The sequence below is a fragment of the Pinus tabuliformis genome, chromosome 2_1 (genome assembly GCF_031772625.1).
Source record: "Pinus tabuliformis cultivar Carrire ecotype Pingquan chromosome 2_1, CPIR1, whole genome shotgun sequence".
In the NCBI taxonomy this organism is placed as follows: domain Eukaryota; kingdom Viridiplantae; phylum Streptophyta; class Pinopsida; order Pinales; family Pinaceae; genus Pinus; species Pinus tabuliformis.
In genome coordinates this window covers 835,909,154-835,981,242 of record NC_142299.1, presented here as the reverse complement: position 1 = coordinate 835,981,242, position 72,089 = coordinate 835,909,154, and the positions used below count along the sequence as shown (strand labels likewise).

At 37.4% G+C, this 72,089-nt stretch overlaps 1 protein-coding gene across 1 annotated transcript; it reads right to left on the bottom strand.

Moving 5' to 3' along the window:
• Positions 1 to 21,428: 21,428 nt before the first annotated feature.
• Positions 21,429 to 35,869, bottom strand: LOC149203248 (stearoyl-[acyl-carrier-protein] 9-desaturase, chloroplastic-like). The gene is made up of 3 exons (XM_089403366.1): positions 35,588 to 35,869; positions 22,458 to 22,956; positions 21,429 to 22,268 (listed from the first exon to the last, which is right to left on the bottom strand). The coding sequence occupies exons 1-3, from the start codon at positions 35,740 to 35,742 to the stop codon at positions 21,708 to 21,710; spliced, it is 1,215 nt and encodes a 404-aa protein (XP_089259492.1). The 5' UTR covers positions 35,743 to 35,869; the 3' UTR covers positions 21,429 to 21,707.
• Between the last annotated feature and the right edge of the window lie 36,220 nt (positions 35,870 to 72,089).

The following is a 72,089-nucleotide window of genomic DNA, read 5'->3' as shown; positions in this document are numbered from 1 at the left end:
ACTCCATTCTTTTGAAATTCATCATCACACTCTTCATAACTATTTCTCTCATAGTCCAAAGAATTAGGACTAAGTGGACACTGTGACACTCCAATCTTTTGAAATTCATCATCCCACTCTTCATCGTTACTGCTGTCATAGTCCTTAGAATTAGGAATAACTGGACACCGTGACACTCCATACTTTTGAAATTCAACATCATGCTTTTCATCACTACTGCTCTCATAGTCCTTAGAATTAGGAATAAGTGGACACTTTGACACTCCATTCTTTTGAAAATCGTTATCACGCTCTTCATCACTACTACTCTCATAGTCCTTAGAATTAGGACTAAGTGGACACTGTGACACTCCATTCTTTTGAAATTTGCCATCATGCTCTTCAAAACTGCTGCTCTCATAATCCTCAGAATTAGGACTAAGTGGACACCGTGACACTCCGTTCTTTTGAACTTCACCATCATGCTCTTCAAAACTGCTGCTCTCATAGTCCTCAGAATTAGGACTAAGTGGACACCGTGAAACTCCATTCTTTTGAACTTCACCATCATGCTCTTCAAGATTGTTGCTCTCATAGTCCTCAGAATTAGGACTAAGTGGACATCGTGGCACTCCGTTCTTTTGAACTTCACCATCATGCTCTTCAAAACTGCTGCTCTCATAGTCCTCAGAATTAGGACTAAGTGGACATCGTGACACTCCGTTCTTTTGAACTTCACCATCATGCTCTTCATCATTGCAGCTTTCATAGTCCTTAGAAGTAGGACTAAGTGGAATCTGTGACTCTTTATTTATTTGAAATTATTCATCCCCTCTTTCATCAGTGTTGCTCTCATAGTCCTTAGAATCAGGACTAAGTGGAAGAATTGACTTTCTGTTCATAGTGGAAGAATTACTGCTATATTCATCAATATGACTAGAGTTGTTACGCGATGAAGATGTTGATGGTGTATAAATCGAAACTTCACTATCAGAACAATCCATCCCTTTCAAATAGAAGATGTTGAATGATACAAATGGAGAGTCCCCTAAAGATATTATATAGCTTTAAGAATGAAATTTTCCCTCCAAAAATTTTCGCGAAAATATTTCCCTCCAAAAAGTCTGTTAGATTTATTTACCTTCATTATTTTGTTCTACAATTTATTGAAAAATGTAAACTAAATTTTTTTATGAAATAAATCATTAAAATTAAAATTGTAAACTAGAACTTCTACATTAATTATTTTAATAGTTAAAGTATATAATATTTACCAAACAATTGAATTTTTATTTTTTAGTTTTTTATAATATATTCTAAAACAAATTATCCCACATTCAACCCGTTGAAAACAATCTTACAATATTCGCTTTATAATATTTTAAAACAAATTATCCCACATTAACCATACGGTAAAACATCTCCGTAATTTCACTTATATATTAAAATTTCATTATCACTATTACTCACATCACATCCAAGCTTTCTGAAAAACGTTGAAAGACTCGTGAATTTGTGGAGCAGCTACATCGCTATCAACAACATTTTCAATGAAGAATTCTTGCAATTGAAAGGTAAGTTAAAGTTTTTTCCTCAAATATATTTTTTTTTAAATTAATAATTTTTCTGAGCCAAAATAACAATTACATCCGTCGTAAGCATGGTGGGCCTGATCAAACTCAATCGCCCAATACCTGTAGGTGGAACGCCGTGGTGTAATGGGGTGGGTGGGGAGGTCGGGCGAGTGGGCGGGGTGTGAGGGCGTGGGGGGTGATAGGGGGTGTGGGGGCGGCCTAGCAGCTTGCCCACCTGTCGTGGGGTTGGACGATTCTCAGAATCACCCAATCCTTGCGGCGGGTGGGTGAGCTGCTAGGGTGGGTGCCACAGCCCGACTCGTCCCCTACCTCCAACCCCCCTCCTGACACCCTCACTACCTTCACCCACACCCCGTACCCTTGCCCCCTTAATCCCTACCAACCCAACCCACTTCCCGCCGGAGCGCCCTCACCCTTCCCCCTACCCGGCCCGGGCACCCTCACAACCCCCCACACCTCAACCCTCCCAACCCTCCCTGCCGACCCCGTACCCTCGCCCGCCCACCTGCCCGGCGCCCTCACCCACCCGCCCGCCCCGCCCGGTCGCCCTCACCCGCCCGCCCACCGGCCCGGCGCCCTCGCCCACCTCACCCGCCCAGTGCCCTCACCCGCCCGCTAGCCCGACACCCTCGCCCGCCTCACCTGCCCAGGTGCCCTCAATCGACCGCCCGCCCCCGGGCGCCCTCAATCGCCCGCCCGCCTGTCGGGCACCCTCGCCTGCCTCACTCGCCTGTTCGCCCGATGCCCTCGCCCGCCTCACCCGCCCACCAACCCGCCCGGCACCCTCGCCCGCCTCACCCGTCGGGGCGCCCTCACTCACCCCCCTGCCCGGCGCCCTCACCCGCCTGCCCACAGATGCCCTCTGTCATGCCCCCAAGCCGACAGTAGTCTTTCAACTGCTCTTAGTGAGGTGTGGCACCACCGAACACTTTATTTTCACCAATACTTATGTTCGTGGACTACGCCTAACCACTTACTCCTACTTAGTTTGTGTTTCGCAACCAAGTATTATTATGTTATCCTTTATACCAATGAACACCCATACACATTCATTATCATCAGCAATTATAAATGAGAACACAATTGCATAGTATAAAGGGAGGGGCAACTCCCTGAACAATGAGTCTGCCAGAATCAATATATTATACAACAGTTTACAAAGCTTTACAAGTATACTTGGAAACTCCAAGTTTCATACTTAGCCAAATTTACAATCCAAGGAAAAACTCGGTTGCCTAGCTCGTCGGCACCTCTGCATGGTCGCCGCACGACTCACCAACGTTTCGTTCACCTTGTCGCACGATCGTGTTGTTTGCCCAACTTGGGCGCGCCTCCAAGTCACCACACACAGGCACCTCTGCCCAAGACACACCTCCGTTCACAATCTCAACACTTCACCAAGTCACCGTGCACACTTGCACGCCGGGCGGGCGCTCACCCGAGTCGCCAAGACACCCACTCCAAGTCGTCGCACAAACCGGGTGCCACACACCCGTGCATGCCTTAACCGTCCGTCGGGTGCCACACACCTGTGCACGCCCTCACCCAACCACCAGGTGCTCCTGCCCGCACCTTCACCCTCAATTGCGCTTTACCGTGCACACCTGCCCAAGAATGGGCGCATACTAAATCTGCGCCTTCCTTAGCTTCCGCACACTTAGACTGCGCCTTCCTTGTTGAGCGATGATGTTTGAGTGAATGAATGATCGAATGATGGTTTGAATGCCATCCAACGTACTTCTATTTATACCAAGTGTAGGGCGTAGTCTAGCTGCCCAGCCGACTCGCCCAAAGCCCATTGATCCATCACAAACTCTTCTCTTTACCATGTCGGCTCCTCCTAAACGTAGGTCAGCCTCCATACAAGTCTAAGTCATGCTCCCATGCATATAACATGCTCGCCCATCATCCATACATGCGCATATTGTCATATCGCACACTTGAACGAGCTCACACTTCACATAACCGCAGCTCGCACTTTGCCAAACGCTCACCATTTAGCTCTACCTGCGCGCACGCACATCCGCCCGCGCACCTAGGAACTGCAGGTCGTTACATCCTCCTCCACCTGAAATCATTGTCGTCGTCGACAACATACCTCCTAGTAGCCATCCATCAAGATCATCATCAATGTCCGTCTCATCCTTGGTCAATGATGTCAACTCCTCCCACATACTACAAACATCCCTGCAACATATGTAGAACTCCATTTCCACCATGTGTCATCCTCATCCTGTGAACTGTCATCCTTGTCTGCCTGATGCCAACATATCTTCGTGCACTTCCAGATCCCATGTTTGAACTAGTTGGGTAGCTAATCCAACTGTCACGCTGAAGCCATGAGAGTGAACTTCCTTATGCCTTCACCAATCTAGCTCGAATTCTGCCACATCTCGGACTCACCAAGAATCTCACCACCATGTTCAGGTCCATGGAAACACCATCCCATCTACAACATGTCATGATGCTTGATGCCAAACCATCCCTGCACCATCTGCCATACCTGCTCACCCTATTTTAAAGGACTCACTACCATGAGCAGCTAACAATGAGCCCCATCTTCTTGTCCATCTAAGAAGATGTGGAGGGAGTAGAGCCTGAAGGCTCACCCTCACTAATCATCTCAATCCATCTGTTAGGATCTTCTATCTCCATCCTCTGTAGATAAGTGACCCGATCCTCCTTCTGGACATTCGGCCTCACATATGCCTCATCATCATCACCATCATCTTCAACCACTTCTAGCCTTCTTGACAAATCCAAGATACTATCGGAAAGTGTCCTGATGATCAATGATTGTTCGGTAAGCTTTGTCTCAACCATAGACAACAGCTTACTCATGTCTTCCATCCGCTTCTCATCCTCCATTTGCATCACTGCCAATTTACAATCGGGCCTTGTTACTCCAATGGTTGGTACACCAATGGGTACATCTTCCCTTCCATCGTAAATGTACAACTTCCTCAAATGTGGAACAATCATAGCATCAAACTGTTTCATGAATTCCATCCCTAGCACAACCTCATAGTCATCAATCCACACTATAGTGAAGTTGACCTTCCCCGTCCACTCAGCAAGTGTTGTGTCCACCTTTTCAGCTACACCAAGAACATTGTCAGGAGGAGAATTGACTGTCTTCATCTGTGCTTTCATCACGAGAAACCCTAGTCGAACACCAGCTTCCTGCAAGACTCCTCCAAGTCTTCAAACTAGCTCTGATACCACCTATCATGCCCCCAAGCCGGCGGTAGTCTTTCAACCGCTCTTAGCGAGGTGCGGCACCACCGAACACTTTCTTTTCACCAATACTTATGTTCGTGGAGTACACCTAACCACTAACTCCTACTTAGTTTGTGTTTCGCAACCAAGTATTATTATGATATCCTTTATACCAATGAACACCCATACACATTCATTATCATCAGCAATTATAAATGAGAACACAATTGCACAGTATAAAGAGAGGGGCAACTCCCTGAACAATGAGTCTGCCCAAATCAATATATTATAAAATAGTTTACAAAGCTTTACAAGTATACTTGGAAACCCCAAGTTTCATACTTAGCCAAATTTACAATCCAAGGCAAAACTCAGTTGCCTAGCTCGTCGGCACCTCTGCACGGTCGCCGCACGACTCACCAACGCTTCGTTCACCTTGTCACACGATCGTGTTGTTTTCCCAACTCGGGTGCGCCTCCAAGTTGCCACACACGGGAGCCTCTGCCCGAGACACACCTTTGTTCACAATCTCAACACTTCACCAAGTCACCGTGCACACTTGCACGCCGGGCGGGCGCTCACCCGAGTCGCCAAGACACCCGCGCCAAGTCGTCGCACAAACCGGGCGCCACACACCCGTGCACGCCTCAACCGTCCGTCGGGCGCCACACACCCATGCACGCCCTCACCCAACCACCGGGCGCTCCTACCCGCACCTTCACCCACAATCGCACTTTACCGTGCACACCTGCCCAAGAATGGGCGCATACTAAATCTGCGCCTTCCTTATCTTCTGCGCACTTAGACTGTGCCTTCCTTGTTGAGCGATGATGTTTGAGCAAATGAGTGATCGAATGCTGGTTTGAATGCCATCCAACGTACTTCTATTTATACCAAGTGTAGGGCGTAGTCTAACTGCCCAGTCGACTCGCCCAAAGCCCCTTGCTCCATCGCAAACACTTCTCTTTACCATGTCAGCTCCTCATAAAAGTAGGTCGGCCTCCATAAAAGTCTAAGTCATGCTCCCACGCATATAAAATGCTTGTCCATCCTCCATACATGTGCATATTGTCATATTGCACACTTGAACGAGCTCGCACTTCACATAACCACAGCTCGCACTTCTCCAAACGCTCGCCCGTTTATCTCTACCCGCGCGCACGCACATCCGCCCACGCGCCTAGGAACCGTAGGTCGTTACACCCTCACCCGCCTGCTCGCCCGGTGCCCTCGCCCGGCTCACCCACCCGCCTGCCCAACACCCTCGCTCGCCTCACCCGCCGGGGTGCCCTCACCCACCCGCCCGTCGGGCGCCCTCGCCCGCCTCACCCGCCCGACGCCCTCACCCGCCCGCCCGCTCGCCCCCTCGCCCGCTCACCCACCCTCCCGGTGCCCTCGCCTGGCTCACCTGCCCAAGTGCCCTCACCTGCCTCACCCGCCGAACGCCCTCACCCGCCCGCCCACCCCGCCCAGGCGCCCTCACCCGCCCACCCACCCGCCCGGCGCCGTGACCCGCCTGGCCCCTCGCCCGAGCGCCCTCACTCGCCAGCCCTCCCCGGGTGCCCTCACCCACCCTCCCTCAGCTGCGCCACCTGGGCGGCCTGTGCCCCTGCCCGGCAGGTGGCAGGGCGATTCCGGGAATTGCCCTATCGCCTGTCGGGTGGGGGCGCGGGCCACCGGGTGGCGCGACCGAGGGAGGGTGGGTGAGGGTGCCCGGTGAAGGCAGGCAGGTGAGGACGCCCGGGTGCGGGGGCAGGCGGGTCAGGGTGCTGGGTGGGTGGACGAGGGCGCCCGGACGGGGCGACGGGCAGGTGAGGGCACCCGGGTGGGGCGGGCGGGTAGGTGAGGGCGCTGGGCGGGTGAGGCTGGTGACGGTGCCGGGTGGGCAGGCGGGTGAGGGCGCTTGGCGGGAGGGCAGGTGAGGCGGGCGAGGGTGCTGGGCGGGCGAGGGTGCCGGGCAGTCGGGTAGGCGGGCAAGAGCTCCAGGCGGGTGGGCGGGTGAGTGCACCGCGGCGGGTGAGGCGGGCGAGGGCGCCGGGCGGGCGGGCGGGCGGGCGAGAGGGTGAGAGCGCCGGGCGGGTGAGGCCGTCGAGGGCGCCGGGCGGGAGGGCGGGCGGGTGAGAGCGCCGGGCGGGTGAGGCCGTCGAGGGCGCCGGGCGAGCGGGTGAGCGTACCCAGGTTGGTCAGGCAGGCGAGGGTGCCGGGCGGGTGGGCGGGTGAGGCGGGTGAGGACGCCGGGTGGGCAAGCGGGCAAGGGCGACGGGCGGGCGGGTGAGTGAGGGCGCCAGGCGGGCGGGCACGTGAGGGCACCCGAGCGGGTGAGGCGGGCGAGGGTGCCAGACGGGCGGGCGGGTTGGTGAGGCGGGCGAGGGCGCAAGGCGAGCGGGTGGGTGAGGCGGGCGAGGGCATTGGGCGGGTGGGCGAGGGCGCTGGGCGGGCGGGCGAGCGGGTGAGGGCGGCGGGCGGGTGAGGTGGGCGAGGGCGCCGGGCGAGCGGGTGGGTGAGTGCACTCGAGCGGGTGAGGCGAGCAAGGGCGCCCGACGGGTGGGCGGGTGAGGGCAGATGAGGGCGCCGGGCGGGCGAGGGCGTCGGGTGGGCAGGCGCGCAGGTGAGGTTGCCTGGCGGGCGAGTGGGTGAGGGCTCCCGGGTAGGGCAGGCGAGTGGATGAGGGCGCCAGGCGGGCGGGCGGGTGAGGGCGCTGGGCGAGTGAGGCAGGTGAGGGCGCCAGTTGGGCGGGCGGGTGAGGGCGCCGGGGGGTTGGGTGGGTGAGGGCGCCCGAGTCGAGGGTTGGGGCGTTGGGTTGGGGGGGGTGGGTGAGGGCAGCCGTGCCGGGGGGGGGGGTTGGAAGGGTTGTAGGGGGGGGTTGGGAGGGTTGGGCGGGGGGCGCCCAGGCCGCCGGCGGGGGGCGCCTGGGCTGCCGGCGGGGGTTGGGAGGGTTGCGAGGGCGTCCGGGTGGGGTGGCGGGTGAGGGCGCCCAGGTCAGGTAGTGGGGGATTGCGAGGGTTGGGGCGCCCGAGGGTGTGGTAGGAGGGTTGGGCCGTAGGGACACCGGAGGGGGCTGTGTGGGCGCCCGCAGGGGGGCCTGGGTGGGCGCGCCTGGGGCGGTGAGAGGTTGGGGTGAGGCACCATTACATTTTTTTTTGTACTTATTAAAAAAAATAGACATTTCATATAATATATATATATATATATATATATATATATATATATATATATATATATATATATATATATATATAGTTAATTTTGGAATGTTTTATTCATGATTTACTATTTTTACACTAGAATGTTAATGCATGCCCTTTTGGAATGTGAGGGGCGGTGGGTGGGGTGATTGTTGATCATACAAATAAAAAATTTATGATATATTTTCGTTGTTAATTTAAGTTAAGATATTTTTATTATTTACTGATTTATGTGTTTCTATTTTTTAGGAAAATGACATCAAAGAGAATTTCAATGAATCTTTCTAGACCAAAGACTCTTAAAGGTGCGTCTTCAAGAAACATTGGTGAACGAACTCCACCTGAGCTCATGACTACAAATCTTTCAAGTGATAAGAAGATGATTTCAGACTGGAAGAATTTGAAAGAAGTGAAATTTCCATCAAGAATATGGTATGTGAAAGAAAAAGAAAGGACAAATGTGAATATATATTTATATATTGATATAGCGAATGATAATGGAATTTTTGAGGTGATGGGAAGAGTTATAGATATGTGTTCGATACCGGACATTGAAGTTGTTTACATACTTACAAAGGCTCCCAAGTCATATGAAAGCATTAAATACCAACTATCATATTCATTGTATGACACGAGAGAGGTATCTACAAAGTTGTGTAAACAAATCGTAAATGAGATGACACAAAACATCGTAAGTATTGTTATTTATATTTGTATTTTGCGTTCTTGAAAGTGTCTCGCTATATTTTTTAGCTTTGTTTTTTATTGACATATGATATTTTGTTTGGCAGAATTTTGTTGAAAGTTGTTCAATTAGGTTGGGAGGCATTCATTTCATAGAGCATGATATCATGAAAGTTGTCAGCAGTTTTTACTCAGTGTCAGAAGAAGATATGGAAAATAAGAAAAATGTAGTAATTGATGATGCTACAAAACTACATCCAAAGAATCAGAAAAAAAAAGGCCTCTGGTGGATAAATCTAGCAAGGGTAAACAAGTTACTTTTGAGAACGATGAAGTTGAAATTGACAGTGAAGCATATGTTGCCATTACTGAAGATGACATTGGAACTAAGAAGAGCCATAGAAAACCAAAAGTAACAATGCCCAAGAATAAATCTGTTGGGAATGTTATGACCAAGAAAAGTAACGCTCAAAGTTTTGAAGCAGTCATTACCAGCTGTCACGAACCTAGTGAAACTTCAAAAGAAAGCAGAGAAATCATTACACCAGGAGCTGATTTAGAGGATGGCATTATCAAAACAAAACAAAATGTCATTCGAGAGAATTTGACAAAGAGAAACTTAATTGATGGTGGTCGCACATTTCAGCTTAATATCAGGCAAACCTATAAAGCAAGTGAAGGACAATGTCAATATAAAGTTAGAAGGCCACATCATCTACATGTTCACAACTTGAAGACATTGATGAGGTACAATCCATATGCTCATGTGGTTAGTTATGTGCTTCTTGTTGATCCACATCAAGTTCCCAACAAAGAAGCATTTGATAAGTCAAAAGGTTTTGAATACAATTATTATGTGCTTGGGGGGAACCATTCCCTAGAAGCTCAAAGACATTTGATGGATGAATATCCTAATAACTCACATTTTGAAACAATGAAATGTATCATTTACGCTGGTTTATCAGATACAGAAGAAAAGTTAGTGGCATGGGATCATAATTTAGATAATGAATAGAGGATGTCTATGACTTCTGGGCAGAATGGGAATATACACCTCTGGATGACCGGAGAACCAAAAGAGATGCTGGTATAATATCGGGTCTCCCCCTCCAACAGGATCGAAAAAGGTTGTATTAAAGCTTCGATCAGTTGATAATTGAAGAAAAATGTGGTGGGGATAGGATAAATGTTACTGTAGATTTCTGAAATGAATGTTGTATGGAAATAGGATATCAAATTGAAGAGAAAATAAATTCAAAAGGTGGAAAAGGAAACAAAAATAGTGATTTATTTAGAGGTGTTGATAACATTTTCCAGTTGGCATTTAGAACTGGAGATGTTTGGAAGTTGATTGATGAGATTTTTAGCATGTGGGAAGACATTGCCATTAAAAACCAGAAGGTCAAAAAGTCTAAGCCATTGATATGTGGCAACAGTAAATTAGCTCCTGAAATGAAGTAGCTTCTAGATGATATGACTATCACACCTTGGAGGGCGATGCAAGGAGTGAAAGATGATAAAATTGTCAAAACAATATTATCTCGTGTGAGGTCAGGGGAATTATCATTGGAGGAAATGTCTGAAGAATTTCAAAAGTAAGTTTGTTGAATTATTTTTATTTATTTCTAGATTATAATTATTTTTTAAATAAAACATGTTGTTCTTGGTAGTATTTGTTATACATATCATTATATTAACTTTTTGTTACTTTATCTATGCAGTCACAAAGTTTATATGAAAATTCAAGAACAAATGGTTAGATTTTTGAATGAATATAGTTGGGATGATGTTGTACGCAACTATCCAGATTCAAGTTCTACGTCAACATTAAAAGCTTTTTATCTTGCATTCAAAAAGGTATCTTGATTTATACATTCATTTTTATTCACCTGTGTACTATTTTTAATTTATAACTTACACATATATTTGTTTATTTTATAAAAGATGAGGAAGGATGATAATGGAGCGCCAGGTAGTTTCAAAACCTTTATTGAAAAAATAAAGATCGAAAGAATCAGAAAGCAACATATTAAGAATGTTCAACTTGATCCAAGTCTTAATCATTTCATTTGGAATGGGCTAAACACTATTCAATATCAAGTAATACAAGGCGACTGTGAAGACATTGTTAAACTCATACCTAAAAAGGATTATGCCCTAGTCATTGCAAATATTCCCCATGGTTTCAATATTCCAAACATTGACTATGATAGTGACCCTTATACTTATCAAGCTCTTAGTAAAGTGGTTGCGGGATTTGTAGAAGTCACGTCATCACCATTATGGAGATTTGTGACATTCCATTCAGACACACAATTGGCAATGATATTTTCAAGCTTCAAGGGGAAAAGAAATTCAAGGATGTAGCTTACATGGTAAGACGTTTAAAATGTATATTTGATTAATGTTAAAAAATTTATTTATGTACTAGTTAATTGAACTTTTACTATTTCATGTTACAGGAAAAATCCAAATCTTCTTAACAATGAAGATCGACAATTTATAAATGATTGTGAGTTCATTCATATTGATAGTTGGGCAAAAGATGATAGCCATATGTCTATGATTTTTAATCGGGTAGACGGAAAGAGTCATAGCCAAATACTGACTTATGATGTTGTTGTGAGAAAACTAATGTATGAAGACAAAGAAGCAAAATGAGAGATAGTTAAAATTTATCAAAAACCACAATTATTGTTTAACTATCTTATAGACATTTGTTCAGATGAAAGAGATTGGGTTCTGGATTTATTTTCTAGCTCATGTAAGTTTTAATATATAGAATTGAATTTCAATATGTTATTTTTTAATTAATATGTCATTGTACTAATTTAGTTCATTATTTCTTTTGTGCTTGATAATTAGGTACAACACTAGCATGTTTCCTTCAAAAAGGAAGAAATTGCATTGCAATTGAAAAAGATCCAATACAGTGCAATTTCATTCAACAAAGAATTAATGCTCTTCAATTTCTTCCAGATGCAATGCAAGAAATTGGGTTGAGGAAAGGGGACTTTAGTGAATCACGTGTGGCAAAAAAGGCAAAGGAACCCCAACCACCATTACATGGAATATTTGGAAAGACATACATTGGGAGATTCGCAGACATCAAAGACCCATTAGAAGAGGAAAATGAGCAAAAGGAAACAGAAAATATTGTGGAAGAAGACAATGATGAAACTCTAGAGGACGAAGAGTTTGGATTACGTGACATTGTTGATTAAATTTAAGTTATGCTTGTAAATCAAGCTTTGCAATGTTTTGACTTTGACATTTTATGAGAAGAATAAACACTCAATTAGGGTTGTTGTATGTTCAATACTTGTAATATGTGATTTTCACATTGATTTTTAAGTTAATCATTATTTTTTGAAAAAAAAAAATGATTATTATTATTTTTTTGACATGAAATTCATAAAAAAAAGCTATTATTTAACCATTTTTAGTTAAAATTATCGTATAAAAATTGTGATTTTCACATGTTAATTCTAGCAAAAACTTATCAAAACGTGTAGTTTTTTAGTTATATTTATGTTAAAAATGGTTATTTTTATGTCCATTGTTAAAAAATATTGTTTTTTAGAAACAATTATTTCATGTGGATTGAAAAATTAATTAAGGATGTATAAATATGTAGAATATTGAAAATTATAAATATCGAACTCCTAATTTAAAAATGCAAAACAATAAAAATCTCACTAAAAAAAAGTCAAAATTAAAATAAAAAACAAGAGAATGTGAAGAAAATGACCACTTCAAAAATGATCAAATTTACAAAGTAATTATTTACATTTTATACATTAGAAAATTTAAAGCCAAAAAACAGGGCTTTTAAAAAAAGGGGGTGATGCAGAATACTCGCTTTTTTAAATCAGCATGAAAATCACTACCATTTTAAAACGATTATAAAATGTAATGTACATAAAAAAATTAAAGTGCCAAAAACTATGCTCTAAATAAAACATGTTCGTTCTGCATCACCCCTTTTCAAAATCAGGTCACTTTTTTGCTATCTCTACGAAATGGGTAACAGTATCAGTTCCCATTTCAAAGTTTACATTGTTGCTATTGGGATTTGTGAAGGATGATTATATAGAATTGTGATTCAACTAGCTCAAGCCCTAGTTCATGATAACATCAATCCAAGTGAGCTATGTCATAAAAGGTATGGGCATATTCATTATAGAGAATTGCCTGAATTGACTCAAATAGTTTCAGGCGTTTCTGAATTGCAGATAGATCATGAAGGTCTTTGTAAAGATTGTGTGTTTGGGAAGAATATGAAGAAACCATTTCCAAACAGTGATAATAGATCTAAATAAGTTTTTGATTTGATACACTTTGATGTGTGTGGTTTGATTCCTGTAAGATCACTTAGAGGTTCACTATATTATGTGACATTTATTGATGAATTATCCTACAAGACATGGATTTATATTTTGAAGAATAAAGATGAAGTTTTCACAAGGTTTAAAAATTCAAAGATGAAGTGGAGAAATTGATAAGTAAGAATATCAAGATTTTGAGATCTGACAGTGGAGGAGAATACACCGTGACAGAGTTTGTGGCTTTTTGTATGAAAGATGGAATTAAGAGGGAGTTGATTGTTCCCTATAATCCACACATAATGGTGTAGTAGAATGAAATAACAGGTCCATTGAAGAATTTTTCAAGGCCATGATGCATGACCACATTTTTCCATTATTCTAAAAGGGAGAAGGCCCATTGACTGCCATATATATTCAAAATAGAAGTCCTCATCGAATCTTGGAAGGCATGACTCCTAAAGAATATTTTTCTAGAATGAAGCTAGAGTTTGGGCACATGAGAAGTGTTGGTTTTCCTATCTATATCCATGTGCCTAAGTATAATAGGAACAAGCTTGAGCCTTCAAGGAAGAAAGACATATTTTTGGTTATAGTGAATCATCTAAGGCCTATAGAGTCTACATTCTAGAGAAGTGATAGATTGAGGTTAGCTGGGATGTCACTTTTGATGAGAAAGTGGAATATTGGAAGTCTAAGGAAGTTTCATTGGACTCCCTTGATGAAGTAAAACATGAGGATGAGAATTCAAGTTATACAAAAGGTCCCAAAGAGCCAGAAGTGCCTCATGAACTTGTGGAACTAATTGTTTTTCCAAAGATAAGAAAAATACCAACATGGATTACATGTACATTGGAAGAAGCAGAAGGACATGTAGCTCCTGATGACACATCCAGAGAAATTAAGAGACCTAAGAGGTTCTCTAGCTATGCATCTCTCATGACTAATATAATTGATGCAAAATATTCCACTTATGAAGAAGCAACTAACCAATAGGTGTGGAAGGAATCTATGGATGAGGAATATCAATCGATCATGAAGAATGATTTATGGGAGATTGTGCCAATGTCGAGACAAAATTTGGTGGTAACTTCCAAGTGGATATATAAGATCAAGAATCTTGCAGATGGGAGTAATGATAAATACAAGGCATGATTCATGGCTAGAGGGTTTTGCCAAAAAGAGGGAGAATACTACGTTTAGACCTTTTCTCCAGTTGCCAGGTACACCTCCATTAGATGCATCGTCTCTCTTGTTGTTTCGATGGGATGTTACTTACATCAAATGAATGTGAACACTGATTTCCTTAATGGTGTGATTGAGAAAGAGGGGTAAATAGAGTAGCCTCAAGGTTTTGAGGTGCATGGAAAGGAGTCTCATGTTTGCAAGTTGAAGAAGACCTTGTATGGACTCAAGCAAGCTCTAAGCACTTGACATGCTTATATCAACAACTACCTAATGAGATTAGGATTTACCAAATGTGAAGATGATCCAAACCATTATTTTAAGGTTGTGAAGAATGCACCTGTGATCATAATGCTATATATTGACAATTTGTTTCTGACAAGTGTTGAGCCTCTTATTATTCAAAGTAAGAAGCAGTTGGCTTTTGAATTTGATATGAAGGATCCTAGGTTGAAGCATTAATACATGGGACTAGATGTATGGTAGAAACTTAGTGAAGTCTTCCTTTTTCAAGGAAAGTATGTAATTGAAATCCTTCATAAGTTTGATATGATGGATTGTAAATCAATGGCTACTCACATGGTGACGGACTTGAAGAAGTTAAGAGGCTTTGAATCCATTTTGGTATATCCATCTATGTACTGATGGTTGATTGTTTCACTGATGTAATTATTTAACACTAGGTCGATCATTTCCTTTAGTATGAACACATTGAGCTAGTTCCAGGTTGAACAAAGGCATGAGCATTAGATTGCAGCGAAGCACATTCTGAGATATTTTCGTTGTACTGTGAATTATGGCTTGAGATATGTTGTAAATAGGGATGTACAACTTTTGGGATATACAAATGTAGATTGCGATGGAAGTGTTGAGGATAGCAAAAGTACCTCAAGGGTATGCTTCAACTTGGGATCCACTATGATATCTTGGATGAGAAGGAAGCAGAGGTCGGTTGCACTCATCACTGCAAAAGAAAAGTGCATCATAGCTAATGAGGCTTGTACCGAGGAAGTATGGCTCTAGAAGTTGTTTTCAAGATTATTTGACCAAGAGTTGGAACTGATGGTGATACATTGTGAAAATCAAAGTCGTGTGAAGCTTTTAGAGAATTTTGTATGCCATGAATGGTCGAAGCATATTGAGATCAAGTACTACTACATCTATGACATGGTGCAAAGGAGAGAGATAAGGGTCGAATACATCTCCACCGATAAGCATACATCTAATGTTTTGACGAAGTTGTTGCCCAAGGACATGTTCTTCTACTTCAGATACAAGGGGGGGCTTGTGGAGATTACCCCTATAGTTGAGAGGGAGTGTTGATATATCAACAACACAGATGGATATTCTCCTAAGAGGGAGAATGGCTCCAAGAAGCCTAGTGTGCTCATCAAGTAGGGTTAAGTGAGTATGTCTTGGAGGAAACCCAATCACACACTAAGAAAGGGTGTAGTGAGGTATGTGGACCTGATTACACATCAGGAAGGGTGTAGTCAAGTCCTTTCAGCATTTGGACCTGGTCACTAACCAGGGAAGGTTTGAGTGAGGTCTTGGGCTTGATCACACACCGGAAGGGTGAAGTAAGTTCCTTTCAAGATCCAAACCTAATCGCCAACCAAGATGGGTTGAGTGAGGTCTTGGCCCAAATTGCTCACTAGAAAGGGTGAGTGAGTGCTAACTAGTTGAGGTCTCAACATTTTGGCCTGGGAAGAAGCCATGGGGACCGCTCACTCTGAAGGAGTGAGTATTTATATGATGATGACATTGCCATGGGTTTTGGTACCACCCCAGATATGGCCACTAGTAGATGCTGATAATAGATGATGATGTTGATGATGTTGATTTGATATAACCTTTTCTTTAGAGAAAATTTTCGACTTGAGAACACCTATGACAATGATTATGAATACCTCCGTAGTTAAGAGGGAGTGTTGACTTTGTAACTATGGCCGATCTTCATAATGCATATTTCGTCACTCGATGTACTTTTATTTATTATTGTAAAGCATATTTTAAATGCTAGAGTCAAAGAAGATTTTATTTTTAGTCAAAGTCCCATTGCAACTTTAAAAGAAGAAAAATTGAATTTTTGAATTGTAATTTTTGGCCCCAAAAGTTGCCAATTTGTCCTCCCTCTAAGTCAAATCGTCTCTGGTAAAAGACACGCCCATTCAGCCAAGACAAATCACTATGTAAAGGCACCTCGACCTCCTCTACTTGGGAAATTCACATCTCTCTCGAAAGACAATTTATGGACAAGCAAGCGAAGGACAAGAAGGACAAATAGGATGAAGAAGAATATGAATTGGATCTCTTTCTCTCTGAATTTCTAGGAATTTTGTTGCAAGGGGCCGAAATCCTACGCAATTGTAGTGGCCGAAATTATGGCATAACTGGCCACTGTAACGAGCCTAAAATTTCTAGGTTAGATAAGGCGGAGCAAATTTCTAGATTGGGTGAATTGACTTGGAGCGGGAAGACCATGTGTATCTTGTTGAACAAAAAAATCACTATTGAAAGGTTGTTAGGTTTTCCCAAGGTAAATCTTGTCTCTTCTTTGTGCATTGTGATCTCTATTGTTCTATTGTTCCCTAAGGTTGAATTTTTGAAGTATAATTACTCAATGATATATTGAAATAAAAGTAAAAGAAGATCTCCATCAAAAGTAATTGTCAGTTTTTTAGAAATATTATGTTAGTTGTGGCCAGAGACGCTCTACAACTTAGTATAGGGGTAATGTGTAGATGTAATGTAAGAAAGTTTGTAAACATTTGTACATGTGGGCTTAATATGTTCAATTTATACGCAAATTGGTAAACATTTACATGGCAGTTAAAATTAATATAGAGCCCAAGGGAGATGTTGTAGTATCAGTAAAAAGTTAAAAGTAATCAAAATAATAAAATTCAAATTTGTTGCATTATAATTTTGTTTTTATTAATAAAATTACCAATAAGTTTTTAGATTAAACAAAAATCATAAGATACATATTACATTAAAATATATAAGTAGCAACAATAAGTTAAGATCCATTTTATAATGATTATGTAACCATATTTGAATTCAATTAATAAACACATAAACTTACAATATAACAATATGTTTAACCGTATTCACATCCACTTTTCCATATCTATTATTAACTTATAAATAGGATTTATTACAATACCACGGGCCAATACCATGGCTCATCAATACAACATGCCCAAAAACCATCTCTCATTTCACACCCAAAATATCTTATAAATATTTTATTTGAATTTAATTTTATAACATTCTTTTATTAAATTTAAAAGAAAACATATAATAATTATTTTTGACATATATCTACACCTCTATCACATGAAAAAAATATAAGATATAAATAGTAGCTATAAATTAAGATCTATTTCACCATGTAAATTAAAATGATAATTTTGTAACTATATTTAAATTTCATTAATAAACACAAGAAAACTTAATACTTACAATATAACAAAATTTTCAACCATGGATATTCACCACAATTTTAACATGTATATTATTAACCATACCAGACCATGACCCAATATGACTCATCAATACAACATGCCCAAAAACCACAAAATTTTTAACCATGGATATTCACCACCATTTTAACATGTATATTATTAACCATACGAGACCATGACCCAATATGAATCATCAATACAACATGCCCAAAAACCATCCACCATTTCACGATCAAAATAAAACTTACAATTAACAAGAATTTTAACCATGGATACTCACCCCAATTTACCATGGATATTATTAATCATATCATATCATGGCTCATCAATACCACATGGCCAAAATCCATTCTCATTTCACAATCAATTTTTTTTTATTTTTATTTATTTATTTTATTTTATTACATTTTTCGGCAAAGAGGCACTCTCAAGTTGTAGTAATGTCTAGTTATATTATGTTATCTAAACATTTTAAGCCGGTCATATAAAAAAAACAAATTATTAATTAAAACATTTTGACTCACTGAAATTATATAAAAATAAAAATTAAACTAAAAAAATAAAATTAATATTTAAATTAGCCTAGATCCATCTTAACTCCGGATCTATCAAACTTCTAGAGGAATCAAATTTCTCGAGCTGCAAACCTTTCTTCAAGTTTTGCACTCAGAAAAGAAGTTTGCACCTCTTCACTCTGGATCTATCAAACTTCTAGAGGAATCAAATTTCTCGAGGTGCAAACCTTTCTTCAAGTTTTTCACTCAGAAACAAGGTTTGCACCTTGAGATATTTGATCCCTCTCGGTGCTTGATAGATCCGGAGTTAAGATGGGTCTAGGTTGGTTTCTATTTTACTTGGAAAATCAACAAGAGGCATAGAGAGAGGGGGGGGAGGAGAGGATAGGGGAAGGGAGGGTAGAGGGAAAGGGGGGAGGAGAGAGATAATGATGGACACAAAGACGAAGTGGAGAGAGAAGGAAGAAGAAATAAATATATAGAGACAACTACATATATTATATAGTATTATATAATATTGAACATTATTAACCATAAAGGAAGAGGAAGTAAAGGTTTTACAAAAGGTAAAAGAAATTGGATTTAGAAAGCCATAAATATTTGGATTTTCACTAAAATAGATGCATTGATTTTAGTGTAGATGTTGATTCTTGATCCTATTTTATTGATTGCACTGGATGCATTGATTTCAATGTATATATTGATTCTAATCCTATTTAGATTGCATGCACTAGATGCATTGATTTCAATGTTGATGTTGATTTTTGATTTGATGTATGATATACATTAATTTTAGAGTAATTAGTTTAATAGTGTGCATTGATTTCAATGTAAGTAGAAAAAATATATTCACAATGTGCATTGATTTCTGTTTTACAGTAATTCAACCATAAATAAAATACTTGAATTTTCATTCCCTTACCTGGAATGTTTGCTTCTTGAAAGTATAAACTATTTGTCATTGACTGCATTCTTATTATTCACATTTTCCATCATTCAAAGTTGTTAGTCACATTACATTCAAATGAGGTAAAAGAAAACAACTACCATTGAAACTTACTTGGGGTTTAACACTCCTTACGTCAAAATGATTGACACTAGAGAGAACTATTATTAATATTTGAGAGCAGGAGAGACAAGGTATGGTTTCTGCTACAATAGCACAAGTTAAAGATTTGAATGGTTTATGATTTCAACGTCCCTTTTGATATGATCGATATGAAAAGATGAAAAAACTAACACGTGTGACAATGACAACAATAGAATAATATTTTGAGAATGATCACAATGGAGTCTATTTGTAATTGACTACATTCTTATCATTCACATTTTCTATCATTCAATGCCGTTACATTGTCACTTTGAATTAAAAAAAATGTATTTTATCATTTTTCTTCATCTAAAAAAAATTGAGGTAATTAAGTAAATTTAAAATTAAAATGACCATATTAATCTTAGACATATTTAGCGTATTTAAAATTATAAGAATAATTAGATTTTCAACAAATTTTATGTGACTACGCATGACTGAAATCAACCTAGATCCATCTTAAACCTAGATCTATCAAGCACTGAGAGGGATAAAATGTCTCAAGGTACAAACATTTCCTCAAGTTTTGCACTCAAAAAATAGGTTTGCACCTGGATATTTTTTATCCATCTTGACACTTGATAGATGTGGGGTTAATATGGATCTATGTTGGTGATAGGAATCAAATCAATAAGATGGATACTATTATGTCTATCTCAAAGAATAGAATGTTCACATTGAAATTTGGATAACATAATTGTAGTATTCCCAACATGGCATATGGTGACAAAATTTGGTTGTAGAAACTTAGGTATGGACATTTAAATTTTGATAGTTTGAAACTTCCAACATCAAAAGCAGTGGTTTATGGTTTTCCTAAGGTTTAAGAACACAAGGAGTTGTTGGGCGAATGAAAGTCAACGTTCACTATGTGTTTCACGACATCTGCGTAACAACCTCTCGAGAATTCGTTAACCTTTGTGATGCGTCTATTTACTAACACTTATGAGTTTTGGCATAATGATAATCATGATTCCAACAAGTGGTATTAGAGCCAAAGGTATCGAGTTTGAAACACAATCGAGCCATGCTGGGGGGTGGGGAGATTGTTGGATGAATGAAAATCAGTGCTCCTAGTCTATTTCGTGACATGTACCTAACAACCTCCCAAGGATCCATTAACTTTGATGATGCGTGTGTTTGCTAACACTTGCATGTTTTGGTGGAATGACAATCCTGATTTCAACATGAGGTTTGTGAAGGATGTGCTAAAGGAACACATGCGAGAAAGAAATTTTCAAAAGGAAATGCATAGAGGGCTCATTATCCACTTGATTTAGTTCACTCAGATATTTGTGGTCCTATACACCCAAAGAATTTGGGTAATTCATTATATTTCATTACTTTTTATTGATGATTACTAAAAAAAAGCATAGGGTTTGTTTTTTTAAGACCAAGGATTAAGCGCTTGATACATTTTAAAGGCTTAAAGCCCATGTGGAAAATGAAAGAGGTTGCAAAATCAAATGCTTAAGGAGAGATTCTGGAGGAGAATTTTGTTAAAGAGATTTTCAAAATTAATGTGATATAAATAACATCAAAAGAAAACTCACTATTATTTGTATACCTTAGCAAAATGGAGTAGCTGAAAAGAAAAATCATACAATGTTGAAAATAACAAGGCAAGGAATATGTTACAAACTAAATGATCATGCAATTTCTTTGGAGGTGATACAATTGCAAGAACACATTCACCATCAAAGTCCTATGAGTACACTTGATAGGATGACTCATTTAAATTCTTCGTATAAAAAGATCATACTATTAAACATTTCAAAAGCTTCAATGGACTCATTTAAATTCCGAGTATAAAAAAAACATACTATTAATCATTTCAAAGCTTCAATGGACTGATTTAAATTCAGAGTATAAAAAAACCATACTATTAATCATTTCAAAGTTCTCAATTGTTTAATCTATATTATATAACCGATTAAAACGAATTAAATCCAAAAAGTAAGAAGTAAGTGATACTTTTTTGTTGAATATACCTTCACAAGAATTATTATACAACCCTAACAACTACTCCATCGATCAAATATTATACAAAGAATAGAATCTTATATTCCATGAGACCGAACAAAACAACGATTCAAACAACCTAAAAAAAATGAAGTTGGTATTTAAATTTAACTACAAATAACACAATTTACATTTTAACCCAGCACAATTATAGGAATATATGGAGAAAAACATAACTTTTCTGGTCTTTAACTACAAATAACACATTTTACATTTTAAGCTAGCACAATTATAGAAATATATGGAGAAAAACATAAATTTCCTGGTCTTTTCTCTGCACCTACGCACACTAAAGTGTGCAAATCGAATTTCGCAATCCAACAAATCCATTAAGGTCCCTGACTTCCTGGGCAGGGATTATAAGTTTATACACGCTCAGAACTTTATACTAAACAATGTACTAATACAGTTTTCCTAAGCTGAAGCACAAGAAAGTTTCTACAACAGGACTTCTTTGTTGAATATCCAACTAAAAGCACAAGTTCGTCCTTGTTTTTCCCTTTGTTGAGTTCGTTCATCTAGCTTTCTGAGACGAGGTGCCAACGTGCATACATAATCCTGAGCTTGCCTTCCCTTACTAGAAAGACCACCTATTCTCTTGACATTCCATCTCTTAACCAAGAATTCCAAGATGTCAGCATAGTCTCTTACTGTGTACACACCTAATCTCTGAGCAACGGAAGAAAAGTGGTCAAACAGATTACCATCCTGCCCATCATACATCAAATGTGCAGGCATTACAACCTTTTTCCGCATCATATCTTCAAAAGCTAGCATTGTGGTGTCAGGATCAATCTCAAACAACTTTTCAACAATCTTTGTGTATGCAGTCTCATGGCGCTTCTCGTCTGCAGCAATAGTTCCACATATTTGGGCTAATTTTAAGTCACCATATCCTTTAGCAAATCTTGCAGTGTTGCCATGTGATATGAATGTTGCTCTTTCTTGGAAGGAAGTGTATATGAATCCAAGATAGGGACTATTTTCTGTACCTGGATACTGAACAGTAAAAAAAGCTTAAGTTAGAAAATCCTCATTCAAAAACTAAATACCCTCCATGCAATATGTCATGTAAAAAGATTCTAGCCATCTCGAGTGGAATCCCACACCTTATTGCTACCAATAGCAAACATAATAAAATACTTTGACAAAATGCTTGCAACGTTAAGACACTGTATCGTCACTTACCATACCAAATCCAATAAGATACTGTATGGTTTTTTCAATCTGTCTCATGTCCACTCTGCCAGACAAGTAAAGATATTTATGAAGAAGATCACCATGTCTATTCTCCTCAGCTGTCCACATACGAGTCCATGTTGCCCATGAAGTGAGACTGGCACCAGTTTCATCTCTTACACCATCAAATGAGTTAATCTGAGTCTGATAAGTAGGCAATGCTTCTTCAGTAATCATGTCTCCCACTAGACAAACTAAATAGTCATCTGGCAATTCATGGGACCGCTCCTGCAATTCTATAACTTGGTCAATGAAGCCCTCAGAAGAAGAATCAGGCAAAAGGTCTTGTGGTTGCCAAGACTTGTCAACAGGTTTTAAATGGATCAATATATTTTTTTCTGCCCACTCGTCCAGTGATTTAAAGATCTCAACCTTCTCAGGTGGCATGGAATGAGCCACTTGTTCACGACCTTCGTGTGGTTGGAAATGCATTTTAATCTTTTCTTCCCTGAAAGATGAAACCAATGACATCAGAAATTCATGAGAACCAAGTGCATAATTAGGGAACTAAATGCAGGTGCTCTGCACAATAAGAAATGAACTATTAAAAGTAAACTGTGCAGCTGCTCTGCACAATAAGAAATGAACTAATAAAATGAACTATTAAGAGATGATTCAAATGACATCAAAATTGGATTAGGGGACTAAATGCAGTTGCTCTGCACAATAAGGAATGAACTATTAAAATTAAATAGGGATCAGTGAATGACAAAATCCACTTGTGACTACATGACCAAACATGTCATTAACAGGGGATCTGCAATTTGATTCATGACCAAACATGTTGTTAACAGGGGATCTGCAATTTGATTCATGGGCAGATTCAAAGCGGTAAAAGGGATAGGGAAGATACGTATTGAGAATTTTTGAACAGCAAACTCATGAAATCTGCTCTGATTGTCATGAAATCCCACCAATTTCATACATGAGCGGATGGAATGATAACACTTCAAATCAAAAGTTCTATCGAGTGAAATTAGCCAGCAGATTACAAGAAGAATTAAAGAAAAATACAAGATGAAATTAGCCAGTACATTAATGAGATCACCTTCCTATAAGGGAATAAAAAAGCTAAATGAGATCATCCAAAAACTAATTTGGAAATGCATTATAATCCGTAGAAACGGAAATTCTCAAATTCCAGAAGCCAATTCAAAGGCAACACTACTAAATAAAATGGCCAAATGGAAAATTGGCAGACGATTTGCCGTCATAGCCGAAATGAAATCGTCAGCCGCTCATCTAAAAACAATCATGTAAACTCTATAAAACATTTCTTTAAATATAGCTCAAAGAGCTTTGGATTGATAGTGCTTTTTATTATAGTATTAAATATTACAAACAAATAGTGATAGATTACTAGTTCACATCCATATAAATGAATGTTAACCTGGAAAAAAAACAAATAAAAAACCTCTAAAATTAATGTTTTAAATCTCACTCTAACTATGAAAATGCAGAAACCAAAAAAATTAATAATTCATAAATACACTTTTAAAACACTTTTTATGATAAAATTCATAATTAAACTATTAAAACATTTTTTTTTGTGAAATCCATATCAATATTAACTTAAAAAAAAATACTAAAGGGTAAACGCTGCCCAAGTAAATGAAACAAATAAAAGAACCACGAAAGTCAATGTTTCAAATCCCACTATGGCAGTAGAAAATGCAGAAAGCTAGAAAATTCCGAACAATGAAAATAGCCAAATTGACGGGCCGTGGAAAAATAGCGAAGGCGCAGGGAATTCCGTGCACTCTGCAATATAAACAGCAGACGCCATCTCTTCTGGCGAGGAGAAAAAACAAGTTTCAACTCGTAACTGCTGGGGAGAGACTCCACCTCCACTACTACTTGGCTACGACATGTTCTGTTACCTAGGTACCCATTAATCAATGAAATACCAGGCCAGCAAATCTCTGTGGCCCTTCCGTGGGGTCATCTTTTGCGCTGGTCGCAACCACTCAGTGGAGGGGATAGTTTTCTGTCCATTCTCATGAGGTACTCAATTTTGTTCAGGGAATGTTGTTATTATGGAATGGTGTTTAATATAAAAACAATATCTTAGGTTAGTTATGTTATTTTGAAGTTAACTGTGAATTTAGAATGAATTGAATTGAATAATTTTAATAGATAAAAATGGTTTAATGGACTCGGATATTTAATTAATAAAACATCATACAATCAAGTTTCTCTTTATAACAGTTTTTTTGGTGTGAATTATGATTAAAAAGTTTGTCTTCTTGTGAAGCTTTCTTTTCACAAATAACTCACATACATAGAGGTCTTTCTCACTAACTACTAATGTCCTTATTACCCATCTCCGTGTTTCACATCTAAGATGATAAGATAATAGCTGTATTATTAAAATCTTAGCATTTCCCTTGATTGCCATAGTCCAATAGGTCTTTTCATTATGCAACCATGTTGGGTTGAAATTCTTGACATATATCATTTTTTTTTACTGCCAATCTTTTTCCCCACATGGAAGTCCTCAATTTTTCAAGTACCCAATTTTTTAATTCCATTTTAGAAATAGGTCTTTTCATCATCAGACCATGTTGTGTTGAAATTCTTGACATATATCATTTTTTTAAGGCCAACTTGTTTTCCCCACATGGAAGTCCTAAATTTTTCAAGTACCCAATTTTTTTATTCCATTTTAGAACTAAGACAGGGCCAATTGATTCCCCATTTTCCCATCCACTTGTCATTCTATTTCTTCCGAGGTTTCTTCCTAGGCTTTAACTCTTCTACTGTAATCAACTTGGGCTACTCGTATTCATCCATACCATCCATCTTTTTTAAATACATTAACAAATGAATGATTGGTAAAGCTTTAATCTGAAACAAACCAGCATACAATTGATTTGACATTTGATTTAACTTTAACAAAGAACAAAATAATAAATGAAAGACACATATAATTTGATGTAAAGAATGCAGAAAAAATATTAAAAAAATGCATAGAGTTTCATGATTTACTTTATGTAAAAGTTAACTTTAATCATTTTTTTGTGTAAATTTATTTTAATTTCTGATTTATTATATTTTTAGAAAATTAAATATTTGTCATTTTTTTAAATTAAAAAAATAAAAGCATGTGTTTAGTTGAAAATTTTGATCTACTCTATAGAGAAGTTTACTAGGTATATATTCAATTCTATATTATGTTGGAATCAAGTTTCATCTTAATTGTGATTCTATTTTACCCACAGAGATATTAAGTCACATTTTCATCTTAAAAGAAGTTACTTCTTTTAAGTTGAGGTATTTTTGGTATGATAAATCTAGAATTATAATGAAGAGAGGTCACACAAGAGCCCATAATATTAGTTCTGATGGAAAATATCTAAAAATATATATCATTGATTAAACCATTCAAAGACAAGTTGCAAAAAATAATTTGTATGTTGTAGAGTGAATGTAATTTGATTGTGGACATATTTCTCCTAAAACAACATTTTGGTACACCTTGTATATGTAAATATCACTCTTTGAATTTTTGGGAAAATTTTCACTTTATGTGAAAAAGAATTGATGTTTGGCCAATGGTAGGGACACAAATCCAATTTTCATGACGGGGGGGTTGCATGGGTTGTTTGTAGTACTTGTGGTGTGGTGTGAGTATGTTGTACCTAGCTCATTTATTTGCATTAACTATCACCCTGACCATGGGCTACCCGCACTGACATACTATGAAGTCTTGGAGTGGGAAATAAGCGTGGAGGACAACACCCATCCTTGTCCTCTCCTCGTGAATTGAGGTAGGGAGTGACTATATTGGGAGGAAAAAGGAGATGGATCCATGGGGGAGGTAAGAGTGAATATAAGACAAGAGACACGAATAAAAGATGCAAAGAATACCACACATAGTTGACAGTAGATAGAGAAAAATGCCCTATAGAAAAGAAAAGAGTTAGGATCTATTGGAAAGACTAAACTAGACTAGATTGTCCCTTTTCTTATGCTCTAAGTTTTGGGGTGTTAACCACTATATTATTGTGTGGAGGCTATTGTACTATGATTTTAAACCTAAATGATTAGTGGGAGGCCCAGTGGATTGCAAATCCAGTGGTGCTTGATGTATAGATGATAAACCACTTGGAAAGGGAAATCTAGGCCATTGTGGTGCTTGCTAAAGAGTTTTTAAATTACCTGGAGAGTGGATTACAGACCCTCATAGTGCTTGCTATGAAAAGGCAACGACTAAACCACTAAAACAATGGATCCATGCTCCTAGAATTGAGCATTGTTCCCATCTGGCCCTTAGGTGAAGCTTTGTGATTAAACTAAGAGAGTAAGTGGGTCACTATGGTGTTTTTTGTATAGCCAATAAACCACTTGGACAAGGCAATTTGAACTACTTCAATGCTGGCTGGAGATTTGTTAAACCACCTGGACAATGGATTATAGAACCATGTACTGCTTGCTATGAAAATACAATTGCTAAAGCACTTGGACAGTGAAATGCATCTACTAAGTGTTTGATCAAGCCTTGGAGTGAAATTCGCCTATGCAGGAATCCCATCAGATCTTGGATACGGGTCAGGGATGGTCGACTGTAGGAAAGATGGTAGTGCAACTAGCCTATGGTTGGGTGGAGAGTTGAAGTCCCTCCTTCAATTTCCAACCATGTACATCTATTCAAAGGCATAATGGATGATGCATATTTGGATTATGGATTATGAGATTCTTTTCATGTGAATGGAATATTTGTGGTTTTGTATTACTCATGATAGAATGCATAAAATCACTATCATATTCATGGTTGACAAGTTATCTTATGCATTTCCAGTGATAATGAATGCTTGAACTGTTTGGTTACTTCCATCTTCATAAATCTTAGGATATCTTATATGTTTAAGACTGATTGTTTGAAGTTTTCTCACGACTAGCCACCTATCTTATAAGTTCTCAGTTACATTAGTTATTGAAATTGGGAAAATTATTGGCTTACTCATGATTGTGTTGGAAGGTCCTTACCTTGTGAAAGTTATTGCAAACTTTGAATCTCTACAAGTTTTCTTGTTGGTATCATTTGGATCATGACTCCAGTTATTTAATTAGAATTCACTATATTAATGAATTCGTGTTAAGATTCTTAAGAGTGAGTTCCAAACATGTATGAGTGGGTTGTATACTGATGTTATCTACTATAGGTTAAGGATTAAACTCATTAATCACTTCTTAGGAATTCGGTGTTCGGACTATTTCCCTTGCCTTAAGAAATTCTTCTATTTTCTCTTAATTTCCTTTCCCTTTAGCGTGCCTACAAAATATGGTGATCCGGGGTTAGGGTATGGTAAGGAATTGTTCCTTTGTGTGCAAGTTGGACCTCATCTTAGTCAGATATTTCTATCAGATGTTGCCCGTATTTAGTGATCTGCGGTTCAGAGCTAGAAAGGAGTGGTTACTTCATGAGCAGGCCAGACCTCCTTCAAGCCATATATCTCCTTTCAAGCACCTTCCACAATGGGGATCTAGGGATCTAGAGGTTGGTAAAGACAATCCCATACACACATGACCGTATGAGCCTAGAGGTTAGATTACCTTTGCACAGAGTTTTGGATCCGTAAATTGAGGTGTCTAGGGTGGTAAGAAATGCTTCATCATTGATATGGCTAGATTTTCATGGGATGGATATAACAAGAAAGAAACGAAAAAAATCAAAGGCATGGGGAATCGTTCGGCCCCAATTTAAGTCTACATGGTGGTCACAAGGGCCACCACATGGATGCTACATGGTATATGGTGGGCCCTACACCAGATTTCACTTAAGTATATATGGATCCAGAGATCCATCCATCCATGGGTGTAGAGTAACAAGACAAGGTTAAAGGGATGGATGAGATGTGGGTCAAATATAGTGATGAAGTGTCACATAACACCATGGGTGATGATTTGGCGGGCCCCACACCTACATTGTCATGGTAGTGCCACGTGGGCCATGTAGGGACCATGGATACTATGTGGAAGGTCAATGTTGACATTGCGTAATATGATTGGATAGACTTATAAGGGGCATACCTTTGAATCCAGGAGTTAGGTTGAGGTAAAATTTGTATTACTGTTAATATCACAACAAACTAAATGCAATGTAAAAAATTTATCTGAGATTTGAAGACTTTACAAAAAAATTATTTTGAAACCCCATCCCTATAACATACCTTTGGATTTATGTTAAAGCAAACAATTAACACCTCTCACAACTCGAGATGGGACAAGGGGGTGGGAGGGAGTGTTGAAAATTAATATCAAACCTTAGGTTCAACATTGGACCTAAAGTCGCTCACAAACTAAACTAATACAACAATTTAACTATTGCACATGCTACTTTTTTTGGATTTACAACTAATTTGGTTGCTAACCTTGATAGGATGCTTACATGTATTTTTATTTTATGTGACTAACATGGGTGTTTTTATTGTGAACAACTTCAAATTAACATACTTAATGTTGATATACCACTTAGGAAATAAATTACTATATTCATGCCATATTTAATTAGCAACTGTGTGTGTGTGTGTGATAGAACATAATAAGACACAAATTTATAGCATGGAAATAAATTAATGAGAAACGAAATGGTAAAATTCAACATAGATAAATCCCAACATAATCAGGAAGAGGACTGAAGAAAATTACACTCACTCAATGGATACCCTCGAGAACTTAAGGGATGAATTGAGAAGTGCTAAGGTACAAAATGAAAGGATTTTCAAATATGATGAAAAACAAACATAAGTAAATGTGGTGATTTTATAGATCTTGTCAAATTTGCAATTGAAAAAGGAAGACGAGTTTGGTTCCAACTACCCAGGTAGGAACACACCAAAGAAAAGTTTATCTGAAGTATGGAAGCGTGGATTGGAGACTAATAGGGCAGAAGGAAGAAGGTCAAAGAAAAGAAATCAATAGGCAAGTGAAGAAATAGTGAGAGGAGGAGCTTCACTCATCACTATGGAAAGAAGGGTAGATAACCATGAACAATTGTTTAGTGTTGCAAGTAGAAGACATCACTAGGAAAGGAGGACAAAGAGAAAATTAATGTTGGAGGAGGTTAAGAAAGCAAAGGCCCCTACCTTTGATGTAGAAGTTATGAAGGCTTAAGAAGCGAAAGTCTGTTGGGAATGAAGAAATATTTTAGAGTCCATGACTACTCTAGAAACATGAAGGTCAGAGTAGACATTTTCATCTTGAAGAGAAAAGTCGATATATGGTGTGAGGGTTTGAGATATTTCAAGGGAATGAGAGAGAGAGAGAGAGAGAGAGAGAGAGAGAGAGAGAGAATTTTCATGGGGAAAGTTTGAGAAATATTTCTGAGAGAAGCACCTATCTAAGAGGTACCATGACAACAAATTTAAAGAGTTCCACACACATAATCTAGGGAAACTTACAGCATATGATTACACCAACATAGTCTTAGAACTATTGAGGTATGTGTTGTACATTAGAGATGAGAAGGTTAATATTCAAATGTACCTCAGTGGGTTACCACAAGCTTATTGAGATATAATTAATTTTGATGAGTCGATAAACTTGGAGGACAATATCCAAAAGGATAAGTATCGTTATGAGAATTCCAAGAATAGGGTTGAGTTTTGAACATATTTGAACAAGAGAGATAAGGCCAACTTCAAGGGAAAGTGGCTAAATTTCTTAGGAGATAAGAAAGAAGAGAGAAATGTGAAGTTTGCAAAGAATTACTTAATGTGTGATGCATTCTATTTCCATTTGTTTACTTTTTCAAGTGTGATTTATTTTCTTATGAACTGTGGTGCATTTGCTTCTCATAATTTCATTTCAATATGTAGACTAATGATACAAATTTTGTTTCTTAAACAAACTAATGAAAGTTAATAATGTGTATCTTGCACATATAATGCACAACATATTATAAGAATTTGGACCCTAGGTTGAAAAATGTATGAAATATTTTAATAACTAAGGTAATTAATTAGCCCAACACATGTATATGATTCCAAAAATTTCTTTCTACTTGCATATTTTTCTTTGTTTATTCACTTGTATGTCTCTTTGATTGTTACTATTATATTGTGGCTTTGTTGATTGGGACAAAATCCTTTAGCTCCATAGATTTCGTCTCTCTCTTCTCATCTCTTATTCCCAAAGTACTATTGGGGGACACTCATAGGTGTCAAGGTGACCAAGAGATAATTATTCAAAATGGAGGTGTCACATACCTCATCGTGCTTTTGATCCAGGTGGATATTGGTGGCCACCTGCCAGGTCCACCTGGACCCCCACCATTGTCTTTCTCAGCATTTTCAGTTTCCTTAATTGTAGCACAGTTTACTATTTTTAGCAGTTTTTCGGGTCTTGAACTTCCGGAGCCGTTTTGAGGCCCTAAACGACGTTTTTTTGGAATTCTGGGGCGATCGAGCCATATGTTGCCTCCCAATGTGGTAGTACTCGGATAGATCTTTCTAACGAGCTATCGTACGCGTCAAACGGAGATCGTATGCCAAAGTTACGACCCCGGGAAATTGATGTACCAATTTACCCAAACGGGGCCCACAATTTGGCGTTTCATCTTCTACGGTTAGGTTTCGGTATGTGAAGGGTTTTCCATTGTTTCTCAACAATAAATAGGCCTTCGAGCCTCATTGTAATACAGTTCAGAACAGTTCAGAGGCATGTAGCCATCACATATCTTCTCAGAGATAAGCTACCATCGCCCTAGCTAGTTTATTGCCATTTCTGTTTGTAAGCATATGTCAGTATTTTCCATTAATGAAATGAAGTATTATTTCCGCTGCATCTTTGTGTATATGGTTATCTCTGTAATTTGTTGCGTTCCTGCTTAAATCTGGATCAGCTTTGTTCCATTAGTAAGGACCACAACCAAAGATAAAATCCTTTAAAATCCATCACAATGAACGTAATAGAGAAGGCCCTTGATGTCTTGATATTACCTTAGGGACCACCTCCGAGTACCAAGACAGTGACATTATACCATTTCTATCTACAATATCATCCTATGGGACCACCCTTAAAATCAAGAAACTAAATCATATTTTTAGCAATCTCCTCAAGTTCCATATTCCTTTAATGGGGACAACCATTGAAATCAAGTTAAGGAAAATTACCTTTTGGACGCTCTAATCAACTAGCTGGGACCACCCCTTGAGATTGAATACATAAGACTTGTTTAATATCTTATGTTGTAGTAATTGTTTTGTAGCATTTAATGGTTAAACTCCATTATAATCCTTATTGATTGGGGGGGAATCCTTCAAATCCATTGCCTTGTTTCTCTATCTTCCCATTTCAAATTCTCAGGGTTCCATTGGGGAACACTCATAGCGGTTGAGGTAATTTAGAGAGAAGGAATCAAAAGGGAGTTGTTAAATGCCTTAACATTAGTGGGAACCATCCCTAGATATTAGAGTCTGTAAAATACATAATAATGAATAACACAAAGAAGACCCTTGATGCCTTGATATTACATTGGGCACCTCCCCTAAGTACTATGATTGGGACACTATACCATATCTGCCTATAGTTTGCTCCAATTAACCCACCCTTGAAATCAAGGGACATGTCATATCTTCTTGTGATATCCTCTAGTTCCTAAGTCCTTCAAAGCGGAGCACCCCTATGTTGATTTTTGTAGTATCGGGAAGTATTCCCACATGCCAAGGAACCTTCAAACTCAAAAAAATAAAATTATAAATATTAAAAGGAAATTATATTTTCTATGTAGGCTCTGAGAAGCCTAAGTTGTCCCCACCAATAGAGGTGAACCTTGGTCAAAAGGTAACCCACTTGACCAATATAAATACTCAATTTGAATTCCCCAAATGGATCAATAAGATTCTAAAGAGACATGATACCTTCTGCTCATTTAAGTGAAGGAGATAAGACACAAAAAATGATTTTATAAACCAAATGCATCTCTGGGCAAAAAGCCTAGCTTTTGAAGTAGATAGAGAAAAACAAGTTTTTAAAGTAGACGAAAAAAGCTGAGTTTCCGAAGCCAATGCAGAAAGATGAATTTCTGAAGAAGGCCAAGATTTTTCACAGATATTTCTAGGCATACTGAAATGCAACTTTTTAACTTGATTTGATTAAGATAAATAGAAGTCAAATAGCCTCTCTCTTTTGAACACATTTCATTGGTATTTGTGCTTGGAATTTGGCACATATTTATGGATAATTTAAATTCTAAAATTTGTTGAAGATTGAATTATCCTTAGAAGAAAAGTTGGTTGGTTTCTTCCCAATATTGGGTTTCACAAAGTAATGTTGTGTCTCTTCTTGTGTTCATATATCTCTTTATGATCCTATGGTTATTATTGTATCATAGTTGAGATTTTCTATGTATAATTAGTTAATGATGTAAGTAACATAAAGACAAGCTGAGATTACGAATCATTGGAAGTAATTTTCAGATTAGGAAATTCGTTTCGATTATAAGAAAAATTAACATGTTATCAAAGTCTAGGTGAAAGAGCAACCATTGAAAGAGATGAAATTTACTTTTGGAAAGCGTTGAAGATCAAAACCCAAAGCCAAGGAGAACTTTTTTTGGAAACTAGACCAAATTTTATGAAGCAAAAAAAGGATTGATCTAAGGGAACATTTGAAGCACTTCCGAAGTTAAGAAGACTAGAATTTTAAAGTCAATACCTACCCTGCTTGAGCTAGGTTAAAAGCTGAGTTGTAGGAGCAAGTTTCAAGTTGAGTTCATTTTACAAGAAAATTAAGGTTCTAAGGATTTCAAGTATTTCGAAGAGAGAATTATCCCCATTATGAAATCTTCACACTACAAGATTTTTTTTATAAAAACACCTTGCTTTCATTGGAGATTTGAAAATAGGACTCAACCTGTAATGATTGTGTCTTTGTTGGAAGGAAGATCCTTCATTGACTGATGGAATAAGGCTGAACATAATTCTAAGATGAAAAACAACAATATTAAAAGATAATTCATGTCAGAGGGAGCTAGGCTCCTAAACTCTAAAGAGTAGAATTTTTCTTGAGATCGTTGTGGTTGTATAACACAAGATATTGGAAGTCTTAAGGTTTGAAAACCCTAGAAAATTTGGAAACTACAAATTGTATTAAAATCTTGAATCCTAGGGTTTCAGAAATGAAACCATAATGCAATAGATATAATATAGATATATGATTCATTTCTTTGATAAGCATAAAGATGACTTGGCATTTATTATTCATAAGAAACAAATGATGGTCAAGGATGTGGATAACCAACCACCTCAAAGGAAGTCAAAGGATTCTTTTAATCAAGATATAAGTATCTTTTTCTCTATTCAAGTTTCTTGTTCTTTTAAGTATTTTTTAATGCATTGCGTTGGTACTTTCTTTATAATTATATGGTAAATCCTTCCTCTAAAAGGAATACCTTTATAAAGACTAATGTTACAATGAATTATGAAAACATTAGAAAGTACTAAGCTATATAGAAGGAAGAAGGATTTTCTTACAAAAGGAGAAGGGAAACCTATTGTAAATCCTAAGGTTTGAAGGATAAAACCTAGTGCAAACTTGGAATACTTGATGCGAGTAGAAGATATAGGGGATGAAGAAACCATAGCTCTTATAAGTCTTACAAGAAATAAAGTTGTATAATCAATGTTAAGAATAAAGATTGCAAGTGGATCTTCATAAGGGAGCTAGGATCACAAGGGATTCAACAACTACAAACTAAAAGATAAGTAATTTTTATCTTTCTATTTTGACTAAATTTATTTCCCTTGTTTGTCACTATAATTTTTTTTTATATGATATCTTGAACGAGGTTTGTAAGAACATTATTGATACTAAGAATCGAAAGGGATAAATAAAATTATGACTAAAAGTATCTCTCAAGCCAAAGGGAGTAGTAGTAGTACAAAATACTTGCCGATCTGACAAAGGGAGCACCAAAACTTGCTTATGGAAGAGTTGATGAAATTATTATTATTGTAACAAAAGGAACAACTAACGTAACCACATGAAAGACTTACTTCAAAAGGAAGTAAAAGATGAAGGATGGTACATTGGTACCTATGATGGATATTGGATATATCTTAGGAAATGAAGTGATTCTTTGCATACAACAATGACTATATCACTTCATTTGAGACATGATGAAGAAAGGAGAAATTGAGTTGCAGTGCATATTCGTAAGTGAATAGATGTGAACAAATTTGAGCTTAGTATGATGTGAAGATGTCTCCCACATTAAACGTAATGATCCAAAAGGATTTCAATATGTTTCAAAATTAAAAAAGGATGGAAAGAGGGGATGCTCTATGATCAAGAGGAAATCAAAGTTACAAAGTATTCATCGGGCTTAGGATACATGAAGAAAACCAAGTTGAATATTATGCCCTATACGAGGAGATTCAGTTAGCGAAAAAAAATCAGGTAGTGTCTCTCACTATTTTGGTAGACTCCCTCCTTGTTCAACATTTGGTGAAGGGCTTGTCTTCGAGGGACAAAAGTTTAAAAACTCCTATGAAAAGAATTAGAAAAGTAGCGGAAGAGTTCTCTTCAATAGCATATTTCCATCTTCTTTGTGATCTCAATAAAGATGTTGACTTATGTGCTAATGAAAGGGTGTAAATTAAGATTAGAGATTCAAAAATCAATGGCTAAATCATGCCCTCTCCTATTCCTTAGAGCTAAATAGATTGACCTTGCACAATTATGAAGCATTATAGTATAAGATGTATATTTTATTTTTTGGTGAGTTAGTTTTGTAAGGTATATACCTACAAAACCCCATTTTTTGTTGTCGAATTTGGAGTCCCTTTGGAAAAAAATGTAGTTTTTCTCGTTAACATTTTACTAAATAAAAAGTGATTATATTTTATGTAAGACATAATTGACCCTCCACCCAGTGAGACACTATCTTCCTGGGACCGCTTATGCAATTCCGTCACTTGGTCACCGAAGCCTTGGTCTCATGGCTGGAAATGGATTTTAATGTTTTCCACTTTCAGAAAGTGAAAGTGAAACAAATGGCAAAGAATCACAAGCAATCACTTAAGTGCAATATTAAATGACCTCCAAAAATATTAAAGAAATTAGTATGTACTTACTTGTCCCTTGCAGGCAGCGCTGTGGTCAGGGAAACCTTGTGCGATCTGCCCATACTGCCCATAGAAATCTTGTGGTGTCTGCCATGGAAAAGTCCAGCAGCAGCAGCAGCGCAGGGTGCTCCCATCCAACCTGCAACATAAATAGCAGATGCCATCCTTTTTGTTGAAGGAAAGGAAAATGAATTTCTACTTCCAACTTTCTTGTATAGACCTGGAAATAATATGAATGGCTATCACCATTTCTTTCTTTTCCTCGTTACTAAACAACAACATCTATAGACTTTTCTATATTAATATGAATTTCTAAAGTCCGTGGGGCGACTAAACAGCAACATCTATAAGACTTTAAGACTTTACAACTAAACAGAAGTTAATAATCTTTGACTTTTCTATAATAATATGAATCTCACAAAACCTCTGAAACTGCTCAATTAAGGATGATTATAAAAATAAAATTTCAATGTAAATGTAAATATAAATAAATAATTATATCTATATATAGATATAGATATCCCTTTTTCTTTCTTTTCCTCCTTACTAGACAGCAAAATAATATGTAAGATTTTTTTACAGTAATATGAATCTTACAGAGTCTTTGAGTTTTTGGACAACTCAATTGGTAATAAATTATAGTTTAATATTAAATCCATATTATTATATATATATATATATATATATACCCTACACTGTATTATATAATTCAAAAATTATTAAATACAGCGCGAAAACAATGTATTCCTTTTCTTTTTGTTTGTTGGCCGACATCGAACGAACAACCAATTTCAACAAGTCACTGTTGTGTAGTTATTGTTGTCGTGAAGGGAAAGTCGGTTGGCCCATTTCTCCGACCATCAAATCTCACCAGACAAACGACGTTGATATCTAACCATTTCTATACATATATATATTAGTGAAAGAAATTTAGTAACTTCATTTATATGGAAAAGAAAATTTATTTGGTATATATACACATAATATCATGTATCATCTAATTGTGTGTTGAAAGAAAATTGTTAAAAATAAGGAAATTATAATAGTTATTGGAAATAAGAAATCAGAAAAACAATCTAATTGTAAATTTAAGTCATCCTATTAGATGCAACTGAATCTTCCATAATTATTATGACGTTTTTCTTATATTATTTTTTCTATTTTTTAATATTAAAAAATTATTAAATTTTTTTTTTCAATTTTCAATGTCGACTTTCAATACATTAAAATTTAACTAGTCAATCACTATTATTTTGAATAGATCTTATTTGGTCATCACTACTATAATCAATTACTACCAGTTTCAATAGACTTCATTCGGTCATCTTCAACCCACATGTAAATTTGGTCATCAGTACATGTGGTCATCTAGGTACCAGATGTAGTTGAGCTTTTCATGATGAGATGTTAATTTTTGCATTTCCTAATATTTTTTTAAGTTCAATATATTAAAAATCAAGGCTTTTTTTTTTCCATTTTTTCCATTTTCAATAACATTTTCCTTCAACTAACCAATCACTATCTTGATCAATCTCATTCCCAAATCCATATGTTTGAGAGGAAAATTAACTTTGCAGCTGCCTTCAATTTTCAATAACAACTTTGAAAAAATTAAAGTTTAACTAATCAATCACTACTATCTTGAATAGATTTCATTTGGTCATCCTCAACCCACATGTAAATTTGGTCATCGGTACATGTGGTCATCTAGGTATCAGATGTAGTTGAGCTTTTCATGATAAGATGTTAATTTTTGCATTTCCTAATATTTTTTTAGGTTCAAAATATTAAAAATCAAGATTTTTTTCCATTTTCTCCATTTCCAATGACATTTTCCTTCAACTAACCAATCACTATCTTGATCAACCTCATTCCCAAATCCATATGTTCGAGAGGAAAATTAACTTTGTAGCGGAGACCCTTCAATTTTCAATAACAACTTTGAAAAAATTAAAGTTTAACTAATCAATCACTACTATCTTGAATAGACTTCATTTGGTCATCTTCAACCCGCAAGGAAATTTGGTCATCGGTACATGTGGTCATCTGGTACCAGATGTAGTTGAGCTTCTCATGATAATATGTTAATTTTTGCATTTCCTGATATTTTTTTAAGTTCAAAATATTAAAAATCAAGATTTTTTTCCATTTTCTCCATTTCCAATGACATTTTCCTTCAACTAACCAATCACTATCTTGATCAACCTCATTGCCAAATCCATATGTTTTGAGAGGAAATTTAACTTTGCAGCTGAGACCCTTCAATTTTCAATAACAACTTTGAAAAAATTAAAGTTTAACTAATCAATCACTACTATCTTGAATAGAATTCATTTGGTCATCCTCAACCCACATGTAAATTTGGAATTTGGTCCTCGGATACTAGATGTAGCTGAGCCTTTCATGATAGATGTTAATTTTTTGTATTTCTTACGTTTGTTTGACTTTTTTTAAGTTGGAAATATTAAAAGCCAAGATTTTTCCCATTTTGAATGTCACTTTCCTTCAACTAACCAATCAAGATCTTGAATCAACCTCATTCCCAAATCCATATGCTCGTGACTAAAATTAACTTTGCAACTAAGAGCCTCCCCTAAAGAATCTTTTAGGTGAAAACATTAAAATCCAACCAACCACTATCTCCAACTAACCTTAATGATAAGTCAATGTAGAGAGGGAAAAGGGACAAAGAGAATTTATGGTAGGTGATGGTATTGTTGAATTAATAAAACCATTTTAACATAATTATAGAAATGGTCACTTAGTGGGTAAGTCATTGTAGCGAGGGAAAAGGGACACAGAGAATTTATGGTAGGTAATGGTAATGTTGAATTAATAATACCGATTTACCATAATTATAGAAATGGTTACTTAATGGGTTAATGATTCTCGGAGAATAAAATTTTAGTTCTTTTTAGAAGAGTGAATTAAAAGAAAATAAGTTATTAAATGAATTTCATAAAATATTTTTAATAAAGTAGATAATTTTTTCATATACATTTATGAATACAAATTAAATATATTTTTTATAAATTTATAATAATTACTATATTTATTTAATATAGTGTATTAATGCTGGTTGAAGGATGGAGTCGAAGGAGACAAAACAGAGACCAGCCGAGGGTTAGGCTTACGCCTGGTCACAGAAGCCTTCAACTTCACCAAACACTTGCAACTACACCTCCCTTTTCACCTGTACACTAGACCCGTTATCGCTTTTCAATGCCGTTGCGCTGTTACAGTTAACCTACTCACTTTTACTGCTTAGGTTTTTACCCTCTTCCTCCTCGACACTTCCCCACCTGCTCCTGGTCACAACAACGACAGGCATCTCTAGGTTCTAGAGGCAACTAGCATGGGAAAACCGTGATGGTTATGGATGAGCTAGTCGACTACTCGGAGGACCCATTAGAGGGTACCTCCATTTGGACTATTCCCCAGGTAAATCTGGCAAGCGTCTTCACCTATGGCTGCGAGTTTTCTGACACCGTAGCTTCGCTGCCCTCGATCTTGGGGTCTTCATGTTCGGTGGTTAACCTCCCGAAGGTCTCCCATTTATCGAATCTCACAGCTCAGCCACTGTTGCCTTCTACCCTCAATTTTGTGGATCAATCCCTAGACCCTAGATTTGGAACCTCCTTGTTGGGTCTCACTTCTTTTCCACCTTCCACTGGCTCTTGTGTCCCCTCAATTTCTCAATCCAGCGAGCCTATAGCCAATGCACCTGGGCATCATCCAGCACCACCCTTTACATCCCCTCCATCAGGAAATTTTACCGAGATCCCCCCCATTCCCGATGTTTTCTCATCTGAGCCTCAATTGGACTCTCCAAATCCTGTGACAAACCTTCATTGAGTGACTCTCAGCCTTCCTTACCTAATGAAAGGACCCGGAAAGGCAAAAAATAGAGGTGTTTGAAATCAAAAGCTATTGAGGTCTTTCTTCTTTTAGGCGAGGACTTTCAGTGGAGCGACACCATGGACACTGCTAACCAGGTATTGGTCGGACGAGTCAGGGGCTGATTCTATAGTGCTACAAGGCTCAAGCAATGGGCGTCGGAGGCCTGGGAACATCATCTGGCCCAAACAATGTTTTTCCAAACTTTTTTCAGGGGGTGGTTCGCGCTTCACTTCACCAAGTCTGAACATACGAATTGGGTGCTCTCAGTGGTTTGTTATCTAGAACAGGCACCAATACTCCTTCATAGGTGGACTCCACTCTTCGATCCAGAATGGGAACAACTTGGAACAGGCCCCCTTTGGGTCCATCTACCTGGCCTACCATTACAGTTTTGGTCTGAAGATATCTTCAGACGCATAGGGAACGCCCTTGGTACTTACCTGAAGCACGATAAATCCTATCTCGTGACAGGCAGGATGGCATATGAAAGAGTACTGGTACACTTAGATACCAACGACGGATTATAGGAGAACATCACAATTCAATGGCAGAATTTCTCTTAGAGGCAGAACTTGGACTATGAAGGGGTTCCCTTCAGATGGAGAAGATGCCACAAGGTTGGTCATCTCTATAGGGATTTCCCTCTCAACAGTAAGAAAAGGATGGGGGATACAAGAAGGGAAATTCCACCAAAGACTACACAAGAGCAAGGGGAGTAGCCCCCCAGCGGAGACGATGGGATGCAAGTGGAACCTGCTACTACCGATAAGGCCCCCAATCAGGAGGCCTCGAAGAAGCACGAAAAACCTCCTCTTCGACCTCCCTCTCCTCCTCTCACCAGGGCAAGGGCGACTATCCGGGTTGTGTTATCTTTGTGTATGATTTCTTCCTCCTCTAGCCCTCCTCATTTGTTTCCTCATGATGAGTTTAATGCACTATCTTCATCTGGTAAAGGTAATGGATCTGTTTATAATTCACTACCCCCCATATCTCTGGCCTGTTCCCTTCGCTCCCCCTCTTCCACTTTCTCTATCAACCCCCCATCGCTACCAGATCTCCCCCCCTTAATACCCCGGTATTTGAGGTAGGGCCTTCATCTCCGAGATATCAGACTTGATCTAAGGAAAAACATAAAATAAAGGTCTCTGATTATATTGGTTTAGACTTGATTCTGACCCCCATCCCTCCTAAGCTTCCTTGGGGCCGACCCACCTCCCTCTCAAAAGCACAAATCCAGGCCGGAGACGAGATCGCTTTTAGCAAGAAAACAACCATACACAGGGCACATAGAGCATTGAACCCCCTATCCAATCCCCCCTCATGAAGATTGTCTCTTTCAACTGTAGAGGGCTAGATAGGCCTGATAAAAAATTATCCCTTCGAAGACTAATCTCTATTGCACTAGTCGATGTTATCTTTCTACAGGAAACCTTAGGATCAACTGAAACCATCTCTCATCTCCTTGAATCGATGTTCTTTGGCTGGACCTTTCTTGGTCTTGATGCAAATGGATGATTAAGTGGTATTGCACTGAGTTACAACAAGCATTCCATCAATCTCCGTAACTGTTGGGGAGGATCAGGGTATATTGGGGTGGACTTGTTTTCAGCTAATTTGGGTACGGAGGTTCTGACTATCAAAGTATATGGGTCGTGCCAACACAGGCCTTCATTTTGGGATCATTTCCTAAGTACTGAATTATTGCAAAAGGATTTCCTAATCATGGGAAGGGATCTAAATTTCTCCATAGGTCACTCTGAATCATAGGGACACTAAGCTCAAATCGACCCCATATCTTCCTATTTTGAGAGTATATTTGAATCCCACAATCTGATGGATATACCCTCAGCTAAATTGCAGCCCACCTGGAGGAACAACAGAGCTAGGGAGGACAGTCTAGCTCGAATACTTAACTATTTCCTAATCAAGGAAGGCTTTCTTAATCTTGGACTAAATCATATACAATGGTTGGGATCGAGAGGCATCTCTGATCACTTGCCAATATACTTGGAAATCTGTGGGGAGCCTATGAAACCCAAGGGTCAATTTAAGTTCAGCTCTTCATGGTTAAAGGACCCTACCTATGTTCGTATGATCATGGAATTTTGGAAGGCGCGTCCCCCAGTTGCTGGAGGAAACATAGTTGAGGGTTTTTCTCACAATCTTATAGAGATGAAGAGACTCTCTAAATTATGGGCACATAACAAGAGAATTTAGGACGATCAAACCCTAAGGGATGTGGAAATAGAAATTGCGGATTTTGAAAATAACTTGGGAGGGGTTTATAGATCAAATCAACACAAGGACACACTCACTTCCTTATATGCCACTAGAGGAAAAATTCTAAAGGACCGTGAAGAAGCGTGGAGGCTGAGAAGTCGGGTGATCTAGCTACTTGAGGGAGATGATAATACAAAATTCTATCATCATTATGCAAATGGTAAGAAAGCTATTAATACCATTTGGCAGCTCTCGAATGAGCAAGATCTCACTGTAAACACTTTCCATCATCTGGCATCAATAGAATCCTCACATTTCAAGTAGATCTACAGGTCTCCCCCCAATGTAAATCTTGCTGAAATCATACAAGTGGCTCAACTTTTCCCATGGTTTGTGGAATAGAAGGATGGTAGGGAACTGACTAAGGAAGTCACCCTAGGATAATCAGAAGCCACTCTCAAATGGTTTAAGAAGGACAAGAGCCCAGGGCCAGATGGATGGTCGGTTGATTTCTATCTATCTTTTTTTGAGACTCTAGGTGCAGACCTACTCAAGGTAATTGAAGAAACCAGAATAAATGGCAAGATGTATGAACCTTTTAACTCTACATTCATCACCGTTGACGACTATAGACCTATCTCATTATCTGACTACATCTATAAGATCATAGTTGAAATCATAACCAATCGATTGAGGCCCATTCTATCCACCCATATATCTCAGCAGAAATTCGCCTTTCTACAAGATCAAAAAATCCATGAGGCAGTGGGAATAGCACAGGAGGTCTTGCACTCATTGCATTCTAAGAAAATGAAAGGTATGATTCTAAAGGTCGATCTCTCTAAGGCTTTTGATAGAGTTAACTGGTTGTATATAAGAATGATTCTAACCCACCTTGGGTTTCCATATGATTTCATTAAATGGATTATGAGATGCATCACTAACATATAATTTAGTGTTATCATTAATGGGGTGGCTTCACCCTTTTTTCATTCTGAAAGAGGCCTCCGTCGGGCCTACCCCCTATCTCCACTACTTTTTCTCCTAATCTTAGAAGGGCTCAATAGGCTTGTTAAAGAAGAGTTCAGGAGGGGAAGAATGCAGGGTATAAAAATCACAGAAGGATGCATATTGACTCATTTGTTATTTGTGGATGACGTTTTGATATTTCTCAATGGAAGTATTGGGGATTTGACCAATATGAAGAATAATTTATCTTTGTTCCAATCGGCCACCAGCATGACTGTAAACTGTAACAAGTCCACCTTATCAGCGGCTAGATGTTCCCAACATGAAATATATTTTGCACTACAAAGATTCCAGTTCACCCTACTGAGATTGGAGGATGGCCTTCGATACTTGGGCTACAAGTTGAAGCCTCTCGGGTATAAAATTGTAGATTGGACATGGCTTATTTCCAAGATGGAGAAAAGACTCAACATTTGGTATTACAAATACCTATCCAGGGCAAGCAGACTGATCCTCATTAAAGCTGTGTTGGAGGCTACTCCGGTCTATTGGATGTCATTGGCATGGATTCCTAAGGGAATACTCTCCAGGATACAGGCCTTATGCTATAGATTCCTTTGGAAGGGAAAACAGACATGCATAATATTTTCATGGGTCAAGTGGGAGGCAGTCAATCTACCAAAGAAATGGGATGGCTGAGGCATAAAAGATTTAGAGGATTTCTCCTTAGCTCTAGCATCCAAACTTGGATGGTGGCTCATTACATCAAACAGCCTATGGACAATGGTGGTTGTCTCAAAATACATCAACCCTCTTAATTTTATGGACTGGCTAAGACAACCTCAAAGATACCCCACAAGGATATCAATCATATGGAAGGCTGTAATTAAATCTTTGAACATCATCAGGGCTGGTATTACTTGAAAAATTCAATCTGGAATGGCTATGAGGATTGGACAGGACCCATGGATTGGATGTGGGAATAACCACAGGCTGCCAGATGATCTCAGAAGCTTTCTCGTGGAAGCCAACATTACCCATATCAGCCACATAGTGGACCTCGAGCACACCACATTATTTCAGCAAGTATGGAAATCAGCCCAGAGATTGAACATTCCACAATAATGGACACAACAATGGAATGCCTATATTCGGGCTCTTACTGAAGTTCACATTCAGATAGGTCAAGGTGAAGATGAGGTAATATGGGTGCCCTCAAAAGCTGGGAAATATACTCCTAAGGAAGGCTACCTTGTGCTAGCCGAAGCTCGTCGACCATAAGCCATCGAGCCCTAGTGGAAGCACTTGTGGATGCTCAATGCACCCCCCAGGAGAAGACTTCTCATGTGGACCATACTTAAAAGAAAAATTCCCATAGGTGATAACCTTCTCAAATGAGCACAACATGGCCCATTTTGGTGCTATCTTTTTAAAAGCAACAACGAAACTATTACACACATATTTATCGAGTGCCAGGCCGTACAAGAACTTGGCAATCGATCTTAACAGTGGTTCCATCTCTGATTAGGTGGCAAGGTATTATTGTCAAGGAGGCCTAGTCAACATGGTGGTCAAGCTCTGTTCCAACAAAGCTTCGGAACCTCCTGCTTCTCATCAGCTGGGGCCTTCGGATTGCTCGCAACAAGCTCATTTTCCATAACGCCACTCTGCATTGGCTTTCCATTTCTACCCATATTCTGTCTGATTACTCTATCATCCCTGATGATGATGAGACTGCTCGACCACGATCCATTGTCCCTAAAACCATTAATCATTCAAGGCCTTGGGCTTTCTTTGATGGTTCTGCACAGGAGGGAGGGTGTGGTGGAGGGACCATTTTGTATCTCACTGACTCCCATTATTACTATATTCAAATGGGATTAGGATGGCACACCAATAACTTTACCAAACTATCCACTACAAAATTCCTCATTCAATTTGCATTGGAAAATCAATGTAGAGATCTACAACTCTTTGGGGACTCAAAAAATTTTTGTGACTAGTTAAACAAAACAAATAGATGTTATACATATACTTTGAAACATATTTTGGATGAGGCTCTCCGACTTATTACATCTTTTGACTCATTTTCATGCCATCACATTTTCAGGGAATGGAATGCAGCTTTCGATAAATTATACAAAGAAGTTGCGGACAGGCCTCTCAGCACTTGGATGATTCAGGAACACAGGAAAGGAACCCATTATCAGTACTACCATTGGCCATTTATGGACATATCTTTGTAGTAGGTTCACAAGGAGCCTGTCTACATGTTTTATTTTGCTTATTAGCTTTCATTTGTAAATATTCATATGTGTTTTTTCAATCAAGAACAATGTAGACACTCTACATGACTAGAGTTTTTTTTATAAAATTTTATGTTGAATACAACTGAGAATGGTGCCTCCCTGTGTGGACATAAGGCATCAATTTTAGATCTGTACTAGAGAACTTATTTTATTTGACATGAAATTCCCCTCTTACAGCATATGCATCATGCATATACAACATGTAATTTTCTCACTTAATGGAAATTACGTTTTTTTCCAAGGGAAAAAAATATAGTGTATTAATCAAAATTAAATCAAGAAATATATTATATTTATTTCATATATTGTATCTTTAAAGAAGATTGGAGGAAGCTATCAACCATCTTAATCTTTTACCATGGAACATCAACCATATGTCCATATCATCTTTAGAAAAATATATCTTCATCATCAATCAAGTCCAACCATGAATGTATACGATGATCATTAAATCTGCACCATACCCTTCCCCTATGGTTTCCTTGAATCTATCCTGGGCTTCTCACTAATCATATCATGACCATATCCAAGGCCACTTTGAAGCTTTCTCACAGACACTGACTTCTACTGTAAAAACAAGGGTTTCCTAAGGTTTCCTTCAAACCCTAGCATTCTTCATCCCTTTCACTCTACTTTGATTAGGAACTTCATCATAGGTGACTTCATAGGGGTGATATCAATGACTTTTCTTCAACCCATATTTGATACCATGTTAATTTTTAGGGCTAGATTGTTCTCTACTAAAGATAATTCCATTTTCAAACTTTTTCATCATTTACATGTAACATTCAGCCCATAACATCATAACATCATTAGAAATTATGTAAAGAGAACAATAACATCAAAAATACAACAAAGCAATAAATAACAACACAAGAAAAGCATACACAATAGAGACACCGATATTTAGGTTAGGGACCAAGGCAAAACCCCACAAGGGGAAAGCCCAACCATATTCTTCTTCTATTAGATATTCATGATTTTTTCAGCTGAGATACATAGTACAATGAGAATGGGATACAACAATCACATCAAGACTTCTAGCGCCAACCCAAGTTAGTTCACAACTTCATTTTTGAACTGAAAGAAACAAGTCCAAGAGATTTTTTTATCATATCAATATCATATATAATATCACATCAACTATAGTGACAATGACACATCCATCATCCATCGTGTTATATTTGTCATCAAGATCACTGCCACAACCATACTATCATGTCATGGACTTTGTCATATCAAGATTATTGTTATGCATCATTCATCATCATGGAGATAAGTCATAGAGTGGCACTACCATATATTAAAGGTCACTTTCCGTATACATATAGATCTCTAAAGAACACATATCAACGGCATAATCATATGAATCATTGACTTATATGAATATCATTGTTATATCATTATTTTCAAATCATTATGACAATCATGCCATATCAAATGTCAATTGCATATAGGTCCACTGCAATACCAAGTGTTACTGCTTTACTATCAATAAGGTCATTGATTCACTATAAATAGGGTTATTGCATCACTCTCAATAGGGTTACTGTCTCATGGTCTTAGTGTCATATAGACATTTGTCTTTACCAAAGCATTAAATCCTTACAATATCTTCAAGAGATGTGAGACATGGTAGTCCACAAAGAGACTAATGTGAATCACATATAGACAATTGTCTTTACCAAAGAATTAAATCCTTACGATATCGTCAAGAGATGTGAGACACAGTAGTCCACAAAGAGACTAATGTGAATCACAATGAGCCATAGTAAGTGTGATCCATATTGTGCACAAAGAAACATTGACAACATTATCTCTTAGAGGAAACGCGGCAGCAGGAAAACCTATAAGGTAACCTCTAACCTATTTGAGGTTGAAAGCTAGCCCTTCAACCTAGAGAGGGATCTCTCCCTAAAGCATAAATAATCTAGGTCACTCTAGTAGTAGGTTTTAATTTAAGTTATATGGCCAGATTTGTTTATGGAATGATGAAATTTGGTTGGGCTATATAGAAAATAAAGCATTGGGCATGGATTCTAGGATTATCAGATTAGCAGACTTAACAACAAGTACTAATGCCTGAGAAATAATGAAACCAGAGTATAAAGAATCTCGATTTCAGATACGAAGTTTTCCAAACATGAAAAAGGTTTTTAAAGTAGAGAAAAGATGGACAGGGAACTACAATAGAAGATTTTTCTGCAAATTCTCATCAAACATTGTATATATTTAAGATTTACTTAAAAAATACACCATAATGCTATCTTTTCAACTAAAATCCCACCCTGTTTCATTATTTATAAATTGTCTTTTAGACTTTACAATGACTATTCACAAGATTATAGATTCAGTCTTAATTACAATAATAAAAAAATAGCAAATTCTTCTGAGGTCATGCATGTGAAACATAATCAACAATAGCAAATTCTTCTCGTTGTATAACACTGTGAAGTACATGATCAAAAATAATCCTAAATTTTATGTTTCTCAATGTATAATCAAAATTTCAAAATGGCCCCTAGCCTCTTTGTTGAGGGGGTTGGATTCCTTCAGAAGCATATCTACTTTCTCCATTCTCTGTCTTTTTCTTTTCCTAGTTTCCATAGTGTTGGGTGCTAAAAGGTGTCTTTTAAAACTCCTAATTGCCTCACATTAATTATCAACCTGGGTAATTCTTTTTGTTTCAAGAGTGTACACAGTATGTGCAAGATATAAATCCAGGGAGTAATTCTTTTCAAGTTGAACTATAAAACTTGATACAAGAGTAACTAGATGCAATCATAAATCTCAAATTGTAGCTTTTAAAGGAAATAATACATCCAAGCATCAAGACTGAATCTTCAACTGAAATCATAATCAAATCTGAAGCAAACAATTCAATTGATAATAGCATCAACTGAGAGCGTAGTAGCATTAACCAATCTCTTCTAGTTGATTCTATCTAAATCACACTCAATCTCAATTAAGCAATTCAAATGGAAATGATGTCAACCGAGAGTTAGGTAGCATTAACCAATCTCTTTCAGTTGATTCTATAATAACCACTCTCACATATGCCCTATTCTGCAATGCTATAAATGAAAGAAAATGAAATCAATCCTTTAGTCCATACATGCCTTCCTGTGTAAAAATAACTCATGCTTATGCTAGAAATTAAACACTTTGTAATGAAATTAACACATGCTCTACAATGAAATTAACACTCACAACCTACAGAATTGAAATGCAACTACTAATGGACATCTACAGTGTTGGTGCTAATCTAGCTAGATCTCCTAGTTATGGCGCGACCTTGCCACTTCTGGGAGTAAAGAACTTACAGTAACCGGAGAATTAAAAACCACTCAGGCTTAATCAACACGTCTCGTTCGATTTGATCTGCACATGTCAAGGGAAATCAACAGACTCTTTCATTAAATGAAAATAATATAACATAGTTTACCTGTAATTCAACATTGATTACATGTATATATCAAAATCTCTCCATTATCCCCTCTCCTCTTATCCTATCCTATCCTATCTCTAATGATCCATCAGGAATCCCCTTCTTTGATCTTTTTTTTCATTTAAATACACAGAGGGTAGGGAGAAGTTACAACATATATGATTACAAAATGATTCCCATAACAAAATTTGATTGTTCACAACAAATTGATCAGCAAGATCATATCTAAAATATCTTTCCATCAGCATTAAATAGGAATAGGTCGAATTTGGTATTGCAACTGAGATAATTTGGAAACCAGCCACAACAACGAATCTGAGAAAAATGTCTTCAAAGAACCTTCTGTCTCACTTAATACGAACCAAATTTGGGAAAATTGTTTAATAGAAAACTAATTTGGTCCATTCTGAACAAAACCCATCTTTCAGATTTTCCATATTCTTCTCCATTTTCCTGAAACGTCCAATGCAAGACTGTCACTTCTTATTCCAGCGCATTTCTAAGTTGGAATATTTAATGGTGAGCTGGAGATCAAATCTACAATCTGGAAAATATCTTGGAGGCTAAAATGGTGAGTGATGTTACAAAAAATTTATTAATAAACCATCATTGGTAAAATCATGCCTAATAATCATCAACTTATTAAAAATAAAGGAGAAGAAATAATATTTATCCATAAGAGCATAAATAATTATAAAATGGAATTATATGATAAACCATGATAAATGACGTGATAAAGAATGGTAGAAATGGATGAAATGGGCGTTAAAGAGTGATAATAATAATGACAAAGTAGCGGCCCAACATACCCCCAAACTGAATATATTGCATGTCCTCATGCAACCCAAAGACTTTGTATTGACCAAGCAATAATACAAAAATTGTTCATCCCAACTCATGACATGGATGGAACAAATGAATTCTTCCTCAAATAATGAATATTGAATTTTGGAAATGTTAATGAAGGCGTAATAAATTTTACATTGACGTTCAACTATATGTATATGAAGTTGCAACAAAATATGATATAAGTAACAACAAAATTCATTAACCATTTCCTCAAAAACTACAAACCAAATTTTGCTGAAATTTTGCAAGTAGATTTCTACTATATTAATCCTTCTATGATCCAAAAATCATATCATTTTGATGCACTGCTTATGAGATATCAACAAAATGACTATAGGTGATAGTGCATGATTTCCAAATTTTTATGAACTAATTTAACTTGAAATTATCTGGGTTTGTGTATTTTAATGATACCTCTTTGTTTTCCAGAAATCACAAGAATTTAGTTCATAGTTTTAAAGATATACGCAAATCAATGTCGGCACTATATAAAAATGAAATTGTATACCTTAAATGAGAAAGAAAGTAGAAAACATCCATCATGTGTAGCAATTCCTCCCCCAAACTAGAGAATTAGCATGCCCTCATGCAATGGTAGAAAACAAATTGAGGTGGTTGCTACCATCTATGGAAATCTATGCTTGGTGTAAAACAACATGGAATAAGGGAGGTGTTGAGAATGAATAAGAAGATGAATGGATGATAAAGAATGTTAATGGCATGGTCATAATAAATAAATAAATGAAAGGAACACTCCCCCAAACTGAAAGAATCTATGTCTTTGAAAAATGGGAAGTGGTAAAGATGTGGAATGAATGATGATAAATAATGCTCAATGGATTTTCATGAAATTCTCTTAAATTTGTAATAAAGCAAAAAATTACGCTATTCTACCTCAAGTTTTACCTCCGAAAAAATGTGGAATGAGATGTATGGACTGGCATTTGTTGAAGCTGATGTAGGTTGAGTTGATTCTGAAAGTGATGCAAAAAGTGGAATCCAGGCAAGCACATCATGTCTGAACAATTGTTCGCATTCACGAGTTTCTCGAGCCTCTTCTGTTAGTTGCAATAGTGTGGCCTTGCTGTGAATAGAGTTTCCCCCCATACTTGTTGTTCTCCAGTAAAAAAATCACTACACTGCATGAAAATTTCTTGAATCCACAATTTTAGTTTTGAATAGAAATAGATAAGCCGCATCCAAAAATTTCAATCAGAAAGAACTTTTGAATAACCTCCCCCCTCCAATTGGAAAAGAGCGTTCATGACCATAAAGCATAGGAAAAGTGTTGTTTTGATGGCAAGGCAAGGGAATGAATAGTACGATAGTAAATGAAGTAGAGTACACATATCAATGATAGGATGGCAAGAGGTATGGTTATAATGAGAGCAGAGTATGTAAAGATAGTTATGTTGGGTTATGTTATATTCTTTCCACGACTAGGCCACGTAGTTAACCATGGTTTAAAGGTGGGGAGATCACAGGGGGTTTGAGGGGTACCCGTAACCCCACTCTATGGGGTCCAGGGCAGTGCCCTAGAAAATTTTGGTTTTGGACCTTATGTTAGGTTGGGCGGACCCATCTATGGTTTTGTGCATGATCTTTGCACATGGTTTTGGACGTGAAGGTTTATGGTCCATGGTTTTGGACGTGATGGTTTTTCGATCCATGGTATTGGATGCTTCGGCATGTATAAATATGTATTGTAACATTGAAAGGAATATGTATTGTTGTCGTGAAGGGAAAGTCGGTTGGCCCATTTCTCCAACCATCAAATCTCACCAGACAAATGACGTTGATATCTAACCATTTATTTTGCAGTGCTATATATATATATATATATATTACTGAAAGAAATTTAGTAACTTCATTTATATGGAAAAGAAAATCTATTTGGTATATATACACATAATATCATCTATCATCTAATTCTGTGGTGAAAGAAAATTGTTAAAAATAAGGAAATTATAATAGTTATTGGAAATAAGAAATCAACAAAACAATCTAACTGTAAATTTAAGTCATCCTATCAGATGCAACTGAACCTTCCATAATTATTATGATTTTTTTCTTATATTATTTTTTCTATTTTTCAATATTAAAAATTTATTAATTTTTTCTTTTTCAATTTTCAATGTCAACTTTGAATACATTAAAATTTAACTAGTCAATCACTATTATAATCAATCACTATTATTTTGAATAGATTTCATTTGTTCATCACTACTATAATCAATTACTACTATCTTGAATACACTTCATTTGGTCATCTTCAACCCACATGTAAATTTGGTCATCAGTACATGTGGTCATCTAGGTACCAGATGTAGTTGAGCTTTTCATGATGCGATGTTAATTTTTGCATTTCCTAATATTTTTTTCAGTTCAAAATATTAAAAATCAAGATTTTTTTCCATGTTTTCCATTTCCAGTGACATTTTCCTTCAACTAACCAATCACTATCTTGATCAACCTCATGCCCAAATCCATATATTTGATAGGAAAATTAACTTTGCAGCTGAGACCGTTCAATTTTCAATAACAACTTTGAAAAAATCAAAATTTAACTAATCAATCACTACTATCTTGAATAGACTTCATTTGGTCATCCTCAACCCACATGTGAATTTGGAATTTGGTCATCGGGTACTAGATGCAACTGAGAATTTCATGATAAATGTTAATTTTTTGTATTTCATATGTTTGTTTGACTTTTTTAAAGTTGGAAATATTAAAAGCCAAGATTTTTCCCATTTTGAATGTCATTTTCCTTCAACTAACCAATCAAGATCTTGAATCAATCTCATTCCCAAATCCATATGCTCATGACTAAAATTAACTTTGCAACTGAGAGCCTCCCTTAAAGAAATCTTTTAAGTGAAAACATTAATATCCAACCAACCACTACCTCCAACTAACCTTAATGATAAGTGAATGTAGAGAGGGAAGAGGGACAAGGCGAATTTATGGTAGGTGATGGTATTGTTGAATTAATAAAACCGATTTAGCATAAATATAGAAATGGTTACTTAGTGTAGATATGGAAAAGGGACAGAGAGAATTTATGGTAGGTGATTGTATTGTTGAATTAATAAAATTGATTTAGCATAGTTATAGAAATGGTTACTTAGTGTGTTAGTAGTTTTGGAAGAACAAGTTTTTAATTATTTTTAGAAGAGTAAATTAAAAGAAAATAATTTATTAAATGAATTTTATAAATTATTTTTAATAAATTACATAATTTTTTCGTATACATTTATAAATACAAATTAAATATTTTTTATAAATTTTATAGTATTATTGTTTTGAGGGTTCTTCGATTTGTACTGTTCTTTCTTTTTTCGGGAATTATTGCATCCAAAATTGTTAAAATCGAGGTTTCTATCCATCCACTGTGGTTCATCCTCAGGATAGATCAATCATTGTGTAAAACGGATCTTGTGGGAATGAATAAATAGAGGAATGAGCTAGATGCAATGAGAATGTTGGTAGCTGACCATGCCTTTATTTATAATTGATGATCATAATTATTAAGAATACTTGATAATTATTACAATTAGTACATTTAATTTTATTGGAATTTTATTTGAATTATAGATTAGGGATGGAATAAAAATAAAAATAATTTCGATTAATTACACTTAATTTTTATTTTTATTTTTCTTCTTTTTATTTTTTTATTTTAATTAATTTTATTTTAGAATTTTTATTAAGAATGTTATTAAATTTTTAAAAATTAAAATTATTAGTAATGTTAATATTAATATTAATATAATTTAAATCTTTGATTAAGATTCAAGTAATCATTTTAATTAATTTTGATACAAAATTAATTTTAATTTAAAATTAATTTTATTCTAGAATAAATGGTTAGAATTCATTTAATTTTAATTCCACTTTATAATAAATGATCAAGGAATATTCATATTAATCATTAATAATCTGGATATTACTATTAATCCAAATAAAAATAGTTTCAATTAATTTTAACTAATTTATCTATTTACTATTTTTAATTATAATTAATTTAATTTAATTTTAATTTCGAATTTTATTAAAAAAATTAAAAATATTGGTTAATATTAATTTAAATTTTGATTAAGATTAAAGTAAAAATCATTTTAATTAATTTTAATTTAGAATTGATTTAACTTTAGAATAAATAATCACAATTGATTTTAATTTTATTTAGAATCAATGATTAAGAATTAATGTTAAAATTAATATTAATTATTAATAATATTGATATTAATATTAATCCAAATTTTGAAATTATTTGGTTAAAAATAATTTTAATTCAGACTTTTTAATTTTATAATAGTTACTATATTTATTTAATATAGTGTATTAATCAAAATTAAATCAAGGAAAGTATTGTATTTATTTAATATATTGTATCTTTAAAGAAGATTGGAGAAAGTTATCAACTCTCATCTTAATCTTGTACCATGGGCCATCAACTATATGTCCATATCGTCTTTAGAAAAAATAAATCTTGATAAGTACCACTTGTATCCTTTATCTCTTTCATCGTCAATCAAGTCCAAGCATCAATATATATGATGACCATTAAATGTTCAACATACCCTTCTCCTAGGGTTTCTTTGAATCTATCGTGGGTTTCTCACCGATCATATCATGACCATATGTAATGCCACTTCGAGGTTTTCTTACAAACACTAACCTCTATTGTAAAAACATTGGTTTCTTAAGGTTTCCTTCAAACCCTAGCATTCTTTTAAGTCTCTGCCATCTTCATCCCTTTCACTCTACTTTGATCATGAACTTCATCATAGGTTTCTTCACACGGGTGATCTCAATGACTTTTCTTCAACCCATCTCTGATACCTTGTTAATTTTTAGGGCTAGATTGTTCTCTATCGAAGATAATTACATTTTCAAACTTTTTCATCATTTACATGTAACATTCACCCCATAACATCATAACATCATTAGAAACTATGTAGAGAGAACAATGACATCAACAATACAACAAAACAATAAATAACAACATGAGAAAAGCATACACAATAGAGACACCGAGAATTAGGTCAAAGACTAGGGGAAAACCCACAAGTGGGAAAGCCGAAACAAAATCTTCTTCTATTAGATATTCATGATTTTCTTAGCTGAGATACAAAGTACAATGAGAATGAGATACAAAAATCACATGAAGCCTTCTAGGGCCAACCCAAGTTAGTTCAAAACTTCATTTTTGAACTGAACGAAACAAGCCCAAGAGTGTTTTTATCATATCATTGTCATATACAATATCACATAAACTATAGCGACAATGTCACACCTATCATCCATCATGTTATATGTGTCATAAATATCACTGCTGCAAACATACTATCATGTCATGGACTCTGTCATATCAATATTACTGATATGCAACATTCATCATCATGGAGATAAGTCATAGAGTGTCACTGCCATATACCAAAGGTCACTTGTCGTATACATATAGATCTCTAAAGAACACATATCAAAGGCATAAACATATGTATCATTGACTTATATGAAGATCATTGTTATATCATTATTTTCATATCGTTATGACAATCATGTCATATAAAATGTCAATTACATACAAATCCACTACCATACCAAGTGTTACTACTTTACTATCAATAAGGTCATTAATTCACTGTAAATAGGGTTATTGCCTCATTGTCAATAGGGTTACTATCTCACGGGCTTATTGTCATATAGACAATTGTCTTTACCAAAGCATTAAATCCTTACAATATCATCAAGAGATGTGAGACACGAGGTCCATAAAGAGACTAATGTGGATCACAACAAGGCATAGTAAGTGTGATCCATATGAAGCATAAAGAAACATTGAGAGTGTTATCTCTTGGAGGAAACTTGGTTGTGGGAAAACATCTAAGATAACCTCTAACCTCTTTAAGGTTGAAATTTGGCCCTTCAACCTAGAGAGGGATCTCCCCATAAAACATAACTACTCTAGGTTAATGTAATAGTAGGTTTTAATTTAAGTTCTAGACCAAATTTATCTATTTAATGATGAAATTTGGCTGGGTTGTATAGAAAATAAACCATTGGGTATGGAGTATAGGCTTATCAGATGATGATATAGATTCAATGATGAGGACACAAAAATAAGGGAAACAATAACTCATTTGACAATTTTAGAAATTTGGAAGAAGAGGACTTAAGAAAAAAATATTTTATCTAATTGAACAACAAGTACTAATGCATGAGAAATAAGGAAGCCAGAGCATAAAGAATCCCAATTTCAGATACTAAGTCTTCCAAACATGAGAAAGGTTTTTAAAACAGATAAGGAACTACAACCCAACAATTTTCTGCAAATGTTCATCAAACACTGTACATATTTAAGATATGCCCAAATAATACAACATAATGCTATCTTTTCAAGTAAAATCGAACTTCATTTCATTCTTTAGAAATTTTCTTTATATACTTTACAAAAACTACTCACAAGATTATAGCTTCAGACTTAATTACAATAATAATCATAAAATAGTAAATTCTTCTAAGTTCATGTATCCGAAATATATATTTAAATAGATAAATTTTTTCTAAAATAAAACTATTTTTTTGAAAATATGCTAGTATCTAGGCTGAGAAAAAGTATCTTCATAATATCTCCCTTGATGATAGAAACATGTCCCTTACTGATAGAACGACTCTTTCACTTGCAAACAGGTTCCTTGCTGTAGAATATATCCAGTCACTCTTGAAAAAACTCTCTTCTATTAGACCTCCTTCTTCCTCCGGTTTCCTAGTGTAATCGTTGATACTTCCGCTGCCAATTTTTTTAGTTTCTTCAGTTAAGAATTTCACTAACAGAGTGATTTTAAACATTTCCTTCTTTTTATGTTTTTAGAATGCGCTAATAATAACAATTTCAGCGCTCTTTTCTACAAAATTTTGTTGACAACATAGATGCCACCACAAGCCTTCAAAATTCACTGACAACGAAGATGTCAACTCCTTCTTTCATTTCTCATTGTATAGTGTTGTTAGGCACATAATCAATGATAATAAAACAAAAATTATTTCTCAATCCATAATCAAAATTTCAAAATGACCCCTAGCCTCTTAGCTAAGATCAAAAGCGCATCTACTTTCTCCATTCTCTGTCCTTTTCTTTGCCTGGTTCCCATAGGACATTTCCCCATTGGTTGCTTTATCTTTGTTCTTTTTAGAAACTATAGTATTTTTATTGTTGATTATAATTTCCTTTAATGGCATATTGTCTACATTAATTACCTGCTTGACCAATTCTAGATTGCTTCTCAACTTTGTTTTAAACCTTAATTTGTTTGTTGTCCTTGTATGGGGTCTTTTGCCTCCTTTAAAAGTTTCAAACAATGAATTTTCTTCAATTTGACACTCAAACTTCAATTTATTTTCCATTAACATTTTACGGTACATTCTTATTTGCAACGGATGCTTCAACGAGCAGACTGACAACCTGAGGAGAACTGATAGCATAGGGTAAATTTTCAAGGGATGTAGGGTCTAGTTTCTTGAGTCTGACACCTATCCTTTGATAAAATTTATGGATTTTAGGATGATGAAGGGTTGTCTATGGCTTTGTGGCTAGAGGTTGACTTAGTGGGAGCTCCTGCATGAGTTTTCCTCCCTTTATTAGTAGCTTTCTTCCTTCCTCTTCGAAATTTAAGGGGTTGAGGTTGAAAATCTCCCCATAAAATAAATGACTCCAAGTTATCCCTACTTTAGCTACTTGGTTTTCAATCAACATTTTGATTAGAGCTTTATTGTAGACAAAATGAGGAGAAGGTTTAGTTTTGTCTCTAAAACAAGCATCCATGTGTTTTAAACTCTCCATTACATAGAAACAAGTGTTCATCCTAACCTGACTAGCTAAATGTGCTCGGAAATGAAAGTGGTAAAGGTTTACTTGGTTGAAACACCCCTCAGATGTGAAGTACTGTTGAGTAATGTGAAGCAGATCGTGCTATTTATCCTCTAGCCATGATCCTTCCACCCCTGTCTTCCAATTTTTGTCTTTGAACTCTATATTCAAGAAAAATGGGACATCAATCCCATCTAATACATGGCTTTTGAAAGCCAGTTGTCCATATGCAGGTAGGGTTGTAGCCTTTGCTATTAGCTCCTCCGTAAATGGAAATAAGAGTCTGCCAATTTCCACCTGGATGCCATCGAAACCCTGAGAAAATGCACAAGCTATGGCATCGTGATAATCTGTGCATCAGTGGAATAATTTTTTTCACCTTGATTGCTAAAATTTTTGTTGGATGTCAAGATTGATCATCAAAAGGTTAGACATCTTAGGCTATGTTATTTTAGCCTTACAACTTTTCCCCATTTTTTTGTATGATTAAACTGAGGAAACTTACCTGGATTTGAAAACAGATTTCTGGGGGAAATTCAGATGCAAACCTTGTGAGGCATAACCAATTTCAAAGCTAATAATATAAATTACTAACGGTGAAATGACTTGACAATGGGGTGAAATAGTTACAATGCAAGGTAAATCATTACAAGGTTGGGTTAATAATTACAGTCGGGAACCTTTGCCTTAAAATTGAGATGATTATTTAATTAACCATATCTTATGGTAGCAAAAACATTGATTTAACAAGTACTTTCCCCTTTGAGCTGGACACAACACGTTTCCAAGAACCATCATTTATGTTGTTGACGTGGCCAGTGCAATTTTAAAAATCAAATTTTGAAACTTATTTTAGCACTGATAGTCAGCTTCTCAACCAAACCCGAATGCTAATTATCTCATTGTCAACTCATTATTCTGAAGAAAAACTGTGAAACCGTCAATAAGTTGATAATCTCACTCACAACAATTTCCCTATTTATTACAAATGAGAAATGTTGACACAAAAACTGTTAGCATTTTTTAAAAACATTTCATAAATCAAAATGTGATAACAACTGGCTCCACAGGGATGTTATCGATAACTGATGGAAGCAAGAATCTCATACACCAGTAGCCTACTTATTACAAAAAGGTTGGGTCAAAACAAAACTTTACTGACTCAGAAATAAAGAACACATCTTTCAAAAGATGCTCTTTTTATAGAATTTGAATTTTAAAAACATAATTACTACATTATCAGAACCTCAAGGCCTTTTGTTCGGGCTTAAATTTCCTCAAAAGGCTCATCCACACCTGCAAGTTTTTTCCAAATATATGGATATGTATAATGAAATCTGAAAATCATTCTTTGTTTACGAGATGTAATGTTTCTGGAAATGTCGATTGACTAGACCTCTAGGCAGTAATACTCCTTGCAAATATTCTAGGATGAAATTGTTGTTACCACAGAAAGCTGCAATTTTTTATGGTCCTTTCCAAGTGTTGTCAAACTTCCCATTCTTACCCTTGTCCTCAATTTGAGCATCCCATTTCAAAACTAAATCTTGTCATTTAAAGTCATCTTCTTTTGTCTTTTTGTCAAAAACAAAATTGATCTAATCTTGAACTTCCTAATATTTTTCATAGACTTTCTCTCTATTTTCTTGTACCTCTATTAATTTATTTATCCTCCTATGCAGATGATTTGGTTATTCTTCTAATTCTTGTAAATATTTCATAACAAGTATTCCAATTGAAACAAGAAATTTGCGTTGACACCATATACTAATTGGAAAGGAGTAGTGTTGATTGACCTCTTAGTACTACCTGTATCTTCCAATAAGGAAAACTTGAGTTTTGTATGCCAAGCCTTCTTGTTGTCTTCTAACAGCTTTTTAATAATTCTGATTAAACTTTTATTTGAGGACTCTAGCAGCCCATTACCTTTAGGGTAATAGGCTGTGGAATGGCTAAGCTTGATATGGATTTGAAACATTGTGCATTATTAATAATAATTCTCTTTGGAAAATAAAACCTAGAAAGAATGTTTTCTAAGAATTGAATAACCATGAGATCAATAGCTTGCCTGCTTGGGAGTGCTTCAATCCATTTTGTGAGGTAATCTGTCCCTATTAAGATCCATCTGTCTTGTTTTGATGATGCCGAAAGAATTTCACCTATGAAGTCAACACCCCATTAGTGAAAAGGTGCCTCCACTGAGATAGGTTTCAAAGACACAGACATTAATTTTGACTTACCCTCAAACAAGTGACATTTATGACAGTCTCCTACTTATTTTCTAACATCAGAAAATAAAAAGGCCAGTAAAATCCAACTCTTAATATTTTATATGTTGTGGCCTTATAGTAATGATATCCCCCACACGCTCCTTCATGAAAGTCTTTACTTATTTTCTTGGCTTCATCTTCTAATAGGCAGTTCAATAAGATACCCTGAGGGTATTTCCAATACAAATAACCATTTAAAAGACAATACTTAATAGATTTCAGTCTCAAAAATCTATCCTGAGTCTTATCTATTACTAGTGGAACTTGTAGATTCTGCAAAATGTAAACAAAATCAGCATACCACGAACATTTTTTTGAAACAATCTTCTTATCTAACCACTAATTCTTCACCTCATGGATCTGATAATTCTAAAATTGAATTTATACCAAATGTCTCAAGATTTGTTTTAGCCTTTAGTCTAGCCAAACCTCGCCTTTAATTAACTTGGTAGGCTTGATTTCCAAGTCAAACACTAACGTCTTAGAATCCATGTCCCTCTCCCACCATCACTATCTAGCTGAACTAAAATACTCTTTATTGCAGCATCTAGCACACATGCAATTACGTGAAAATGGAGTATAAAGACTCTAAAATATTTAAGTGCCTTGATTAATGCATATGCTTGTTTGTTTAGTATGTTGTATTTTAGTTCAACATCTCTCAATGCCCTGCTAAAAATGGAAATGGGTTGTTCTTGACTTGCCTCATTCTTCTAAAGTAAAACACTAGAGATGGTGTGCTCGGAGGCAAAAGAAAAAATCGTAAAGTCTTTTAACAAATCTAGACTAATCAGTAAAGTTGCTTGACCTACAGTTTTTGGATATCATTAACAGAACCCTTTTCTTGTTCAGTCCACTTAATCTCAGTTCCTTTCTTAAGCATTTTGACATAAATTTCAAATTTTCTGCAAAATTTGGGATAAACTCTCGCAAAAAATTTACCTTACCTAGAAATGACTGCACTTCTTTCTTCTCTCATGGTTGTTCAATATTTTGTATTTCCATCACTCTGTTGGGATCTGTTTCAATGCCCTTCCTTGATATTGTGTGTCCCAACAACTTGCCTTCTTTCATAGCGAAATGGGATTTTTTTGGATTCAAAGAAACTCTGAATTCCTACACTTACTAAAGACTGTCCTCAAATGCTTTAAGTGAGAAGATTTAGTTTTTAAAAATATAGTTATATCATCTAGATAAATTACAACAAACTTATCTCTTTCATCATTGAAATTGATATCCATCGCTCTCTAGAAGGTGGCACTGACATTCATGATTCCGAAAGGCATTTTTGAATACATAAATGTGCCCCAGGGTGTGATGAAAGTAGTCTTGTCCTTACCTTTTGGATTAAGCATGATATGATTATACCTAAAAAACCCATCAAGCATGGAAATCCTTTCTAAACCAACCACCTTTTTTCAGAATGTGATCCATTTTCAGTAAAGGATAATTATCCTGCAATGAGGCTTTATTTAAATTTTTGAAATCCACGCATAAGCGAATTTCCCCACTCTTTTTTCTGACTGGTACCAGGTTTTCTACCCAATTTGAAAATCTAAGTGGGATGACGATTTTTGTAGCCAACAGTCTTTTCACCTCTTTTTCAATCAATGGCAATATTTTTGGGTTAATTCTCCTCAAATTTTGTTTAAAGGGCTTCTCATTCTCTTTGAGTGGTATATTATGTTGGATGAAAGTTTTGTAATAGATCTTCAAGTCTTCATATCTCCAGGTCAATACATCTGCAAATTCCTTTAACAATTCTGCATACTTCAACTTCTGTTATGTTTTCAAAGTGTTAGAAACTTTGACCATTTTTGGATTATCTTTAGTTCCCAAAATAGAATCTTCCATCTCCCTACCAGTTGGAAGGATTATGGGTTTCATTGCCACATCATTTGAATCAAACAAACACTCTAAAGGAACTAAGCCTCTAGGGATTATGTTATTACTAACTGAATTATATCCTGCCCAACAACAATGTTCAATAAGCTTGTTGTTTCAACATATTTTTCTGTGTTCTCACATTCATCTTTGTCAATTGAAGTGCTAAGAAATTCATCTGTTCTTTCAAAAAACCTTTTAATTTTCTAGTCGTCTTCAAACACCTGCGAGTGCCTAGTGTTATCTAGAATAGATGGCCTATGTTTAACATTGATTTCATCATTTTCATTAGGTTAAGTAGGAATTATCAATTCACTAGTTGTTCTTGTTACAAAGTCTGCAATTCCATTGTCTTCTCTTGGAATAAGAGAAATTTCATACTCAAAGAAAAAATTTGAAAATAAATCCTGTACCTCACTCTAGTTGGACTTCATTCTTAGATGCCTAGTTTGATAAGTACCTTTGACTTGGTTTACAATTATCTTTGAATCTCCAAAGATACAAATTTTGTTCTCTTTCTAATATCTCAATAGGTTCAACCCAATAATCAAAGCTTCATACTCTGCGATGTTGTTTGTACAGTCGAAATATAGTTTGTATGAATGCAACTGACTAGTACAGTCTAGTGGAATAATCTAAATTCCTGGCCCAGAACCCTTCACAAGTGGAGCCATCAAAATATAAATTCCAAACTTCATTTGACAATTATTTATCCTATTTTTGTTGAACACCAACCTCAATATGTTATGATGATTCTCTATTAATACAAATATCATTAAATAAAATATGTCATCCTACCTCTATGTCTACTGCATAAATGGGATGATTATCTGGCCGTGTTTTACTTCTTACCATGTAGGCCATTTGGACTTCCCGATGCAATCTTTTCAACTCACCAAACAAGGGGATTGATGCATTGTTACAGGGAAAAGTGTCTATTTAGAACTGCTCTATCCCACTAAGGTGTGACAACTACCTTAGAAACAAACAGAGAAAAACTACTTTTGTATTTCCTTTATGAACTATAGATAGAGAGGAATAGAAAGAACCAACCTGTGACTTGCGCTAATCCTTTGATCCAATCCCTCTCTTCTTTGATAGTCTCCAGCTACCTGCTCCCTTACTTGCCCAGCTTCACAAAGTACCTGTAAGATCACAGAAGAAGAACACTATACAAAGACATGGATCTATATTCATAAACAACTTAGGATCAGATTTAAGTTAACCATACCAATGTAACAAACATCAATGATACAAAAGCATGGAGGAAAAACTAAAATAGTTTTTATTGATAAACAAGAAAAGATCCAGGAGGAGTTACAACCGGTGGTTCCTGACCCAGCATCAACCTCCCAGCAAAGAAGCCCCTCTTCACCTCAAACAAAGCATAGATCACCCAATACTCTGATGTTTGTCTCAAAAACCAACAGCAATTCCTTACAATATGCAAAATTCCAGCCTCTGGATCTCTGGGATGAGGGATCCATATATAGATATCTGTAAGGAGGATGAGTCAGCTTGTGATTTGATTAGTGTCTTCTCTCTGTCAGTTCTTGCTTCCACTTGGAGACTGAAGGCCTATTACTCATCCTTGGTCGAATTCAGTGAGGCAAGTGTCACAGGAGAAGATTCTGGAAGCTTCCATTGTCTCTCCACCTCGCGGAATGACACTTCCATTTGTCATTTCTCACCCATCGCACCCCACAGAAGGGACTTTTGAAATGCAACGCACCCTCATAGTGTATTTAGGTGCAATGCAACACACCTAGCCAGTGGAGCAGCTGAAATGATCCTGTTTTGACTTATTCTGAGCAGTTTCTGGTGGAGAACTTCTGGGAGAAGCTGTAATCTGTTGACCTTGTTCCTTTAGGGGTTAGAACAAAACTTTTAGGGACTTAGGATCCCTTGGTTTATGGACATTTCATGCTTGGAGTTGTAGGGCACAAAAATGTCTATAACAGTTGCCCCCTAAAGTATGAGGCCGTTAACCTTTTGGTGGCGGGTGAAATGCTTTATTATGAGGATCCGAAGTTCTTTCAATGCTGGGAGGAGACCTGTAATAAGATACAATACAATACATTATCTTCATACTATTTTCATGATCTAGCTGAGGCGGGCATTCCCATGCTCAACTTTATAAATTCATTTTCATGTACATAGGACAGACAATCGTCTGAGGGTAGACCAATGATTCTGATAGAGCCATCATCCTTTTGGTAGGATGATTATCTGTGTTGCAATGCTGTACATTTGATGTCTTTATTTCCCTGAATATATATCGCAGCCCGGATGGATGAAACTAGATCTGGGGTCTTCAATCTCGTCCAATCTTTACTCGAAGTACAAGTCGATCCATGTGAGAAATGTTTTGAAGTCGAACATGGAAAGACATCGCTTGATTACCAGTCAATGATGTAAACTGTTAACAAGCGCGAGAGGAATCACCGATAATGACAATGATCCTCAAGGTACTGCAGTACAATTCATGTGGTGTGAATAAAGGACTTGGTGTCGAACACCACGCAAAATCTTTCGGTCGAAGGTCATTGATGTAAACCTGTCGCCGGAAGTGAGAAACTTGCCATTGAGGCATGCAAGCTTCAAAGTACTGAATGGGGTGTTCCTAGATCAACTTCTTGGATAATGAGCTGATGTCGACAAGAAGTGATCCATCACAGGAGGGCCTTAATGAATCCCACATCAATGACACAAAACGGAGCAAATGATTTTGATGGAGGTGAAAACGATCTGATGATATAATGTTCAGGGTGGCGGTCATGAAAGAATGGAGTATAATGTATGGTAGTGGGTGAGACACAGGTGATGTCTCTGGATGACTTCTCTTGAACATATCGGCGACACTGATGTGATGGTTTGGTAGCATTAACCACAAATATGGATGGTATGGCGTGACCATGGCGATGTGACCGGTGAATGAAACAACCCAACCCGACTCGGACACGGAGTGGAAGTGTCATGTTCAAGAGCGACTTGCTACCAATAAAGATTCTTTGAGTTTTCTTCCCAATTTTCCCCAGTCATTGCTGACCAATACCTCTTTATTTTTTTCAAGCTTGAGGAGGATAACATATGATTTTTCTATAATTTTCCCTTTGGGCAAACCCATCGCTATGTTTTAACGAGCCTAGAGATAGTGAAACTCGTTCTCGTCTAAAGACAAGTTTGTCGCTATTAATCTTTTTAACGAGTTTAACGACAAAGATAACTCGGTCCTTTTCAATTTTAGAGAGTCTGAAAAGGAACGTAAAGGTAACTCCAAAATTCCTTTTTTGTCATCTAATCCCTTAAGTCCGAAAAAGTATAAAACAATACAAAAGGGATGAATTTTCGATAGTTTTAACGAGCCGAACAAAACAAGCGCTCGATCTTTTTGTGTAATAATCCCTCAGGTCCAAAAAAGATTAAAATCTAGATGAGGGATAGCACTTCCTATCCCTTTAACGAGCTGGAAGGCCAAGGACTCGGCAATCTTTTCATATTTTACGAGTCAGTTGAAAAGAGCTTAAAGGAGACTCGTCTTTTGAGGAACGAGTGATAAAGCGGGTAGCAGCTAATTCCAGGTAAGGTTTGGAATTTTCCAATCATGGCAGTGTCACAAGGATGGCAAGTGAAATCACTCTTTGCAGCTGTTCCTCAAAAATGGGTAAACAATCAAATGGAGGTGAATGATCGGCCAATGAAAAAGTGGAGGTGACGGTGCAAACACGACCAAGGCTTTAATGGCTGAAGTACTACATTCACGGTGGTTATTTACCGGGGAATAGTTCATTTTTTAACGAGCTTAAATGCGGGTGGAAACATTTGCTCATGTCTTATGTTTATTTTTTAACGAGCTTGAACTATGTGCTAAAACTGCTCGATTAAATGGTCCCTTTTTTATTTTACCATAAATAGCTTAGTTCTTTCAAAGATCGTACTGTATTTTCAACTGCTTCATCAAACTAGTCAGAAATGAACAATATATGCTTGAAAACGAGTTAGAACACTAATATTTTACTTTGAACTACGTAAGAAGTAATGAAAAAGTGTTTTTACCTCTCATTTTACCATTTCATTTGAACTTTGGTTTGTTGGAGCTTTGCAGGTGCTTTTCCCCCTTGATTTCATCAGCTGATTTCGGGAGATTCTGTGGACGATTCTCGACGCTGTCTAGACCAGGTAGGAGCTAAACCTGAGCTCTTTCATTTCATGGTTTCCATTTTTTCATTCTTAGCTTGATTCCTAGTTTTTCTGAGCCCCTGGGGTTTGAAAAACTCGTTCTGCCTTCAGCGCACCTTCTGTGTATCGAAAGGTGCGTTGAATGTTGGCCATTGTGAAGGCCATCTGACATGCAACGCACCCAGAGTACTGCTGTAGGTGCGATGGGTGCAGAGAAGGAATTATGTGCACAATTTTTGATGGAAATTTTGTCTGTTTCTTGCCAAAATTAGGATCTAACTCTTCTCTTGTTTGTTTCTCAGAGGTCTTTGGAGCAAGATGACCATTACATGGCGAGAACATGAGCATGAAGAAGAGGACATGCTTGCCCTACATGATCCAGTTACAGTAAACGCACTGCAGAACTGTGGCTTGCTGAAGTTTTTCCGCATTTCTAGCATGAGACAACAGATCAACTTACTGCAGTATTTGCTCGATGCTTGGGATCCTACCAACCAGGTTTTCCAGATCAGGGGAAAATCTATCCCCTTGACTGTGGTAGACATCTATTTCTTGACCGGTTTGTCGAGGTGGGGTGCCCCCATCTCTTTATCAGGTTCGGCCCGAGGAGGTGACTCGGTGAGAGATTATGTTCGCCGGTACTGCAGAGAAGGATCTCAGCCGAGTAAAGACGGCAAGATCATCATCCGTGATGTTACTGACAGGTCCCTCAGGACTATTCTGTTTACTTTTGGTAGGATGGCCGGTGGTGCGGCTCTTCATGTCGCCAACCGATCTTATATGCAGTATGCCTTGGAATGCCTCGAACCGAAGGTATTCAACTGGTGTGATGCAGTACTTCTTGTGATGAAAGAACAGTTGACCAAGGTAAAGAGCGGGAGGTTGAAGAACTTTGGGTATGGTTCTATTTTGACCGCCTTTGACTCGGAGAAGATACCACTGATGCAGCCACAGTACATTGCACTCGATTTACCTTCTCCTACTGAACCACGTATGCAGAGATGGGTTGACCACATGTCTAGGCATGCTGGCCAGTCTCAGATTTCATTTTCTGATACCTTCTTCGGGTGGTTCAACCCTCAGGAGATGGTCTATTTTGAGTATCCATACTCTGGTATGGATTTCTGGGGTGATCCAGATTTGGTACTGCCGGATGGTGAACAGTGGGGCGCCATTGGTAAAATCTCTGACCATATTGTTGTTTATCGTTTTTGCTTATAACGTCCTTGTGCTTTACTCTATCAAGAATTTAATCAAACTCATGTGTTCATGCAGATGTTGGTCCTGTTTGTCCAGCAGTTCGCTTGAGAGTACCAGCTGCTGCCCCAGCAGGAGAGGCCGTCGGAAGGGCTATCCTTCGTGACCTCGACGTGGCCGAGAGTCTCGTAGCATTACAGGAGCAGATTGAGGGCCTCACTCTTGGTATTCCAGATGTGAGGACTGATGAGCTACCCTTGAGGCTACAACGGCATACTACTGGTGTGCCAAGACGATGGACTCGTCTCTTGTGCATGATCACACAGGCTGTGACTTGCTATCACGAGCATCATTAGACTAGGGTGCCCCCTAGCATTTTGAGTTTTTTGGTCATTTGACCGATTTTGTCTTGGTTACAGAACATTATGTGTAAACCATAAACAGTTATATATATTTTTTATTTTCGGAGTTTTATTTTGGTTAAGTTACATGATCCAAATACAAGCATTGATGGAATGTTTCTTTTTATAAATGTTGCAAATGTCTATCTAACACATAATTTGCTAATGAGTCAGTTAATGCGTTTAAGTTTATGGAAATATGTTGATATTGAATAGAATCAAATTGTCTTTCCAAAATCTTAACTCTTAAAACATGCGATAAATAGCTGGATTTCGAACATAATATATACCATTGAGTTGTAGTATTACGAGTTGTGAGTCTAGCCTGACAATTAGTCGGCGTATACCATGTGTGATGGCATCAGAGAGAATTTCTATCAACGTGCTATATTTAGCGATGTTATTCGTTGATCGACCAATACATACACCTCTGAAACTTACTAACTCGCCGCATGGATCAAAAATGGCCCAGGCTGCGGAGGATAGGTTCCGCGAACTACGAATCGCTCCATCGGCATATCCAACACATGACTCCAATAGGTTTGACATCTGCAACAAATGTAAAAAGTGGATTACTTGACCAAAATAAACATTTTAGCGAAAACAAAAATATAACAAAAGCACACAGGTTACCATTATGCATAGTAACGCTTGAGGTACAACCCATTACGAGGTTGCGCCAGTGGAATTCCGTCATAATCCATTAACTCGTAGGCTCCTTTTGCTAACACTTGTTTAACAATATAGGGGCCCATCCATAAAGACTTAAATTTACCTGCTCCCAATTTATCGGATTCTTGGTCGTAAAGCAAGACCAAGTCACCTTTTGAGAAGACACGGGGTTTGACATTTTTGTCGAACTGCGCCTTGATTCATTTCTTATGGGCTTCGTTAGCCAAAGCGGTGTCACAACGGGTTTCATCCAATTGGATTAATTCCAAGAAATGAGCCTCTTCTTCTGAAGTTCTGGGGAGGAGATCAATTGCGAGTTTGAGAGACGAGATTTCACACTGGATTGGTAAGACTGCTTCCAGGCCATATACCAATTGGAAGGGTGTGAACCCGCTTGCATTCCTTACCGATGTTCGTTAAGCCCACAAAGCTGAGTACAGGATTAGGTGCCATCTTCTTTTGTGAACTCCGATCATCCTTTGCAACATGCGTTTCAGGACCTTGTTGATTGCTTCAACTTGTCCGTTGGCTTGTGGATAATATGGAGTAGAGCTGTCGTGAGATAACCCTAGTTTGGCAGCTAATTCGACCATCATGTGATTGCGAAAATGCGATCCATGATCTGTGACTATAGCTTGTGGTACGCCGAATCTGGTGACTACATGATTGAAAAAGAAGAGGGCAGCTGTTTCACTAGTATTATCTAATGTAGGCATCGCCTCGGCCCATTTGGTAAAATAGTCAACTGCGACTATGATATACCCATGCCCCCCGGTCGAGGTGGGGTTACATGTCATGAAATCGATGCCCCATTTGGCGAATGGCCCAATAGCAACTATTGGCTGTAAAGGTGCGGGTGGTCTTCTGGTTTTGTTATCGAAAATTTGACAAGCATGGCAACTTCTGACTGCAGTTATGCAATCTTTGAACATTGTTGGCCAGAAGTATCCTGCTCATAAGATTTTTTGCGTTGTAGCATATCCGGATTGATGCCCCCCACACGCGCCTGAATGACAGTCATTCAGGACTTTTTCGGCCTCTTCATGGGTGAGGCACCTCCTCAGAACTTTATCGATACCGCGACGGTAAAGTGTATCACCGACGATCATGTAGTCTTTTGCTTGGTATCGAATACGTTTTTGTTCAGAGTGGGAGGTGTTTGGCCTATATTTTTGGGTTTGGAGATAAATGATTATATCCCCATACCACTCATTGCTTGTAGATATCAGAAACAAATTTTTGTCCACGATTGTTTCTTCGGATGTGTCATCGTTGGATGACGATGGGAGATCGCACAATAATTCTGCGAAAACTAGAGCTTTCTTTGATTTGGATTTTACAAATTCCAGATCAAACTCTTGTAGGATTGCTATCCATTTTCAGTATTTTCCCCCCAGCAACTGTCGTGACAATATATAAGTCATGGGGTTGCAATCTGACAGAATGGTAGTTTTCCGAAAGAGGACATAGTGTCGAAATCTCTGTATCGCTTGAACAGCTGCAAGCGCTAGCTTTTCAACGTAAGAATATTTTCTTTCTGTATCATTTAAGTTTTTACTTAAATAATATATAGGATGCTCAATTCCATCGACTTCTTGAACTAAAACCATTGCGATGGTTGTATCTGCTGCAGCCAGATACAGGTTAAAGTCTTTTTGATAATCAGGAGCGTACATTAATGATGCTTTCATTAGGGATTCTTTTAAATCATCAAAGGAAGTTTGCGCAACTTGATCCCAGACAAAGGGTACTTCCTTTTTCAAAAGACGTGTATAACCTTTAGCAAGTTCGGCGTAATTTGGAATGAACCTCCTCAGAAAGTTTGCTTTCCCTTGGAGTTTCTGAATCTGAAGCAAATTCGAAGGTGGAGGCAAATTTATGATTGCCTGGACCTTACATGGGTCGAGACGAATCCCGTCCTTGGAGACTACAAAGCCAAGTAAACGACCAGAACTGACGCAAAATACACATTTGTGCGGATTGAGTCGTATCTTGTAGTGTCGGCAACGTAGAAATATCGCTCTTAAATGCTGCGGATGATCAGTCCACTTTCGCGAATGAGCCGGAAGATCGTCGAGGTATGGTTGAACGATATTTTTGATGTCATGGAAGGCATAATTCATTTCCCTTTGAAACGTCGCCCCTGCGTTCTTTAAACCAAAGGGTAATTTTCGATATGCGAATGTGCCCCACAGACAAATAAATACAGTCTTTGACTGGTCCTGTGGGCGGATATTTATTTGATTACACCCAGACAATCCATCCATGAATGAAAATATTTCGCACCCGGCGCATTCATCAATTATCTGGTCAATGAAGGGTGTAGGGTAGTTGTCTTTTGGACAAGCTTGATTTACATCCCTATAATCGACACACACTCTAATTGTCCCCTGTTTTTTCATAACAGGGACAATATTCGATACCCAATCGGTTAGAGGAACCAGGTAGATGAAACTAGCATGGAGAAGTTTTTCAACTTCTGCCTTAATGGCAGCGGCTTTCTTGGGGTGCACTTGTCTTAGCCGTTGTCGTACTGGTTTGACATCTGGATACATCTTAATTTCGTGTTCAATGATACTCGAGTCAATGCCTGGCATTTCACTGTATGACCAAGCAAAGACATCTCTGAATTCGCGAAAAAGAGCGTTATATATTTCCAGTTCTGAAGGGGAACAACATTTGCCAACATAAATATTCTCTACAACATCTGTTTTGGTCGAGATATTTATGGCTATAGTCTCTTCAATGTTGGACAAGTTTCGCTCGAAATCCACCGTATTTACAGTATTTGATAGGAAATCAAAGACTGAAGGATGATAAAGGTCATTTTGAGTATCTTCTCCACAATCCGGAAGAAGAGAACGATGGTGGGAATCATTCCATGGTGCTCCTTCAATTACCATTGATTGGAGAATTCCTTCGTCGGTGACATGCACTTGCGACCAAGGATCTGAAGGGGTACCATATTCTCTAGACCTATCTATCCAAACGCTCGATGAGCGTTGATTTGGGTTTGCCTCCCATGCTAGGAACATTGATTGCTACAATATTTCCGTTGGGCTTGGGGGCAAAACCATTGCATGATCCATGTCGATATCGTTTTCTGAGATCTTTGTAGAAGATATCATGTTGTAGGTTCCTATCGACGCTACTTCCGCCAGATTGATTGGAGGTGGAAAAGCGAAAGTTCCCATTAGTATAGGATCTTTTAGTAGGCCTACTCCGATATTTTGAAGCGAATGGGGGCTTCCATGGATCATGGGAATGCTTCTAGTAACTTGAGAACCATTGGGGAGGAAGTTTTGTTGATCGACGATTGTAATCCCTCCTTGAAAGGGAAATGCAATCTTTCTAAAATAGGTCGACACAACAGCTGCCATGGCATATATCCATGGTCTTCCTAGTAGGATGTTGTAATCAAGATTCCCATCAATGACTTCAACATCTATTTCTACCGTTTTTCCTCCTAGTTCAACTTTCAAGTTACTTAGGATACCATATGGGGTATATGTCCTTCCGTTGAATGCTTTTAATGTCGTCGAAGATCGCGACAAGGTTGGAGATCCTAAATTTTTCCAGCAACTCATCGACATAATACATGTAGATGCTCCCTCATCAATAATCGTTCGATGAACAATTTTGTTGAGGGCTTTCACTTGAACAAGGAAAGCTAGTTGAGCTGGTAATTGAGGATCGTATCCTTTATGATCGAAGGATACAAGATTGGAATCCTTTGGGTCAATCCCACAAATGGTCGATAATAAAGCCTGCCTTTGGGATGGGCAATTTTGTAGTACTTCAAGAGTCGACATAGCGGATGGCGATTGGACCAAATCTTCCACTATGTTATAATGCTGTGCTGCTCTAGCGCGGGGATTAAATGTCGACTTGTGTACTACTCCTTTTGGCGGTTTTCTCGTTAATTCAGGAATGGTGGGTGGCACAACTTCTGTTGAAGTTGTTGTCGAACTACTTGGTTGATCTTTATCCTTGTTGTTCGACAGCTGTGGATTCCCATAATCTTTGTTCCTTGTCGATATCAAAGCATCATTTTTCTGTTTTGAGACCGACAACATTAGCACTTGAGACGGGGAAGCATTTCCACTTTCAACCAGATTTGTCCCTGGATTTGGAAACGGATCAGTTAACACTGCTGAGGTTTTCGAATTCTTAAAGAATTTCTTAAGCTCAGCTCTGTGTGGACAATTCGCAGTCCAATGATCCTCATCGCATATAAAGCATGGATTTTTTGGTTTCCTATCTCCAGGAGGGTTTGAAGAAGATTTTTCAGGTGATGATTCTTCCTGTTTCTTCTTCTTCCCTTTGCCTTTTTTCTT

What these genes read in the sequence shown, in the direction of transcription:
- LOC149203248 (XM_089403366.1), bottom strand. Translation starts at nt 35,742, where the DNA reads ATGGCATCTGCTATTTATGTTGCAGGTTGGATGGGAGCACCCTGCGCT. An exon ending in GCGCTGCCTGCAAGGGACAA is followed by an intron (nt 22,957 to 35,587) that starts GTAAGTACATAC and finishes TTCATCTTTCAG; the next exon opens with GGAAGAAAAGATTAAAATGC. An exon ending in ATCTTATTGGATTTGGTATG is followed by an intron (nt 22,269 to 22,457) that starts GTAAGTGACGAT and finishes TTTACTGTTCAG; the next exon opens with TATCCAGGTACAGAAAATAG.